Source organism: Fringilla coelebs (genome assembly GCF_963513975.1).
Source record: "Fringilla coelebs genome assembly, chromosome: Z".
In the NCBI taxonomy this organism is placed as follows: Eukaryota; Metazoa; Chordata; class Aves; order Passeriformes; family Fringillidae; genus Fringilla; species Fringilla coelebs.
This window is the reverse complement of record NC_140031.1, coordinates 73,589,612-73,661,700: the sequence shown is the minus strand read 5'-3', so window position 1 is coordinate 73,661,700 and position 72,089 is coordinate 73,589,612.

The window sequence follows — 72,089 nt, the reverse complement described above, 5'->3', positions numbered from 1 at the left end:
CAGAGCATGGTGCCACCCTGGCACAGGATGCCCCAAGAGCTTGTAGGTGCCCCGTGCCTGGAACCATTCCAGGGCAGCTGGCAAAGGGCTCTGAGCAACCTGATCTCTGTAAAGCTGTCCCTGCTCATTGCAGGACACTTGGACCAGAGGACCTTTACAGGGTCCTGCCAGCCCAGCCCAGTCTGGGATTCCTCACTGTTGTCATTTGAACAGCACCAAGAGTGGAGGTGAGGAGGAAAGGGCTCCTCTGATGTCTTGGACTTCAGTGGAGGAGGAGCCCATCCCTCAGACCCTGTTTCACCTGCAGCCCCTTCACATTTTACCTTCAGGAGCTCCTTGGCAGACCAGCGCCGCGCCTCGTCCGTCTGCAGGCAGCAGCTCAGGAAGTCCCGCAGGCAAGGCGAGAATCGGTTGGGCTGACGCAGCCGTGGTCTCTCTCCCCTGGCTGTCAGAAGTTTAGCCTGCAGAAAAAGGAAACACCAGGCTCCACCTGCTGCTTTCCCATCTGTCACTGCTCTCCCAGATCCCATTGGTCAAGCTCCACTCTGCAGTGGCAGTTTCTGCCCTGGCAGAGACCCAGAGATGACTTTCCTTTACCAACCAAAAACCCAAACCCCGATGCAGCCACAGCTTTTCCAACATTCAGCACATCTTGCCTTGGCAGCTGATTTCACTGACTGGCCTAGGTAGTGGGACCTACATCAGCAAAGCACATTCCTTCCCTGAGGATTCACAGCAGCTTGATAGGCTGTTTGGAAGAGGGACTTTGCTATTCTAACTCTACTGTTTCCAAGGATTAGTGATGATTTAGAATTAGATGAAAGGCATCTCTGCAGTGCTTGTTGGTCCCTGAAGCACAACTGCCATAAAACAAAACTCATCAAGCTGCTTTTCCTCTTCTAGAAAACAGTGGTAATTGGAAGGAAAGAAAGGAAATCCACCAGGTATTCCTCAGGAAAGGAAAACAAACATTTGGAATCTCATATTCATGACAGACACTTTTAAGATGCATGCACAAATATACTGAGATGAAAATGCCTGCTTGGGTGCACAGCAGCCACCTGCAGCTCTGTCTCTCACCTGCATGTTTCAGCTTCTTTATGTGGCAAAAGGAAACCTTTTCATGGTTAAATCAGAAGAAGTGCCATGCCTACGGTCACTCTCTGCTCAAGTCAATGCATTATTGGTGTGCCCATTGTGGATAATGTTGGGTAAGAAATGGGGGGTTTAGCAGGATCTCCATGACCCCAGGCTGCAGCCTGGTCTCCATAAAAATGCCCATCACAATACTAACAGCTCTGTGCTGGTGGCACTAAAATAGATGGTGACCAAAGAGAATTTGTTTTTATCCTCTTCAACCCAAAGGAAAATTTCCAAGTCTAAAACAGCAAACACACTCCTGTTGAGTACAAATAATTATGGCAGCTTTCTTTCCTTTTCCCACACCACCAGAGGTCACAAAGGGTGTTTATCCTGTCCCTCTGCATTTCTGCTCAGCCACAGGACATGGTGGGGAGCGGGAGTCCTCACTGTCATTGGAACTGTGCAGGCCAGGGATGGCCCTGCTCCTGTGGTAAAGGGGACACAGCACCGGTGTCAACTGCCCACGTTGGATCCCAGCCCAGGCACCTGGCTGCAAGCTCATCAACTTGTTAAAGTACCAAGAAACAGCCAAGGGTTTGGGGTACAATTCTAACTGCAGTTGGAGAAAAACACATCCTAAACTTATCCAGGCCATGCACACACAGGACTGAACAAGGTACAGAAGAAAAAACCTGAAAGTTTGTAAGATGCACAGGATTTGGAAAAGATGCTACAGTATGGAAGAAAGTTGATGTGCTGTGGTTCAAAAAGGAAAAAGGAAGAAGGACTACTTGGGCATTGCTTTGGTGGTTGTTTCTTTTTCACTTTTTCTTTTTCTATAAAACTGAAACTGGGAAAACTCAACCTCCATTTCGAAGGATATTTATCACACATCCAACTGTTCCATTGAAGAATTCTTGTCCTTCAGAAGCAGAGCTCCAACAGGTTTCAAAAAAGCAAATGAGAAATGTCAGGCATGGCTGGAGGCCAAAATGGCAGGTTTCTGAACTGGTTAGGTTTCTGAACTGCCACTTCCCTTCTGATGCAACCAAATCTACAGCGGATGCTGATGTGCTGCAGGGACATTTGTAGAAGGGGACCTTGGTGGAAGTGGTGACAGCAGATGGCAATGGGATTTTGTCCAATGGAACACAGAACATGGGACAGGTGAGAAAGACAGCGGGATCATGGAGAACTTGCACCTTACCGAAACACGACTTGCACTCCTGTAAGGAACTTCTCGTTCCACCATTTCGATGCCCACTATTCCAAAGGACCATATGTCCACTTTGGGGCCATATGGTTGACCTGTCAGCACTTCAGGTGCCATCCACCCAGAAGTGCCGGCCATGGAGCTCCGTCTGCTGTGCTCAGGGGTGAGCTGAGCAAAGAGGCCAAAGTCAGCTGTGGAGAAAACAACAAACCATGAAAGCCAGCTCCAATTAGGAAACCAAGCCAAAGAATTCCCCCCTCTCAGGCTAAGAATGTGTTGTTGAATCTCCTGGAGAACTGTCCATGCTCAGTTTCCTTGGGGCTTTAGCCAAAGAAGTATGGAATTGGACACTTCCAAAAAATCACAGGTTTTTTAATGCTGCTCGCAGCAGTGGACTTTATTCCCCTGAAGCTTTAGATTGTAGCTCCGTCCCTCTGGAAGGGACACATACAGAGCAATGCCACTTTTGGCTTCTTGTGGTTCCTTGTCCTACCTCTGTGCACATTGCAATCCTGTCACCAGCTCACAGCAGGTGCCCCTGCACTGCAACCAACACCATTTCTGGGGAGCTGGCAGTCACTCAAAGCAGCCCCACAGCCCACATCCCTGGAGTGTTGCACCTGACCAAGAATATACTGACCCAGCTTGACAGAGCCGTCAGTTCTTAGAAGGATGTTGCAGCTCTTCACATCTTGGTGCATCACGTGGTTCGAGTGGAGAAAATACAGTCCTCGCAGGCACTGAGAGGGAAAACAGAAACAGGAGGGCAAAAATGAGAGATGTGATTTTATCACACAAGAAAGGAAACAAAGAATCTAAAAGATTCCCTTTCCTCAGGGGAACGGGAAGTAATGACAGAACACAGTGCCATGGAGAGGAAGAGCTGGCTGCTCCAACACTTGCAGAGCAGGACCTTTCTGAGGAAAGGCATGTCAGCTTTTGAAAGAGCACCAGCACCTGCTCTTGTAGATTGTCCCCTGCAACCAGCCAGGATGACTCCTTCTGCAGTGGATGTACTATCTCCATGCAGAAGACAAAGGAGGGGTTTTGCCAAGAAAGAAAAAGTCCCTCCCTTTGGTGTGAAACAGATCACTTTTGGGTGGGAGGCTGCATGACAAAGGTTTTATTGCTGGCCTCAGCACAGGCTTGGAAGTATCACATCAGTCACCTTCCTGAAGCAAAAAGCATTTTGGCTGCACTACGATCCTTTTCAGCTGAGGACTGTGAGTAATTAGTCTCTCTTTTTTCTTTGCTGCTTGTTTCAAATCCTGACACCAGCACCTTTGCTTTAACAGGCAAGGAATGCAGCAAAGGCAGGCTGCAGGCAATTAGAGAGGCAAAGTGGAGAGCAGCCAATACAAATACATGAGACAGAGCAAGAATACAACAGCAGGAGATAAGAGTACAAGAACTGAGTACAGGGAGTGCAGGGGCACTGGCAGGCCTTTCACTTGAGATGCTTTTACTTGCCTATAGCATGCCAGCAAGACAGAAACAAAGTTTGGCACAGGAAACCACTCCAGGTCTGAGCCCCTGTTTCCCACACAATCCTGCCCAAGCCCTTGGAAGCACAGATGGCATTGCTGACCTCCCGACTGATGGCTGCTGTCTCATCTTCAGACAGGTGGGTCTTGCTGATGACGTCGCCCAGAGTGCCTCCATCCATGAACTCCATAACCAGCCAGAGTTGCTCACCCAGAAGGTAGCTGAAAGAAGGAAACAAGGGTGTGGAGATGAACATGCATGGCTAGGTTGTTTTCTTGACTGATTCTTGTTTCCAGGTCCCTCTGTGAGAAGGCCAGAATAAAAGGAATAGACATTCCCTCTCGGCTGTGCGTTGTTTGCAATCTGTGCAGTCTCAAGGAGAAAGGCCCAGCTGTGGTAAAGGAGATGTCTTAAATGGCCAGCAAGTAAAAAATGCAGTTTAGTAACAGATTAAAAACCTGTCTCACTGTGTGTTTCTAGAAATAAGTGCCTAGTCTTTCTGGCATGCAAACAATGGAAAAGAGGGGACACAATCCAAGGGAAATCCATGTTAGTTTATCTGGATGTAAAAAGACACTTGGAAAAAATCAAACCCCAAAACACAGTGGTGGCTGTGAAATTACAGGCTATTGATTTAGTAAGACATGACTGATCCAGGTTTTTGAATTATTTTCAAACTATGGATGCCAGGGAAGACTCATGCAAACAAAATGCAGTCTCTTCCCATCCATTAGAGATGATCAGAGCAATAATATTTAGCCAGTAATTACAGCTCTATTTTCTGCCACTGACCAAAGTCGGATTTTACCTTGCATGTTTGCTATATGTTAAGAAATATTCAGAAAACCTCACCTGTCTAAATAGTTGATCAGGTTGGGATTCCTATTAATTTTCATGACCATGAGATCATTGGGTTTTAGTTCCTTCTTCCTCCATCCTTGAAGATGTATTTTCTTTATGGCCACCTAAAATGACATTGAAAATCAGAAACTTGAGAAGTTGCTGGCACGAGACCACAACACACATGGAGTGAGTGATTTTGCAATGACACAGCTGAGCTGTGCCAAACTGCCTTGTGATTAGGCACTGCAGTAATTAGGGACTGACATTCCAACAGCCCATTTCTCTGCTCCCTTGGGGGCAGTCACAGGAACACATGGGGCCACTGATGTTTTGCCTGTCTACTTGGTAACAGTGGTGTCTCAACTATCACCCACAAACCTCTGACCACTCTCTCTGCTGCTTTGTTTGGGATTCAGAAGAAGTAATCTATGCCTTAATACTCTGTGGATACATTGTGGGCTATGGGCAGGGCTTAGGGCTTTTAGGGACGCCTTGCAGATCTCTCCCTACATGCAGTTTCCAAGTGCAGCACTGCAGGTGGCTAAGGAGCTGCCAGTAACTTTCAGATGTGTTTGCTGGCAGGACTCTGAAGCTGTAGCCCCAAAGAGCAGTGAGGTGCCCTAAGGCACCACCTTTGTTTCAGCAGTGGAGAGCGAGTGAGCGCCTCCTTCTCTGAAAGGAACCGCTGCCCTCCGTGCCTTCCTTCCGCCAGCTGAGGAGGACAAAGTCCCAAATGTATTTCATGGGCTGGCACCAGGCTGTGCTTCTGGTGCCTTTTCAGCACAGCTCTACCCAAAGCTCCAGCCACAGCTCACACCAGAGAAGAAAGCCATTCAAGAGCAGCAGAGTCTGCAGGGGCTGTTGACATTTACCTCTCCTCCTGTGGCATTGTTGAGTGCTCTAAAAACATCTCCAAAACTCCTAGAAACAAAACAGAAGCAAAGTAAGTACAAAGCTATTTAGATCTTGCATTGAAAGCCAGCCCACACAGGAGAGCTCTGCTGTAAATGCCTAAAACCTGCAGGATGCAGGAGGGCTCTGCCAGAAGGCAGATGATGGATCTTCCTCTCAAGTGCATGGGCACTGGGCCTGTCCCTGAAGCACTGGGGTTTACTGCCTCAGCTGAAAAATAGAGCTTCTTCTTTCATCTCAAGTTTCAGTTTCTAAACGGTTCAGTTTTTATCCTGACCACAGAGTATTTCCTTCAGCAAACTCTTGGAAAGAAATGTTCCTGAGAACTGTTCTCTCACAGCTATCAGGGAGGAGGTTTCTCTTTAAGTCAAGCAAGTTTCTTCCCCTTTTATTAGTGTGGCAGTATGATTTACAGATATACAAAAATGCTAAGGAAATTAACACAGAAGTGCCCCACACTGTACAAACAAGGAAATTTTCCTTGCTGCAGGCAAGACCTCAGCAGCATGGAGGTGTCTCTGACAACACCTTCTGAGCACACACACAAATTCTGAGCACCACTGAGACATGGGACAATCTATCTCCAGGGTTTGAACATGGGGATAGATGTCTATTTGCAGCTTGCCTGACTTCATGTGGAAGAGACATTCCACCAAAAAAACACCTGGCCCATGGTTGGGTACGAGTAAGTGCCACTGGACTCACCCGCTGCCAATATATTCCAGTTCAGTGAATTTCATGATGGGATTTTCCTTCTTCACTATTTTCCCTGAGGGAAACAAAATGCACAATGCTGACTTTAGAGCAGAGATCCCAGCTTCCAGGAGATACAAAAGGCAGCACCAGTGCCTGGAGCTCTGAGCCCTTTGTGGTCGGCTGGGTAACAACAACTACAACCAGGCAGACGGCTCAGAGCACAGGTGGCCAGCACAGAGACTGATTTTCTTCAGCAGCTCCTCTGGGGAGTCCTAAATGTCCCCATGATGCCAAACTCAGGAGAAACATTTGGTATGGCTGTGCTGACACATGCACACACTGCACTGTCCCTCAGACAAGAAATACAGCAGACGTACTCAGCAGCTCCAGGCAGTCACCCCCGGTCTCCTGTGGCTGTGCAGCAGCTGGGTCAGCGCGGGACGTGAACAAACTGCCCTGGTTCCACTTCTCAGGTTGGGGAGCAAAGGCTCCTTTAGACAATGCTGCTGCTGCAGCCGGTTTGGTGACAGAGCCTGTGGAGATCTGGAACAAGAAATGAGTTTATGTCAGAAAGGTGGCTGGCAGAGATTACCCTGAGATCCCTTGTTGAAATGCAAGCCCGTAGGAAGGTGCTGTCAGCCACATGCAGGGCTCTTAAAATGGATTACTTGGATGTCCACTTCTCAAACTGGATGGGTCAAAACCAAAGGCTAGTTCTACTCGGGTTCATGGCCACATTAATCTTTGCTTTTCATGGATTTTCAGAAAGATGACTGCCACAGTCACCATTCCACTTTCTCTCAAGGATTCCTTTCCCCCTCCAAGGGCTGCAGACACACTTGAAGCTCCTTGTTCAAATGTTCTGCCTCCTCCCACTGTGTTCTCTTTTCTTGCACCATCTTCAGGTCATGCTCAACCTGTAGCACATCTGGTGGGGATGGTACCTGTGCCTCACTCCTAATTTGGGGCCCTTCCTTGCCAGACATTTTCTGGAAGACTTCACAGGCTGCCTGGTGAGATGTCAATACTCCCACCTCAAATAAAACAGAACAAAGCAGTCAGAGACTACAGCTTGTCCCTGTCAACCAAGAGGCATCAACTGTGAGGAAAGGGAAAGAACATATTGAGAGGGGATACAGACAGCTTGTTTCAATCCTCCATCTGGGTCACCGTGTTCCCCTGTAAAAACACATCAAGAAACAAGAAGAGCAGGAACAGGCCAGCAGGAATCAATTTGGATGACTGCTGGCCAAAAGGCCAAAGGAAAAGTCCCACTATCCAGGGCAGCAGTGGAGATTCAGCACACCAGGAAATGTCCTTCAGATACACACTACAGTAGGATGGCACTCAGAGGCATCACCCCACTCCCTGCTGCTCTGCACTGGAAAGGCAAGAAGGGCAGTATCCACCAGTTTGGTGACTGCAGTGGCTATCCCTCTTTCACTCACTTGCTTTTGTACAGACTGAGGGAGGTGATTAGCTTTCTCTCTGATGATTTTCATTTCTTCCTCCAGCTTCTCCTCCCTTGCCGTGATCCTAGTGTGAGTTGCCTGAAGCTTTGCATTCAGCTGTTTCTTCATGTTTTCTAAAAAACAAGTGAGAGGATCTTTCATGAGTGGAGTGGCTGCCACTCTCTCACTCACCTGGTTTTGCTGATCGCCCCTCTGCTGATGGAGATTCTCCTCTTGAATTTTTCTCAGGTCTTCCTTGTTCTTCCTCCTCACATCCATGATGGCACTCTCAGCTTCAGGCAGCTCTGCTTGTGCCTCTGCCTTGATGTTCTGTACACAGAAATGCAGAGCAAGTGACTGGGAGCTGCCATCAGGCTCAGCTTTTTCCTCTTGCAGCCTCCAAATCACATTTATTCAGCCACTTCTTTCTGCTTCCCTACTCACATCTGCTTGCAATGTAACCCTCCTGTCCCAGTGCTGTTCTCTGCAGATTCCAAGGCTCTGTGCTTCCAGTGCCTCTGGGACTCCTGGCCTCCTCAGTCCCAAGAGCTCTGGTTTATGCCCCTCTTCCTGCCCTCCCCTCTGTCACCTGGCCAGTCAGGCTTACCTGGCCATTCTGCTGTGGCTCTTCCACCTGCTGCCTGAGCTGCCCTTCCTGCTCTCGGGCTGGGAACAGCTCTCCCTGAGTCTGGCAGGGCATCTCTGATGAAGCAGGCAGCTCCTGATCTTTCTCTGGGAGGAGCTGCAGAGAAAGCAAGAGAAGATGGGTTTCAACTTCCCATGTGACCATTGTGGGCCAAGACTCAAAGACTAATGGGCTCACACATTCCCAAAGCACTGTGCTGCTGCTCTGCTGGCTCATTCTCTGCCCAAGGGGAGGCACAGATTCCAAAAGGACCCTGGTCCTACAATCAGAGGCCATCTGGGCCTCTCAGGCAGCTGACAGGGAATTTCTGTGGCATTTCTCAAGGGTCTGGTGAGGGCCTCCCTCTGCTTCTGCCATGTCCTGTTTGTCTTTCAGTAGCCCTGTTCCACAGCTCCATCCTGGCTCTGCAGGTGGCTTCCTGGTGTGAGCTCACTCTTTGTGAGAGACACTTCTGGAGTTCATGTTCTATTCACCAGCTAAAACATGGAATACATCCACCTCTCTAGGACAGGCAGAAAATGAAAGAATTAACTGCGGGCTTCAGGGAAGAAGAGGCTGGAGTAGGAAAACCGCTCTGAGGAGGAAAAAACACCATATCTGGAGGGGGAACACATCTCTGCCTGCTCAGAATCGGTCAATGGAAAGTGTCTCTAATCCTCTCCTGAAAGGGATGGTTTAGGTGAGCTTTGCACCTCCAACTGCTTTGGAGCAGAGCCGGGAAGATTCAATAATGCACATGTTAAATAGCATAGCTAGCTAGTTAGAGAGATAGACAGGAAGACAGAGGAATCTCACTCTTAAAATTTCTCTTTACTATCCCTTCTGCTTCTATGCACATGAAAACTCAATAGCAGTGCCCCAGTCAGCAGCAATCGTGAACTTCCTCTCCTCCTATTGTTGCTTCAATAAACCACACACCTGGGCAATCAGCATGTAGGACCTTATGGAGTGCAATCAAACCCAGAGCATTGAACAGGGAATTGCACTCTTTGTGCATCTGTGCTCGGGCAAGTTGTCTGTGACTTGACCACGCACATGTTGTATAAGTGTCTGTAATCAGCAATGCACACCAGCCCTCTCCCAGACCCTCTCATTGAAGGACCACCTGGAATACAAGGACATTGATTTCCTTCCCAAATCCCAAACACAAAAAAACCTGATTCCCTGGGCTGCAAAACGACAGAGGCACTGTTAAGGTGAATGAGAAGTGCAACGCATAATAAACTACCTGGGAAATAGAAAAGTTACATATGCACCAAGGCCTGAGGCCCAAACAATGTGTTAACATGAAAAATTATTACATTGTCAAGAAGCGTAAACCGCTAAGGAAAACACAAATACAATTTCTCCTAGTGCTGAAAAACGGCAAGGGAGATGGAGAAAAATCGAAACAAACAGCACATTGCCGCACTCGTACTTAGAACTGCAGAAGACAAAAGAGCATTTCTGAGCCGAGCAGCCAGACGCTCAACCACAGGCACAAGCCCTTAGGTGCCTCCCATTCTCCAGGCTAAAGCTCCCTCAGCACCTCCTCACTGGCATTCTGCATCAACCCCTTACCCAGCTCCCGTGGCCTTCTCTGCACACGCTCCAGCCCCTCAATCCCTTTCTGCGTCACAGGGCCCACAGCTGCACACAGCACTCCAGCTGTGGCCGCAGCGCTGCCCAGCACAGGGCGACGCTCACTGCCCTGCTCCTGCTGCCCCTCTGCTGCTGACACAGGCCACGATGCCCTTGGCCTTCTTGGACACCTGGTCCCAGGCTGGATCTTGCTCAGCTGATCCTCTACGGCACCCCTGGCTCATTTTGACCCACGCAGCTCCCGAGCCACGTATTGGCCCCTTTGATTTCAAATAAACATTCCACCTATTCTAGATGGCCTTCCTCCTCTAAATAACAACAGTCAAAGACTTGCAGCTTCACTCCAAGCTCCAAGGCACATGCCAAAGCTGCAGGGTCATCAAAAAATGCATCCAGAGAAACTTGCCCCTTCTGCTGTTTGCTTCACAAGGAGGCTTCAGAACTACTCGCTTGGTTTCTTTGGCCGCATGCCACAACAATGGCCCCCCACAGCTTCATGGACAACACAACCATCTCCTGGCAGCTGATCAAAAGCCAAAGACACCTGGCCCAAAAAAGACTTTGTAGAACTGAAGAATTACTCAAGAAAACTACAGGCCACTTTCACAAGCCAAACACACCTTTCCAAAAAGGGACAACAAACAAACCAAGCCCTGTGACTGCCAGCACCACCACCTGTGCCCTTGGCCATAGCACTGCAGAAGCCAAGAGACACAGTTTCCCTCAGCCAAGCAGCCAGGTGCCCAACAACAGGCACCAGCCCTTAGGTGCTTATCCATCCCAGCTCAAAGGCCAAGTGCTGCTCTTGCTGCCTGGAGGAAATCCCACCATCCTGGCAGGACTCCAGCACTCAGCATCCTCAGCCACCAACAGGAAGCATGGCCTGCTCCAAAATTGCAGCTCTGCCTTGAACCAAAGACAGCACCACACACAACTGGCACTTACAGGCTCAGGATATCTAGGCTCTGGGCTGACCACTGATGGGGGCTGGCGGTCATCCACCTCAGTTTCACCCTCTTGGCCTTCTTCACCAAGAGCAGCGGGAGCCAGGGGAGAGACGGCTGCTGGTTCTGTCATCTGTGGCAGGAGAAAAGAATGAGGCACACACCATTACCTATCATTTAGAACAAAATTTCTTTTCAGATCTACCACCACATCTTCTAAGGAGAAATCACAACATTTCCTAGCCACACAGGGATTCCAAGTCCCACCAACAAAATTATAATGGGCCACTACAACACAACTCTAGATGGATAGAAACTTGATATTGCTCCCTGGCTGCTATCAGCAAGCAACCTTGTCTCTCTGAAACGGAACTTTTAGTTCTTGCAAGCTCTGAAATGGAAAAGGAGGGAAGAGACAGCAAGGCCTTTGCTACTGCTGCTGCAGACGTGGAAAACTCAACCTGGATCACAATCTCATCCAGTGCTTGAAAAGGGCAGGAAAGATTGTGCAGAAGCAGCTTGGCTTCCTGGAAAAGGACAAAATGAACAGGGAAAACCTCTCCTAGACAACCAACAAGCCAACAAGCCAACGAGCCACAAGATGGAGGTGTCACCTGCTTCAGTGTCTAAAGCACATGGATGCAGTGAGGGGGACGTTTGCTAAGGAAACAGCCCTTGTGCTGAGCACTGTCATGCACGAATTGATGAAAGTCCGCCCAAAGGTCCCTCAAGAGCCTCCCATTGTCCAGGCTAAAGCTCCCTCAGCACCTTCTCACTGGCATTCTGCATCACCCCCTTACCCAGCTCCCGTGGCCTTCTCTGCACACGCTCCAGCCCCTCAATCCCTTTCTGCGTCACAGGGCCCACAGCTGCACACAGCACTCCAGCTGTGGCCGCAGCGTTGCCCAGAACAGGGCGACGCTCACTGCCCTGCTCCTGCTGCCCCTCTGCTGCTGACACAGGCCACGATGCCCTTGGCCTTCTTGGACACCTGGTCCCAGGCTGGATCTTGCTCAGCTGATCCTCTACGGCACCCCTGGCTCATTTTGACCCACGCAGCTCCCGAGCCACGTATTGGCCCCTTTGATTTCAAATACACATTCCACCTATTCTAGATGGCCTTCCTCCTCTAAATAACAACAGTCAAGGACTTGCAGCTTCACTCCAAGCTCCAAGGCACATGCCAAAGCTGCAGGGTCATCAAAAAATGCATCCAGAGAAACTTGGCCCTTCTGCTGTTTGCCTCACAAGGAGGCTTCATGGACAACACAACCATCTCCTGGCAGCTGATCAAAAGCCAAAGACACCTGGCCCAAAAAAGACTTTGTAGAACTGAAGAATTACTCAAGAAAACTACAGGCCACTTTCACAAGCCAAACACACCTTTCCAAAAAGGGACAACAAACAAACCAAGCCCTGTGACCGCCAGCACCACCACCTGTGCCCTTGGCCATAGCACTGCAGAAGCCAAGAGACACAGTTTCCCTCAGCCAAGCAGCCAGGTGCTCAACCGCAGCCACCAGCCCTTAGGTGCTTATCCATCCCAGCTCAAAGGCCAAGTGCTGCTCTTGCTGCCTGGAGGAAATCCCACCATCCTGGCAGGACTCCAGCACTCAGCATCCTCAGCCACTAACAGGAAGCATGGCCTGCTCCAAAATTGCAGCTCTGCCTTGAACCAAAGACAGCACCACACACAACTGGCACTTACGGGCTCAGGATATCCAGGCTCTGGGCTGACCACAGATGGGGGCTGGCGGTCATCCACCTCAGTTTCACCCTCTTGGCCTTCTTCACCAAGAGCAGCGGGAGCCAGGGGAGAGACGGCTGCTGGTTCTGTCATCTGTGGCAGGAGAAAAGAATGAGGCACACACCATTACCTATCATTTAGAACAAAATTTCTTTTCAGATCTACCACCACATCTTCTAAGGAGAAATCACAACATTTCCTAGCCACACAGGGATTCCAAGTCCCACCAACCAAATTATAATGGGCCACTACAACACAACTCTAGATGGATAGAAACTTGATATTGCTCCCTGGCTGCTATCAGCAAGCAACCTTGTCTCTCTGAAACGGAACTTTTAGTTCTTGCAAGCTCTGAAATGGAAAAGGAGGGAAGAGACAGCAAGGCCTTTGCTACTGCTGCTGCAGACGTGGAAAACTCAACCTGGATCACAATCTCATCCAGTGCTTGAAAAGGGCAGGAAAGATTGTGCAGAAGCAGCTTGGCTTCCTGGAAAAGGACAAAATGAACAGGGAAAACCTCTCCTAGACAACCAACAAGCCAACAAGCCAACGAGCCACAAGATGGAGGTGTCACCTGCTTCAGTGTCTAAAGCACATGGATGCAGTGAGGGGGACGTTTGCTAAGGAAACAGCCCTTGTGCTGAGCACTGTCATGCAGGAATTGATGAAAGTCCGCCCAAAGGTCCCTCAAGAGCCTCCCATTGTCCAGGCTAAAGCTCCCTCAGCACCTCCTCACTGGCATTCTGCATCACCCCCTTACCCAGCTCCCGTGGCCTTCTCTGCACACGCTCCAGCCCCTCAATCCCTTTCTGCGTCACAGGGCCCACAGCTGCACACAGCACTCCAGCCGTGGCCGCAGCGTTGCCCAGCACAGGGCGACGCTCACTGCCCTGCTCCTGCTGCCCCTCTGCTGCTGACACAGGCCACGATGCCCTTGGCCTTCTTGGACACCTGGTCCCAGGCTGGATCTTGCTCAGCTGATCCTCTACGGCACCCCTGGCTCATTTTGACCCACGCAGCTCCCGAGCCACGTATTGGCCCCTTTGATTTCAAATACACATTCCACCTATTCTAGATGGCCTTCCTCCTCTAAATAACAACAGTCAAGGACTTGCAGCTTCACTCCAAGCTCCAAGGCACATGCCAAAGCTGCAGGGTCATCAAAAAATGCATCCAGAGAAACTTGCCCCTTCTGCTGTTTGCCTCACAAGGAGGCTTCATGGACAACACAACCATCTCCTGGCAGCTGATCAAAAGCCAAAGACACCTGGCCCAAAAAAGACTTTGTAGAACTGAAGAATTACTCAAGAAAACTACAGGCCACTTTCACAAGCCAAACACACCTTTCCAAAAAGGGACAACAAACAAACCAAGCCCTGTGACTGCCAGCACCACCACCTGTGCCCTTGGCCATAGCACTGCAGAAGCCAAGAGACACAGTTTCCCTCAGCCAAGCAGCCAGGTGCCCAACAACAGGCACCAGCCCTTAGGTGCTTATCCATCCCAGCTCAAAGGCCAAGTGCTGCTCTTGCTGCCTGGAGGAAATCCCACCATCCTGGCAGGACTCCAGCACTCAGCATCCTCAGCCACCAACAGGAAGCATGGCCTGCTCCAAAACTGCAGCTCTGCCTTGAACCAAAGACAGCACCACACACAACTGGCACTTACAGGCTCAGGATATCTAGGCTCTGGGCTGACCACTGATGGGGGCTGGCGGTCATCCACCTCAGTTTCACCCTCTTGGCCTTCTTCACCAAGAGCAGCGGGAGCCAGGGGAGAGACGGCTGCTGGTTCTGTCATCTGTGGCAGGAGAAAAGAATGAGGCACACGCCATTACCTATCATTTAGAACAAAATTTCTTTTCAGATCTACCACCACATCTTCTAAGGAGAAATCACAACATTTCCTAGCCACACAGGGATTCCAAGTCCCACCAACCAAATTATAATGGGCCACTACAACACAACTCTAGATGGATAGAAACTTGATATTGCTCCCTGGCTGCTATCAGCAAGCAACCTTGTCTCTCTGAAACGGAGCTTTTAGTTCTTGCAAGCTCTGAAATGGAAAAGGAGGGAAGAGACAGCAAGGCCTTTGCTACTGCTGCTGCAGACGTGGAAAACTCAACCTGGATCACAATCTCATCCAGTGCTTGAAAAGGGCAGGAAAGATTGTGCAGAAGCAGCTTGGCTTCCTGGAAAAGGACAAAATGAACAGGGAAAACCTCTCCTAGACAACCAACAAGCCAACAAGCCAACGAGCCACAAGATGGAGGTGTCACCTGCTTCAGTGTCTAAAGCACATGGATGCAGTGAGGGGGACGTTTGCTAAGGAAACAGCCCTTGTGCTGAGCACTGTCATGCACGAATTGATGAAAGTCCGCCCAAAGGTCCCTCAAGAGCCTCCCATTGTCCAGGCTAAAGCTCCCTCAGCACCTCCTCACTGGCATTCTGCATCACCCCCTTACCCAGCTCCCGTGGCCTTCTCTGCACACGCTCCAGCCCCTCAATCCCTTTCTGCGTCACAGGGCCCACAGCTGCACACAGCACTCCAGCTGTGGCCGCAGCGCTGCCCAGCACAGGGCGACGCTCACTGCCCTGCTCCTGCTGCCCCTCTGCTGCTGACACAGGCCACGATGCCCTTGGCCTTCTTGGACACCTGGTCCCAGGCTGGATCTTGCTCAGCTGATCCTCTACGGCACCCCTGGCTCATTTTGACCCACGCAGCTCCCGAGCCACGTATTGGCCCCTTTGATTTCAAATAAACATTCCACCTATTCTAGATGGCCTTCCTCCTCTAAATAACAACAGTCAAGGACTTGCAGCTTCACTCCAAGCTCCAAGGCACATGCCAAAGCTGCAGGGTCATCAAAAAATGCATCCAGAGAAACTTGCCCCTTCTGCTGTTTGCTTCACAAGGAGGCTTCAGAACTACTCGCTTGGTTTCTTTGGCCGCATGCCACAACAATGGCCCCCCACAGCTTCATGGACAACACAACCATCTCCTGGCAGCTGATCAAAAGCCAAAGACACCTGGCCCAAAAAAGACTTTGTAGAACTGAAGAATTACTCAAGAAAACTACAGGCCACTTTCACAAGCCAAACACACCTTTCCAAAAAGGGACAACAAACAAACCAAGCCCTGTGACTGCCAGCACCACCACCTGTGCCCTTGGCCATAGCACTGCAGAAGCCAAGAGACACAGTTTCCCTCAGCCAAGCAGCCAGGTGCCCAACAACAGGCACCAGCCCTTAGGTGCTTATCCATCCCAGCTCAAAGGCCAAGTGCTGCTCTTGCTGCCTGGAGGAAATCCCACCATCCTGGCAGGACTCCAGCACTCAGCATCCTCAGCCACCAACAGGAAGCATGGCCTGCTCCAAAATTGCAGCTCTGCCTTGAACCAAAGACAGCACCACACACAACTGGCACTTACAGGCTCAGGATATCTAGGCTCTGGGCTGACCACTGATGGGGGCTGGCGGTCATCCACCTCAGTTTCACCCTCTTGGCCTTCTTCACCAAGAGCAGCGGGAGCCAGGGGAGAGACGGCTGCTGGTTCTGTCATCTGTGGCAGGAGAAAAGAATGAGGCACACACCATTACCTATCATTTAGAACAAAATTTCTTTTCAGATCTACCACCACATCTTCTAAGGAGAAATCACAACATTTCCTAGCCACACAGGGATTCCAAGTCCCACCAACAAAATTATAATGGGCCACTACAACACAACTCTAGATGGATAGAAACTTGATATTGCTCCCTGGCTGCTATCAGCAAGCAACCTTGTCTCTCTGAAACGGAACTTTTAGTTCTTGCAAGCTCTGAAATGGAAAAGGAGGGAAGAGACAGCAAGGCCTTTGCTACTGCTGCTGCAGACGTGGAAAACTCAACCTGGATCACAATCTCATCCAGTGCTTGAAAAGGGCAGGAAAGATTGTGCAGAAGCAGCTTGGCTTCCTGGAAAAGGACAAAATGAACAGGGAAAACCTCTCCTAGACAACCAACAAGCCAACAAGCCAACGAGCCACAAGATGGAGGTGTCACCTGCTTCAGTGTCTAAAGCACATGGATGCAGTGAGGGGGACGTTTGCTAAGGAAACAGCCCTTGTGCTGAGCACTGTCATGCACGAATTGATGAAAGTCCGCCCAAAGGTCCCTCAAGAGCCTCCCATTGTCCAGGCTAAAGCTCCCTCAGCACCTCCTCACTGGCATTCTGCATCACCCCCTTACCCAGCTCCCGTGGCCTTCTCTGCACACGCTCCAGCCCCTCAATCCCTTTCTGCGTCACAGGGCCCACAGCTGCACACAGCACTCCAGCCGTGGCCGCAGCGCTGCCCAGCACAGGGCGACGCTCACTGCCCTGCTCCTGCTGCCCCTCTGCTGCTGACACAGGCCACGATGCCCTTGGCCTTCTTGGACACCTGGTCCCAGGCTGGATCTTGCTCAGCTGATCCTCTACGGCACCCCTGGCTCATTTTGACCCACGCAGCTCCCGAGCCACGTATTGGCCCCTTTGATTTCAAATAAACATTCCACCTATTCTAGATGGCCTTCCTCCTCTAAATAACAACAGTCAAGGACTTGCAGCTTCACTCCAAGCTCCAAGGCACATGCCAAAGCTGCAGGGTCATCAAAAAATGCATCCAGAGAAACTTGCCCCTTCTGCTGTTTGCTTCACAAGGAGGCTTCAGAACTACTCGCTTGGTTTCTTTGGCCGCATGCCACAACAATGGCCCCCCACAGCTTCATGGACAACACAACCATCTCCTGGCAGCTGATCAAAAGCCAAAGACACCTGGCCCAAAAAAGACTTTGTAGAACTGAAGAATTACTCAAGAAAACTACAGGCCACTTTCACAAGCCAAACACACCTTTCCAAAAAGGGACAACAAACAAACCAAGCCCTGTGACCGCCAGCACCACCACCTGTGCCCTTGGCCATAGCACTGCAGAAGCCAAGAGACACAGTTTCCCTCAGCCAAGCAGCCAGGTGCTCAACCGCAGCCACCAGCCCTTAGGTGCTTATCCATCCCAGCTCAAAGGCCAAGTGCTGCTCTTGCTGCCTGGAGGAAATCCCACCATCCTGGCAGGACTCCAGCACTCAGCATCCTCAGCCACCAACAGGAAGCATGGCCTGCTCCAAAATTGCAGCTCTGCCTTGAACCAAAGACAGCACCACACACAACTGGCACTTACAGGCTCAGGATATCTAGGCTCTGGGCTGACCACAGATGGGGGCTGGCGGTCATCCACCTCAGTTTCACCCTCTTGGCCTTCTTCACCAAGAGCAGCGGGAGCCAGGGGAGAGACGGCTGCTGGTTCTGTCATCTGTGGCAGGAGAAAAGAATGAGGCACACACCATTACCTATCATTTAGAACAAAATTTCTTTTCAGATCTACCACCACATCTTCTAAGGAGAAATCACAACATTTCCTAGCCACACAGGGATTCCAAGTCCCACCAACAAAATTATAATGGGCCACTACAACACAACTCTAGATGGATAGAAACTTGATATTGCTCCCTGGCTGCTATCAGCAAGCAACCTTGTCTCTCTGAAACGGAACTTTTAGTTCTTGCAAGCTCTGAAATGGAAAAGGAGGGAAGAGACAGCAAGGCCTTTGCTACTGCTGCTGCAGACGTGGAAAACTCAACCTGGATCACAATCTCATCCAGTGCTTGAAAAGGGCAGGAAAGATTGTGCAGAAGCAGCTTGGCTTCCTGGAAAAGGACAAAATGAACAGGGAAAACCTCTCCTAGACAACCAACAAGCCAACAAGCCAACGAGCCACAAGATGGAGGTGTCACCTGCTTCAGTGTCTAAAGCACATGGATGCAGTGAGGGGGACGTTTGCTAAGGAAACAGCCCTTGTGCTGAGCACTGTCATGCACGAATTGATGAAAGTCCGCCCAAAGGTCCCTCAAGAGCCTCCCATTGTCCAGGCTAAAGCTTCCTCAGCACCTCCTCACTGGCATTCTGCATCACCCCCTTACCCAGCTCCCGTGGCCTTCTCTGCACACGCTCCAGCCCCTCAATCCCTTTCTGCGTCACAGGGCCCACAGCTGCACACAGCACTCCAGCTGTGGCCGCAGCGCTGCCCAGCACAGGGCGACGCTCACTGCCCTGCTCCTGCTGCCCCTCTGCTGCTGACACAGGCCACGATGCCCTTGGCCTTCTTGGACACCTGGTCCCAGGCTGGATCTTGCTCAGCTGATCCTCTACGGCACCCCTGGCTCATTTTGACCCACGCAGCTCCCGAGCCACGTATTGGCCCCTTTGATTTCAAATACACATTCCACCTATTCTAGATGGCCTTCCTCCTCTAAATAACAACAGTCAAGGACTTGCAGCTTCACTCCAAGCTCCAAGGCACATGCCAAAGCTGCAGGGTCATCAAAAAATGCATCCAGAGAAACTTGGCCCTTCTGCTGTTTGCCTCACAAGGAGGCTTCATGGACAACACAACCATCTCCTGGCAGCTGATCAAAAGCCAAAGACACCTGGCCCAAAAAAGACTTTGTAGAACTGAAGAATTACTCAAGAAAACTACAGGCCACTTTCACAAGCCAAACACACCTTTCCAAAAAGGGACAACAAACAAACCAAGCCCTGTGACCGCCAGCACCACCACCTGTGCCCTTGGCCATAGCACTGCAGAAGCCAAGAGACACAGTTTCCCTCAGCCAAGCAGCCAGGTGCTCAACCGCAGCCACCAGCCCTTAGGTGCTTATCCATCCCAGCTCAAAGGCCAAGTGCTGCTCTTGCTGCCTGGAGGAAATCCCACCATCCTGGCAGGACTCCAGCACTCAGCATCCTCAGCCACTAACAGGAAGCATGGCCTGCTCCAAAATTGCAGCTCTGCCTTGAACCAAAGACAGCACCACACACAACTGGCACTTACGGGCTCAGGATATCCAGGCTCTGGGCTGACCACAGATGGGGGCTGGCGGTCATCCACCTCAGTTTCACCCTCTTGGCCTTCTTCACCAAGAGCAGCGGGAGCCAGGGGAGAGACGGCTGCTGGTTCTGTCATCTGTGGCAGGAGAAAAGAATGAGGCACACACCATTACCTATCATTTAGAACAAAATTTCTTTTCAGATCTACCACCACATCTTCTAAGGAGAAATCACAACATTTCCTAGCCACACAGGGATTCCAAGTCCCACCAACAAAATTATAATGGGCCACTACAACACAACTCTAGATGGATAGAAACTTGATATTGCTCCCTGGCTGCTATCAGCAAGCAACCTTGTCTCTCTGAAACGGAACTTTTAGTTCTTGCAAGCTCTGAAATGGAAAAGGAGGGAAGAGACAGCAAGGCCTTTGCTACTGCTGCTGCAGACGTGGAAAACTCAACCTGGATCACAATCTCATCCAGTGCTTGAAAAGGGCAGGAAAGATTGTGCAGAAGCAGCTTGGCTTCCTGGAAAAGGACAAAATGAACAGGGAAAACCTCTCCTAGACAACCAACAAGCCAACAAGCCAACGAGCCACAAGATGGAGGTGTCACCTGCTTCAGTGTCTAAAGCACATGGATGCAGTGAGGGGGACGTTTGCTAAGGAAACAGCCCTTGTGCTGAGCACTGTCATGCAGGAATTGATGAAAGTCCGCCCAAAGGTCCCTCAAGAGCCTCCCATTGTCCAGGCTAAAGCTCCCTCAGCACCTCCTCACTGGCATTCTGCATCACCCCCTTACCCAGCTCCCGTGGCCTTCTCTGCACACGCTCCAGCCCCTCAATCCCTTTCTGCGTCACAGGGCCCACAGCTGCACACAGCACTCCAGCCGTGGCCGCAGCGCTGCCCAGCACAGGGCGACGCTCACTGCCCTGCTCCTGCTGCCCCTCTGCTGCTGACACAGGCCACGATGCCCTTGGCCTTCTTGGACACCTGGTCCCAGGCTGGATCTTGCTCAGCTGATCCTCTACGGCACCCCTGGCTCATTTTGACCCACGCAGCTCCCGAGCCACGTATTGGCCCCTTTGATTTCAAATACACATTCCACCTATTCTAGATGGCCTTCCTCCTCTAAATAACAACAGTCAAGGACTTGCAGCTTCACTCCAAGCTCCAAGGCACATGCCAAAGCTGCAGGGTCATCAAAAAATGCATCCAGAGAAACTTGCCCCTTCTGCTGTTTGCCTCACAAGGAGGCTTCATGGACAACACAACCATCTCCTGGCAGCTGATCAAAAGCCAAAGACACCTGGCCCAAAAAAGACTTTGTAGAACTGAAGAATTACTCAAGAAAACTACAGGCCACTTTCACAAGCCAAACACACCTTTCCAAAAAGGGACAACAAACAAACCAAGCCCTGTGACTGCCAGCACCACCACCTGTGCCCTTGGCCATAGCACTGCAGAAGCCAAGAGACACAGTTTCCCTCAGCCAAGCAGCCAGGTGCCCAACAACAGGCACCAGCCCTTAGGTGCTTATCCATCCCAGCTCAAAGGCCAAGTGCTGCTCTTGCTGCCTGGAGGAAATCCCACCATCCTGGCAGGACTCCAGCACTCAGCATCCTCAGCCACCAACAGGAAGCATGGCCTGCTCCAAAACTGCAGCTCTGCCTTGAACCAAAGACAGCACCACACACAACTGGCACTTACAGGCTCAGGATATCTAGGCTCTGGGCTGACCACTGATGGGGGCTGGCGGTCATCCACCTCAGTTTCACCCTCTTGGCCTTCTTCACCAAGAGCAGCGGGAGCCAGGGGAGAGACGGCTGCTGGTTCTGTCATCTGTGGCAGGAGAAAAGAATGAGGCACACGCCATTACCTATCATTTAGAACAAAATTTCTTTTCAGATCTACCACCACATCTTCTAAGGAGAAATCACAACATTTCCTAGCCACACAGGGATTCCAAGTCCCACCAACCAAATTATAATGGGCCACTACAACACAACTCTAGATGGATAGAAACTTGATATTGCTCCCTGGCTGCTATCAGCAAGCAACCTTGTCTCTCTGAAACGGAGCTTTTAGTTCTTGCAAGCTCTGAAATGGAAAAGGAGGGAAGAGACAGCAAGGCCTTTGCTACTGCTGCTGCAGACGTGGAAAACTCAACCTGGATCACAATCTCATCCAGTGCTTGAAAAGGGCAGGAAAGATTGTGCAGAAGCAGCTTGGCTTCCTGGAAAAGGACAAAATGAACAGGGAAAACCTCTCCTAGACAACCAACAAGCCAACAAGCCAACGAGCCACAAGATGGAGGTGTCACCTGCTTCAGTGTCTAAAGCACATGGATGCAGTGAGGGGGACGTTTGCTAAGGAAACAGCCCTTGTGCTGAGCACTGTCATGCACGAATTGATGAAAGTCCGCCCAAAGGTCCCTCAAGAGCCTCCCATTGTCCAGGCTAAAGCTCCCTCAGCACCTCCTCACTGGCATTCTGCATCACCCCCTTACCCAGCTCCCGTGGCCTTCTCTGCACACGCTCCAGCCCCTCAATCCCTTTCTGCGTCACAGGGCCCACAGCTGCACACAGCACTCCAGCTGTGGCCGCAGCGCTGCCCAGCACAGGGCGACGCTCACTGCCCTGCTCCTGCTGCCCCTCTGCTGCTGACACAGGCCACGATGCCCTTGGCCTTCTTGGACACCTGGTCCCAGGCTGGATCTTGCTCAGCTGATCCTCTACGGCACCCCTGGCTCATTTTGACCCACGCAGCTCCCGAGCCACGTATTGGCCCCTTTGATTTCAAATAAACATTCCACCTATTCTAGATGGCCTTCCTCCTCTAAATAACAACAGTCAAGGACTTGCAGCTTCACTCCAAGCTCCAAGGCACATGCCAAAGCTGCAGGGTCATCAAAAAATGCATCCAGAGAAACTTGCCCCTTCTGCTGTTTGCTTCACAAGGAGGCTTCAGAACTACTCGCTTGGTTTCTTTGGCCGCATGCCACAACAATGGCCCCCCACAGCTTCATGGACAACACAACCATCTCCTGGCAGCTGATCAAAAGCCAAAGACACCTGGCACAAAAAAGACTTTGTAGAACTGAAGAATTACTCAAGAAAACTACAGGCCACTTTCACAAGCCAAACACACCTTTCCAAAAAGGGACAACAAACAAACCAAGCCCTGTGACTGCCAGCACCACCACCTGTGCCCTTGGCCATAGCACTGCAGAAGCCAAGAGACACAGTTTCCCTCAGCCAAGCAGCCAGGTGCCCAACAACAGGCACCAGCCCTTAGGTGCTTATCCATCCCAGCTCAAAGGCCAAGTGCTGCTCTTGCTGCCTGGAGGAAATCCCACCATCCTGGCAGGACTCCAGCACTCAGCATCCTCAGCCACCAACAGGAAGCATGGCCTGCTCCAAAATTGCAGCTCTGCCTTGAACCAAAGACAGCACCACACACAACTGGCACTTACAGGCTCAGGATATCTAGGCTCTGGGCTGACCACTGATGGGGGCTGGCGGTCATCCACCTCAGTTTCACCCTCTTGGCCTTCTTCACCAAGAGCAGCGGGAGCCAGGGGAGAGACGGCTGCTGGTTCTGTCATCTGTGGCAGGAGAAAAGAATGAGGCACACACCATTACCTATCATTTAGAACAAAATTTCTTTTCAGATCTACCACCACATCTTCTAAGGAGAAATCACAACATTTCCTAGCCACACAGGGATTCCAAGTCCCACCAACCAAATTATAATGGGCCACTACAACACAACTCTAGATGGATAGAAACTTGATATTGCTCCCTGGCTGCTATCAGCAAGCAACCTTGTCTCTCTGAAACGGAGCTTTTAGTTCTTGCAAGCTCTGAAATGGAAAAGGAGGGAAGAGACAGCAAGGCCTTTGCTACTGCTGCTGCAGACGTGGAAAACTCAACCTGGATCACAATCTCATCCAGTGCTTGAAAAGGGCAGGAAAGATTGTGCAGAAGCAGCTTGGCTTCCTGGAAAAGGACAAAATGAACAGGGAAAACCTCTCCTAGACAACCAACAAGCCAACAAGCCAACGAGCCACAAGATGGAGGTGTCACCTGCTTCAGTGTCTAAAGCACATGGATGCAGTGAGGGGGACGTTTGCTAAGGAAACAGCCCTTGTGCTGAGCACTGTCATGCACGAATTGATGAAAGTCCGCCCAAAGGTCCCTCAAGAGCCTCCCATTGTCCAGGCTAAAGCTTCCTCAGCACCTCCTCACTGGCATTCTGCATCACCCCCTTACCCAGCTCCCGTGGCCTTCTCTGCACACGCTCCAGCCCCTCAATCCCTTTCTGCGTCACAGGGCCCACAGCTGCACACAGCACTCCAGCTGTGGCCGCAGCGCTGCCCAGCACAGGGCGACGCTCACTGCCCTGCTCCTGCTGCCCCTCTGCTGCTGACACAGGCCACGATGCCCTTGGCCTTCTTGGACACCTGGTCCCAGGCTGGATCTTGCTCAGCTGATCCTCTACGGCACCCCTGGCTCATTTTGACCCACGCAGCTCCCGAGCCACGTATTGGCCCCTTTGATTTCAAATACACATTCCACCTATTCTAGATGGCCTTCCTCCTCTAAATAACAACAGTCAAGGACTTGCAGCTTCACTCCAAGCTCCAAGGCACATGCCAAAGCTGCAGGGTCATCAAAAAATGCATCCAGAGAAACTTGGCCCTTCTGCTGTTTGCCTCACAAGGAGGCTTCATGGACAACACAACCATCTCCTGGCAGCTGATCAAAAGCCAAAGACACCTGGCCCAAAAAAGACTTTGTAGAACTGAAGAATTACTCAAGAAAACTACAGGCCACTTTCACAAGCCAAACACACCTTTCCAAAAAGGGACAACAAACAAACCAAGCCCTGTGACCGCCAGCACCACCACCTGTGCCCTTGGCCATAGCACTGCAGAAGCCAAGAGACACAGTTTCCCTCAGCCAAGCAGCCAGGTGCTCAACCGCAGCCACCAGCCCTTAGGTGCTTATCCATCCCAGCTCAAAGGCCAAGTGCTGCTCTTGCTGCCTGGAGGAAATCCCACCATCCTGGCAGGACTCCAGCACTCAGCATCCTCAGCCACTAACAGGAAGCATGGCCTGCTCCAAAATTGCAGCTCTGCCTTGAACCAAAGACAGCACCACACACAACTGGCACTTACGGGCTCAGGATATCCAGGCTCTGGGCTGACCACAGATGGGGGCTGGCGGTCATCCACCTCAGTTTCACCCTCTTGGCCTTCTTCACCAAGAGCAGCGGGAGCCAGGGGAGAGACGGCTGCTGGTTCTGTCATCTGTGGCAGGAGAAAAGAATGAGGCACACACCATTACCTATCATTTAGAACAAAATTTCTTTTCAGATCTACCACCACATCTTCTAAGGAGAAATCACAACATTTCCTAGCCACACAGGGATTCCAAGTCCCACCAACAAAATTATAATGGGCCACTACAACACAACTCTAGATGGATAGAAACTTGATATTGCTCCCTGGCTGCTATCAGCAAGCAACCTTGTCTCTCTGAAACGGAACTTTTAGTTCTTGCAAGCTCTGAAATGGAAAAGGAGGGAAGAGACAGCAAGGCCTTTGCTACTGCTGCTGCAGACGTGGAAAACTCAACCTGGATCACAATCTCATCCAGTGCTTGAAAAGGGCAGGAAAGATTGTGCAGAAGCAGCTTGGCTTCCTGGAAAAGGACAAAATGAACAGGGAAAACCTCTCCTAGACAACCAACAAGCCAACAAGCCAACGAGCCACAAGATGGAGGTGTCACCTGCTTCAGTGTCTAAAGCACATGGATGCAGTGAGGGGGACGTTTGCTAAGGAAACAGCCCTTGTGCTGAGCACTGTCATGCAGGAATTGATGAAAGTCCGCCCAAAGGTCCCTCAAGAGCCTCCCATTGTCCAGGCTAAAGCTCCCTCAGCACCTCCTCACTGGCATTCTGCATCACCCCCTTACCCAGCTCCCGTGGCCTTCTCTGCACACGCTCCAGCCCCTCAATCCCTTTCTGCGTCACAGGGCCCACAGCTGCACACAGCACTCCAGCCGTGGCCGCAGCGCTGCCCAGCACAGGGCGACGCTCACTGCCCTGCTCCTGCTGCCCCTCTGCTGCTGACACAGGCCACGATGCCCTTGGCCTTCTTGGACACCTGGTCCCAGGCTGGATCTTGCTCAGCTGATCCTCTACGGCACCCCTGGCTCATTTTGACCCACGCAGCTCCCGAGCCACGTATTGGCCCCTTTGATTTCAAATACACATTCCACCTATTCTAGATGGCCTTCCTCCTCTAAATAACAACAGTCAAGGACTTGCAGCTTCACTCCAAGCTCCAAGGCACATGCCAAAGCTGCAGGGTCATCAAAAAATGCATCCAGAGAAACTTGCCCCTTCTGCTGTTTGCCTCACAAGGAGGCTTCATGGACAACACAACCATCTCCTGGCAGCTGATCAAAAGCCAAAGACACCTGGCCCAAAAAAGACTTTGTAGAACTGAAGAATTACTCAAGAAAACTACAGGCCACTTTCACAAGCCAAACACACCTTTCCAAAAAGGGACAACAAACAAACCAAGCCCTGTGACTGCCAGCACCACCACCTGTGCCCTTGGCCATAGCACTGCAGAAGCCAAGAGACACAGTTTCCCTCAGCCAAGCAGCCAGGTGCCCAACAACAGGCACCAGCCCTTAGGTGCTTATCCATCCCAGCTCAAAGGCCAAGTGCTGCTCTTGCTGCCTGGAGGAAATCCCACCATCCTGGCAGGACTCCAGCACTCAGCATCCTCAGCCACCAACAGGAAGCATGGCCTGCTCCAAAACTGCAGCTCTGCCTTGAACCAAAGACAGCACCACACACAACTGGCACTTACAGGCTCAGGATATCTAGGCTCTGGGCTGACCACTGATGGGGGCTGGCGGTCATCCACCTCAGTTTCACCCTCTTGGCCTTCTTCACCAAGAGCAGCGGGAGCCAGGGGAGAGACGGCTGCTGGTTCTGTCATCTGTGGCAGGAGAAAAGAATGAGGCACACGCCATTACCTATCATTTAGAACAAAATTTCTTTTCAGATCTACCACCACATCTTCTAAGGAGAAATCACAACATTTCCTAGCCACACAGGGATTCCAAGTCCCACCAACCAAATTATAATGGGCCACTACAACACAACTCTAGATGGATAGAAACTTGATATTGCTCCCTGGCTGCTATCAGCAAGCAACCTTGTCTCTCTGAAACGGAGCTTTTAGTTCTTGCAAGCTCTGAAATGGAAAAGGAGGGAAGAGACAGCAAGGCCTTTGCTACTGCTGCTGCAGACGTGGAAAACTCAACCTGGATCACAATCTCATCCAGTGCTTGAAAAGGGCAGGAAAGATTGTGCAGAAGCAGCTTGGCTTCCTGGAAAAGGACAAAATGAACAGGGAAAACCTCTCCTAGACAACCAACAAGCCAACAAGCCAACGAGCCACAAGATGGAGGTGTCACCTGCTTCAGTGTCTAAAGCACATGGATGCAGTGAGGGGGACGTTTGCTAAGGAAACAGCCCTTGTGCTGAGCACTGTCATGCACGAATTGATGAAAGTCCGCCCAAAGGTCCCTCAAGAGCCTCCCATTGTCCAGGCTAAAGCTCCCTCAGCACCTCCTCACTGGCATTCTGCATCACCCCCTTACCCAGCTCCCGTGGCCTTCTCTGCACACGCTCCAGCCCCTCAATCCCTTTCTGCGTCACAGGGCCCACAGCTGCACACAGCACTCCAGCTGTGGCCGCAGCGCTGCCCAGCACAGGGCGACGCTCACTGCCCTGCTCCTGCTGCCCCTCTGCTGCTGACACAGGCCACGATGCCCTTGGCCTTCTTGGACACCTGGTCCCAGGCTGGATCTTGCTCAGCTGATCCTCTACGGCACCCCTGGCTCATTTTGACCCACGCAGCTCCCGAGCCACGTATTGGCCCCTTTGATTTCAAATAAACATTCCACCTATTCTAGATGGCCTTCCTCCTCTAAATAACAACAGTCAAGGACTTGCAGCTTCACTCCAAGCTCCAAGGCACATGCCAAAGCTGCAGGGTCATCAAAAAATGCATCCAGAGAAACTTGCCCCTTCTGCTGTTTGCTTCACAAGGAGGCTTCAGAACTACTCGCTTGGTTTCTTTGGCCGCATGCCACAACAATGGCCCCCCACAGCTTCATGGACAACACAACCATCTCCTGGCAGCTGATCAAAAGCCAAAGACACCTGGCCCAAAAAAGACTTTGTAGAACTGAAGAATTACTCAAGAAAACTACAGGCCACTTTCACAAGCCAAACACACCTTTCCAAAAAGGGACAACAAACAAACCAAGCCCTGTGACTGCCAGCACCACCACCTGTGCCCTTGGCCATAGCACTGCAGAAGCCAAGAGACACAGTTTCCCTCAGCCAAGCAGCCAGGTGCCCAACAACAGGCACCAGCCCTTAGGTGCTTATCCATCCCAGCTCAAAGGCCAAGTGCTGCTCTTGCTGCCTGGAGGAAATCCCACCATCCTGGCAGGACTCCAGCACTCAGCATCCTCAGCCACCAACAGGAAGCATGGCCTGCTCCAAAATTGCAGCTCTGCCTTGAACCAAAGACAGCACCACACACAACTGGCACTTACAGGCTCAGGATATCTAGGCTCTGGGCTGACCACTGATGGGGGCTGGCGGTCATCCACCTCAGTTTCACCCTCTTGGCCTTCTTCACCAAGAGCAGCGGGAGCCAGGGGAGAGACGGCTGCTGGTTCTGTCATCTGTGGCAGGAGAAAAGAATGAGGCACACACCATTACCTATCATTTAGAACAAAATTTCTTTTCAGATCTACCACCACATCTTCTAAGGAGAAATCACAACATTTCCTAGCCACACAGGGATTCCAAGTCCCACCAACAAAATTATAATGGGCCACTACAACACAACTCTAGATGGATAGAAACTTGATATTGCTCCCTGGCTGCTATCAGCAAGCAACCTTGTCTCTCTGAAACGGAACTTTTAGTTCTTGCAAGCTCTGAAATGGAAAAGGAGGGAAGAGACAGCAAGGCCTTTGCTACTGCTGCTGCAGACGTGGAAAACTCAACCTGGATCACAATCTCATCCAGTGCTTGAAAAGGGCAGGAAAGATTGTGCAGAAGCAGCTTGGCTTCCTGGAAAAGGACAAAATGAACAGGGAAAACCTCTCCTAGACAACCAACAAGCCAACAAGCCAACGAGCCACAAGATGGAGGTGTCACCTGCTTCAGTGTCTAAAGCACATGGATGCAGTGAGGGGGACGTTTGCTAAGGAAACAGCCCTTGTGCTGAGCACTGTCATGCACGAATTGATGAAAGTCCGCCCAAAGGTCCCTCAAGAGCCTCCCATTGTCCAGGCTAAAGCTCCCTCAGCACCTCCTCACTGGCATTCTGCATCACCCCCTTACCCAGCTCCCGTGGCCTTCTCTGCACACGCTCCAGCCCCTCAATCCCTTTCTGCGTCACAGGGCCCACAGCTGCACACAGCACTCCAGCTGTGGCCGCAGCGCTGCCCAGCACAGGGCGACGCTCACTGCCCTGCTCCTGCTGCCCCTCTGCTGCTGACACAGGCCACGATGCCCTTGGCCTTCTTGGACACCTGGTCCCAGGCTGGATCTTGCTCAGCTGATCCTCTACGGCACCCCTGGCTCATTTTGACCCACGCAGCTCCCGAGCCACGTATTGGCCCCTTTGATTTCAAATAAACATTCCACCTATTCTAGATGGCCTTCCTCCTCTAAATAACAACAGTCAAGGACTTGCAGCTTCACTCCAAGCTCCAAGGCACATGCCAAAGCTGCAGGGTCATCAAAAAATGCATCCAGAGAAACTTGCCCCTTCTGCTGTTTGCTTCACAAGGAGGCTTCAGAACTGCTCGCTTCGTTTCTTTGGCCGAACGCCACAACAATGGCCCCCCACAGCTTCATGGACAACACAACCATCTCCTGGCAGCTGATCAAAAGCCAAAGACACCTGGCCCAAAAAAGACTTTGTAGAACTGAAGAATTACTCAAGAAAACTACAGGCCACTTTCACAAGCCAAACACACCTTTCCAAAAAGGGACAACAAACAAACCAAGCCCTGTGACTGCCAGCACCACCACCTGTGCCCTTGGCCATAGCACTGCAGAAGCCAAGAGACACAGTTTCCCTCAGCCAAGCAGCCAGGTGCCCAACAACAGGCACCAGCCCTTAGGTGCTTATCCATCCCAGCTCAAAGGCCAAGTGCTGCTCTTGCTGCCTGGAGGAAATCCCACCATCCTGGCAGGACTCCAGCACTCAGCATCCTCAGCCACCAACAGGAAGCATGGCCTGCTCCAAAACTGCAGCTCTGCCTTGAACCAAAGACAGCACCACACACAACTGGCACTTACAGGCTCAGGATATCTAGGCTCTGGGCTGACCACTGATGGGGGCTGGCGGTCATCCACCTCAGTTTCACCCTCTTGGCCTTCTTCACCAAGAGCAGCGGGAGCCAGGGGAGAGACGGCTGCTGGTTCTGTCATCTGTGGCAGGAGAAAAGAATGAGGCACACGCCATTACCTATCATTTAGAACAAAATTTCTTTTCAGATCTACCACCACATCTTCTAAGGAGAAATCACAACATTTCCTAGCCACACAGGGATTCCAAGTCCCACCAACCAAATTATAATGGGCCACTACAACACAACTCTAGATGGATAGAAACTTGATATTGCTCCCTGGCTGCTATCAGCAAGCAACCTTGTCTCTCTGAAACGGAGCTTTTAGTTCTTGCAAGCTCTGAAATGGAAAAGGAGGGAAGAGACAGCAAGGCCTTTGCTACTGCTGCTGCAGACGTGGAAAACTCAACCTGGATCACAATCTCATCCAGTGCTTGAAAAGGGCAGGAAAGATTGTGCAGAAGCAGCTTGGCTTCCTGGAAAAGGACAAAATGAACAGGGAAAACCTCTCCTAGACAACCAACAAGCCAACAAGCCAACGAGCCACAAGATGGAGGTGTCACCTGCTTCAGTGTCTAAAGCACATGGATGCAGTGAGGGGGACGTTTGCTAAGGAAACAGCCCTTGTGCTGAGCACTGTCATGCACGAATTGATGAAAGTCCGCCCAAAGGTCCCTCAAGAGCCTCCCATTGTCCAGGCTAAAGCTCCCTCAGCACCTCCTCACTGGCATTCTGCATCACCCCCTTACCCAGCTCCCGTGGCCTTCTCTGCACACGCTCCAGCCCCTCAATCCCTTTCTGCGTCACAGGGCCCACAGCTGCACACAGCACTCCAGCTGTGGCCGCAGCGCTGCCCAGCACAGGGCGACGCTCACTGCCCTGCTCCTGCTGCCCCTCTGCTGCTGACACAGGCCACGATGCCCTTGGCCTTCTTGGACACCTGGTCCCAGGCTGGATCTTGCTCAGCTGATCCTCTACGGCACCCCTGGCTCATTTTGACCCACGCAGCTCCCGAGCCACGTATTGGCCCCTTTGATTTCAAATAAACATTCCACCTATTCTAGATGGCCTTCCTCCTCTAAATAACAACAGTCAAGGACTTGCAGCTTCACTCCAAGCTCCAAGGCACATGCCAAAGCTGCAGGGTCATCAAAAAATGCATCCAGAGAAACTTGCCCCTTCTGCTGTTTGCTTCACAAGGAGGCTTCAGAACTACTCGCTTGGTTTCTTTGGCCGCATGCCACAACAATGGCCCCCCACAGCTTCATGGACAACACAACCATCTCCTGGCAGCTGATCAAAAGCCAAAGACACCTGGCACAAAAAAGACTTTGTAGAACTGAAGAATTACTCAAGAAAACTACAGGCCACTTTCACAAGCCAAACACACCTTTCCAAAAAGGGACAACAAACAAACCAAGCCCTGTGACTGCCAGCACCACCACCTGTGCCCTTGGCCATAGCACTGCAGAAGCCAAGAGACACAGTTTCCCTCAGCCAAGCAGCCAGGTGCCCAACAACAGGCACCAGCCCTTAGGTGCTTATCCATCCCAGCTCAAAGGCCAAGTGCTGCTCTTGCTGCCTGGAGGAAATCCCACCATCCTGGCAGGACTCCAGCACTCAGCATCCTCAGCCACCAACAGGAAGCATGGCCTGCTCCAAAATTGCAGCTCTGCCTTGAACCAAAGACAGCACCACACACAACTGGCACTTACAGGCTCAGGATATCTAGGCTCTGGGCTGACCACTGATGGGGGCTGGCGGTCATCCACCTCAGTTTCACCCTCTTGGCCTTCTTCACCAAGAGCAGCGGGAGCCAGGGGAGAGACGGCTGCTGGTTCTGTCATCTGTGGCAGGAGAAAAGAATGAGGCACACACCATTACCTATCATTTAGAACAAAATTTCTTTTCAGATCTACCACCACATCTTCTAAGGAGAAATCACAACATTTCCTAGCCACACAGGGATTCCAAGTCCCACCAACAAAATTATAATGGGCCACTACAACACAACTCTAGATGGATAGAAACTTGATATTGCTCCCTGGCTGCTATCAGCAAGCAACCTTGTCTCTCTGAAACGGAACTTTTAGTTCTTGCAAGCTCTGAAATGGAAAAGGAGGGAAGAGACAGCAAGGCCTTTGCTACTGCTGCTGCAGACGTGGAAAACTCAACCTGGATCACAATCTCATCCAGTGCTTGAAAAGGGCAGGAAAGATTGTGCAGAAGCAGCTTGGCTTCCTGGAAAAGGACAAAATGAACAGGGAAAACCTCTCCTAGACAACCAACAAGCCAACAAGCCAACGAGCCACAAGATGGAGGTGTCACCTGCTTCAGTGTCTAAAGCACATGGATGCAGTGAGGGGGACGTTTGCTAAGGAAACAGCCCTTGTGCTGAGCACTGTCATGCACGAATTGATGAAAGTCCGCCCAAAGGTCCCTCAAGAGCCTCCCATTGTCCAGGCTAAAGCTCCCTCAGCACCTCCTCACTGGCATTCTGCATCACCCCCTTACCCAGCTCCCGTGGCCTTCTCTGCACACGCTCCAGCCCCTCAATCCCTTTCTGCGTCACAGGGCCCACAGCTGCACACAGCACTCCAGCTGTGGCCGCAGCGCTGCCCAGCACAGGGCGACGCTCACTGCCCTGCTCCTGCTGCCCCTCTGCTGCTGACACAGGCCACGATGCCCTTGGCCTTCTTGGACACCTGGTCCCAGGCTGGATCTTGCTCAGCTGATCCTCTACGGCACCCCTGGCTCATTTTGACCCACGCAGCTCCCGAGCCACGTATTGGCCCCTTTGATTTCAAATAAACATTCCACCTATTCTAGATGGCCTTCCTCCTCTAAATAACAACAGTCAAGGACTTGCAGCTTCACTCCAAGCTCCAAGGCACATGCCAAAGCTGCAGGGTCATCAAAAAATGCATCCAGAGAAACTTGCCCCTTCTGCTGTTTGCTTCACAAGGAGGCTTCAGAACTGCTCGCTTCGTTTCTTTGGCCGAACGCCACAACAATGGCCCCCCACAGCTTCATGGACAACACAACCATCTCCTGGCAGCTGATCAAAAGCCAAAGACACCTGGCACAAAAAAGACTTTGTAGAACTGAAGAATTACTCAAGAAAACTACAGGCCACTTTCACAAGCCAAACACACCTTTCCAAAAAGGGACAACAAACAAACCAAGCCCTGTGACCGCCAGCACCACCACCTGTGCCCTTGGCCATAGCACTGCAGAAGCCAAGAGACACAGTTTCCCTCAGCCAAGCAGCCAGGTGCTCAACCGCAGGCACCAGCCCTTAGGTGCCTATCCATCCCAGCTCAAAGGCCAAGTGCTGCTCTTGCTGCCTGGAGGAAATCCCACCATCCTGGCAGGACTCCAGCACTCAGCATCCTCAGCCACTAACAGGAAGCACGGCCTGCTCCAAAATTGCAGCTCTGCCTTGAACCAAAGACAGCACCACACACAACTGGCACTTACGGGCTCAGGATATCCAGGCTCTGGGCTGACCACTGATGGGGGCTGGCGGTCATCCACCTCAGTTTCACCCTCTTGGCCTTCTTCACCAAGAGCAGCGGGAGCCAGGGGAGAGACGGCTGCTGGTTCTGTCATCTGTGGCAGGGGAAAAGAATGAGGCACACACCATTACCTATCATTTAGAACAAAATTTCTTTTCAGATCTACCACCACATCTTCTAAGGAGAAATCACAACATTTCCTAGCCACACAGGGATTCCAAGTCCCACCAACAAAATTATAATGGGCCACTACAACACAACTCTAGATGGATAGAAACTTGATATTGCTCCCTGGCTGCTATCAGCAAGCAACCTTGTCTCTCTGAAACGGAACTTTTAGTTCTTGCAAGCTCTGAAATGGAAAAGGAGGGAAGAGACAGCAAGGCCTTTGCTACTGCTGCTGCAGACGTGGAAAACTCAACCTGGATCACAATCTCATACAGCGCTTGAAAAGGGCAGGAAAGATTGTGCAGAAGCATCTTGGCTTCCTAGAAAAGGACAAAATGAACAGGGAAAACCTCTCCTAGACAACCAACAAGCCAACAAGCCAACGAGCCACAAGATGGAGGTGTCACCTGCTTCAGTGTCTAAAGCACATGGATGCAGTGAGAGGGACGTTTGCTAAGGAAACAGCCCTTGTGCTGAGCACTGTCATGCAGGAATTGATGAAAGTCCGCCCAAAGGTCCCTCAAGAGCCTCCCATTGTCCAGGCTAAAGCTCCCTCAGCACCTCCTCACTGGCATTCTGCATCACCCCCTTACCCAGCTCCCGTGGCCTTCTCTGCACACGCTCCAGCCCCTCAATCCCTTTCTGCGTCACAGGGCCCACAGCTGCACACAGCACTCCAGCTGTGGCCGCAGCGCTGCCCAGCACAGGGCGACGCTCACTGCCCTGCTCCTGCTGCCCCTCTGCTGCTGACACAGGCCACGATGCCCTTGCCCTTCTTGGACACCTGGTCCCAGGCTGGATCTTGCTCAGCTGATCCTCTACGGCACCCCTGGCTCATTTTGACCCACGCAGCTCCCGAGCCACGTATTGGCCCCTTTGATTTCAAATACACATTCCACCTATTCTAGATGGCCTTCCTCCTCTAAATAACAACAGTCAAGGACTTGCAGCTTCACTCCAAGCTCCAAGGCACATGCCAAAGCTGCAGGATCATCAAAAAATGCATCCAGAGAAACTTGCCCCTTCTGCTGTTTGCTTCACAAGGAGGCTTCAGAACTGCTCGCTTGGATTCTTTGGCCGCACGCCACAACAATGGCCCCCCACAGCTTCATGGACAACACAACCATCTCCTGGCAGCTGATCAAAAGCCAAAGACACCTGGCACAAAAAAGACTTTGTAGAACTGAAGAATTACTCAAGAAAACTACAGGCCACTTTCACAAGCCAAACACACCTTTCCAAAAAGGGACAACAAACAAACCAAGCCCTGTGACCGCCAGCACCACCACCTGTGCCCTTGGCCATAGCACTGCAGAAGCCAAGAGACACAGTTTCCCTCAGCCAAGCAGCCAGGTGCTCAACCGCAGCCACCAGCCCTTAGGTGCTTATCCATCCCAGCTCAAAGGCCAAGTGCTGCTCTTGCTGCCTGGAGGAAATCCCACCATCCTGGCAGGACTCCAGCACTCAGCATCCTCAGCCACTAACAGGAAGCACGGCCTGCTCCAAAATTGCAGCTCTGCCTTGAACCAAAGACAGCACCACACACAACTGGCACTTACGGGCTCAGGATATCCAGGCTCTGGGCTGACCACTGATGGGGGCTGGCGGTCATCCACCTCAGTTTCACCCTCTTGGCCTTCTTCACCAAGAGCAGCGGGAGCCAGGGGAGAGACGGCTGCTGGTTCTGTCATCTGTGGCAGGAGAAAAGAATGAGGCACACGCCATTACCTATCATTTAGAACAAAATTTCTTTTCAGATCTACCACCACATCTTCTAAGGAGAAATCACAACATTTCCTAGCCACACAGGGATTCCAAGTCCCACCAACAAAATTATAATGGGCCACTACAACACAACTCTAGATGGATAGAAACTTGATATTGCTCCCTGGCTGCTATCAGCAAGCAACCTTGTCTCTCTGAAACGGAACTTTTAGTTCTTGCAAGCTCTGAAATGGAAAAGGAGGGAAGAGACAGCAAGGCCTTTGCTACTGCTGCTGCAGACGTGGAAAACTCAACCTGGATCACAATCTCATACAGTGCTTGAAAAGGGCAGGAAAGATTGTGCAGAAGCATCTTGGCTTACTGGAAAAGGACAAAATGAACAGGGAAAACCTCTCCTAGACAACCAACAAGCCAACAAGCCAACGAGCCACAAGATGGAGGTGTCACCTGCTTCAGTGTCTAAAGCACATGGATGCAGTGAGGGGGACGTTTGCTAAGGAAACAGCCCTTGTGCTGAGCACTGTCATGCAGGAATTGATGAAAGTCCGCCCAAAGGTCCCTCAAGAGCCTCCCATTGTCCAGGCTAAAGCTCCCTCAGCACCTCCTCACTGGCATTCTGCATCACCCCCTTACCCAGCTCCCGTGGCCTTCTCTGCACACGCTCCAGCCCCTCAATCCCTTTCTGCGTCACAGGGCCCACAGCTGCACACAGCACTCCAGCTGTGGCCGCAGCGCTGCCCAGCACAGGGCGACGCTCACTGCCCTGCTCCTGCTGCCCCTCTGCTGCTGACACAGGCCACGATGCCCTTGGCCTTCTTGGACACCTGGTCCCAGGCTGGATCTTGCTCAGCTGATCCTCTACGGCACCCCTGGCTCATTTTGACCCACGCAGCTCCTGAGCCACGTATTGGCCCCTTTGATTTCAAATACACATTCCACCTATTCTAGATGGCCTTCCTCCTCTAAATAATAACAGTCAAGGACTTGCAGCTTCACTCCAAGCTCCAAGGCACATGCCAAAGCTGCAGGGTCATCAAAAAATGCATCCAGAGAAACTTGCCCCTTCTGCTGTTTGCTTCACAAGGAGGCTTCAGAACTACTCGCTTGGTTTCTTTGGCCGCATGCCACAACAATGGCCCCCCACAGCTTCATGGACAACACAACCATCTCCTGGCAGCTGATCAAAAGCCAAAGACACCTGGCCCAAAAAAGACTTTGTAGAACTGAAGAATTACTCAAGAAAACTACAGGCCACTTTCACAAGCCAAACACACCTTTCCAAAAAGGGACAACAAACAAACCAAGCCCTGTGACCGCCAGCACCACCACCTGTGCCCTTGGCCATAGCACTGCAGAAGCCAAGAGACACAGTTTCCCTCAGCCAAGCAGCCAGGTGCTCAACCGCAGCCACCAGCCCTTAGGTGCTCATCCATCCCAGCTCAAAGGCCAAGTGCTGCTCTTGCTGCCTGGAGGAAATCCCACCATCCTGGCAGGACTCCAGCACTCAGCATCCTCAGCCACCAACAGGAAGCATGGCCTGCTCCAAAACTGCAGCTCTGCCTTGAACCAAAGACAGCACCACACACAACTGGCACTTACAGGCTCAGGATATCTAGGCTCTGGGCTGACCACAGATGGGGGCTGGCGGTCATCCACCTCAGTTTCACCCTCTTGGCCTTCTTCACCAAGAGCAGCGGGAGCCAGGGGAGAGACGGCTGCTGGTTCTGTCATCTGTGGCAGGAGAAAAGAATGAGGCACACGCCATTACCTATCATTTAGAACAAAATTTCTTTTCAGATCTACCACCACATCTTCTAAGGAGAAATCACAACATTTCCTAGCCACACAGGGATTCCAAGTCCCACCAACCAAATTATAATGGGCCACTACAACACAACTCTAGATGGATAGAAACTAGATATTGCTCCCTGGCTGCTATCAGCAAGCAACCTTGTCTCTCTGAAACGGAGCTTTTAGTTCTTGCAAGCTCTGAAATGGAAAAGGAGGGAAGAGACAGCAAGGCCTTTGCTACTGCTGCTGCAGACGTGGAAAACTCAACCTGGATCACAATCTCATCCAGTGCTTGAAAAGGGCAGGAAAGATTGTGCAGAAGCAGCTTGGCTTCCTGGAAAAGGACAAAATGAACAGGGAAAACCTCTCCTAGACAACCAACAAGCCAACAAGCCAACGAGCCACAAGATGGAGGTGTCACCTGCTTCAGTGTCTAAAGCACATGGATGCAGTGAGGGGGACGTTTGCTAAGGAAACAGCCCTTGTGCTGAGCACTGTCATGCACGAATTGATGAAAGTCCGCCCAAAGGTCCCTCAAGAGCCTCCCATTGTCCAGGCTAAAGCTCCCTCAGCACCTCCTCACTGGCATTCTGCATCACCCCCTTACCCAGCTCCCGTGGCCTTCTCTGCACACGCTCCAGCCCCTCAATCCCTTTCTGCGTCACAGGGCCCACAGCTGCACACAGCACTCCAGCTGTGGCCGCAGCGCTGCCCAGCACAGGGCGACGCTCACTGCCCTGCTCCTGCTGCCCCTCTGCTGCTGACACAGGCCACGATGCCCTTGCCCTTCTTGGACACCTGGTCCCAGGCTGGATCTTGCTCAGCTGATCCTCTACGGCACCCCTGGCTTATTTTGACCCACGCAGCTCCCGAGCCACGTATTGGCCCCTTTGATTTCAAATACACATTCCACCTATTCTAGATGGCCTTCCTCCTCTAAATAACAACAGTCAAAGACTTGCAGCTTCACTCCAAGCTCCAAGGCACATGCCAAAGCTGCAGGGTCATCAAAAAATGCATCCAGAGAAACTTGCCCCTTCTGCTGTTTGCTTCACAAGGAGGCTTCAGAACTACTCGCTTGGTTTCTTTGGCCTCACGCCACAACAATGGCCCCCCACAGCTTCATGGACAACACAACCATCTCCTGGCAGCTGATCAAAAGCCAAAGACACCTGGCACAAAAAAGACTTTGTAGAACTGAAGAATTACTCAAGAAAACTACAGGCCACTTTCACAAGCCAAACACACCTTTCCAAAAAGGGACAACAAACAAACCAAGCCCTGTGACCGCCAGCACCACCACCTGTGCCCTTGGCCATAGCACTGCAGAAGCCAAGAGACACAGTTTCCCTCAGCCAAGCAGCCAGGTGCTCAACTGCAGCCACCAGCCCTTAGGTGCTTATCCATCCCAGCTCAAAGGCCAAGTGCTGCTCCTACTGCCTGGAGGAAATCCCACCATCCTGGCAGGACTCCAGCACTCAGCATCCTCAGCCACTAACAGGAAGCACGGCCTGCTCCAAAATTGCAGCTCTGCCTTGAACCAAAGACAGCACCACACACAACTGGCACTTACGGGCTCAGGATATCCAGGCTCTGGGCTGACCACTGATGGGGGCTGGCGGTCATCCACCTCAGCTTCACCCTCTTGGCCTTCTTCACCAAGAGCAGCGGGAGCCAGGGGAGAGACGGCTGCTGGTTCTGTCATCTGTGGCAGGAGAAAAGAATGAGGCACACGCCATTACCTATCATTTAGAACAAAATTTCTTTTCAGATCTACCACCACATCTTCTAAGGAGAAATCACAACATTTCCTAGCCACACAGGGATTCCAAGTCCCACCAACAAAATTATAATGGGCCACTACAACACAACTCTAGATGGATAGAAACTTGATATTGCTCCCTGGCTGCTATCAGCAAGCAACCTTGTCTCTCTGAAACGGAGCTTTTAGTTCTTGCAAGCTCTGAAATGGAAAAGGAGGGAAGAGACAGCAAGGCCTTTGCTACTGCTGCTGCAGACGTGGAAAACTCAACCTGGATCACAATCTCATCCAGTGCTTGAAAAGGGCAGGAAAGATTGTGCAGAAGCAGCTTGGCTTCCTGGAAAAGGACAAAATGAACAGGGAAAACCTCTCCTAGACAACCAACAAGCCAACAAGCCAACGAGCCACAAGATGGAGGTGTCACCTGCTTCAGTGTCTAAAGCACATGGATGCAGTGAGGGGGACGTTTGCTAAGGAAACAGCCCTTGTGCTGAGCACTGTCATGCAGGAATTGATGAAAGTCCGCCCAAAGGTCCCTCAAGAGCCTCCCATTGTCCAGGCTAAAGCTCCCTCAGCACCTCCTCACTGGCATTCTGCATCACCCCCTTACCCAGCTCCCGTGGCCTTCTCTGCACACGCTCCAGCCCCTCAATCCCTTTCTGCGTCACAGGGCCCACAGCTGCACACAGCACTCCAGCTGTGGCCGCAGCGCTGCCCAGCACAGGGCGACGCTCACTGCCCTGCTCCTGCTGCCCCTCTGCTGCTGACACAGGCCACGATGCCCTTGCCCTTCTTGGACACCTGGTCCCAGGCTGGATCTTGCTCAGCTGATCCTCTACGGCACCCCTGGCTTATTTTGACCCACGCAGCTCCCGAGCCACGTATTGGCCCCTTTGATTTCAAATACACATTCCACCTATTCTAGATGGCCTTCCTCCTCTAAATAACAACAGTCAAAGACTTGCAGCTTCACTCCAAGCTCCAAGGCACATGCCAAAGCTGCAGGGTCATCAAAAAATGCATCCAGAGAAACTTGCCCCTTCTGCTGTTGGCTTCACAAGGAGGCTTCAGAACTACTCGCTTGGTTTCTTTGGCCGCACGCCAAAACAATGGCCCCCCACAGCTTCATGGACACCACAACCATCTCCTGGCAGCTTATCAAAAGCCAAAGACACCTGGCCCAAAAAAGACTTTGTAGAACTGAAGAATTACTCAAGAAAACTACAGGCCACTTTCACAAGCCAAACACACCTTTCCAAAAAGGGACAACAAACAAACCAAGCCCTGTGACCGCCAGCACCACCACCTGTGCCCTTGGCCATAGCACTGCAGAAGCCAAGAGACACAGTTTCCCTCAGCCAAGCAGCCAGGTGCTCAACCGCAGCCACCAGCCCTTAGGTGCTTATCCATCCCAGCTCAAAGGCCAAGTGCTGCTCTTGCTGCCTGGAGGAAATCCCACCATCCTGGCAGGACTCCAGCACTCAGCATCCTCAGCCACTAACAGGAAGCACGGCCTGCTCCAAAATTGCAGCTCTGCCTTGAACCAAAGACAGCACCACACACAACTGGCACTTACGGGCTCAGGATATCCAGGCTCTGGGCTGACCACTGATGGGGGCTGGCGGTCATCCACCTCAGTTTCACCCTCTTGGCCTTCTTCACCAAGAGCAGCGGGAGCCAGGGGAGAGACGGCTGCTGGTTCTGTCATCTGTGGCAGGAGAAAAGAATGAGGCACACGCCATTACCTATCATTTAGAACAAAATTTCTTTTCAGATCTACCACCACATCTTCTAAGGAGAAATCACAACATTTCCTAGCCACACAGGGATTCCAAGTCCCACCAACAAAATTATAATGGGCCACTACAACACAACTCTAGATGGATAGAAACTTGATATTGCTCCCTGGCTGCTATCAGCAAGCAACCTTGTCTCTCTGAAACGGAACTTTTAGTTCTTGCAAGCTCTGAAATGGAAAAGGAGGGAAGAGACAGCAAGGCCTTTGCTACTGCTGCTGCAGACGTGGAAAACTCAACCTGGATCACAATCTCATCCAGTGCTTGAAAAGGGCAGGAAAGATTGTGCAGAAGCAGCTTGGCTTCCTGGAAAAGGACAAAATGAACAGGGAAAACCTCTCCTAGACAACCAACAAGCCAACAAGCCAACGAGCCACAAGATGGAGGTGTCACCTGCTTCAGTGTCTAAAGCACATGGATGCAGTGAGGGGGACGTTTGCTAAGGAAACAGCCCTTGTGCTGAGCACTGTCATGCAGGAATTGATGAAAGTCCGCCCAAAGGTCCCTCAAGAGCCTCCCATTGTCCAGGCTAAAGCTCCCTCAGCACCTCCTCACTGGCATTCTGCATCACCCCCTTACCCAGCTCCCGTGGCCTTCTCTGCACACGCTCCAGCCCCTCAATCCCTTTCTGCGTCACAGGGCCCACAGCTGCACACAGCACTCCAGCTGTGGCCGCAGCGCTGCCCAGCACAGGGCGACGCTCACTGCCCTGCTCCTGCTGCCCCTCTGCTGCTGACACAGGCCACGATGCCCTTGCCCTTCTTGGACACCTGGTCCCAGGCTGGATCTTGCTCAGCTGATCCTCTACGGCACCCCTGGCTTATTTTGACCCACGCAGCTCCCGAGCCACGTATTGGCCCCTTTGATTTCAAATACACATTCCACCTATTCTAGATGGCCTTCCTCCTCTAAATAACAACAGTCAAAGACTTGCAGCTTCACTCCAAGCTCCAAGGCACATGCCAAAGCTGCAGGGTCATCAAAAAATGCATCCAGAGAAACTTGCCCCTTCTGCTGTTTGCTTCACAAGGAGGCTTCAGAACTACTCGCTTGGTTTCTTTGGCCTCACGCCACAACAATGGCCCCCCACAGCTTCATGGACAACACAACCATCTCCTGGCAGCTGATCAAAAGCCAAAGACACCTGGCACAAAAAAGACTTTGTAGAACTGAAGAATTACTCAAGAAAACTACAGGCCACTTTCACAAGCCAAACACACCTTTCCAAAAAGGGACAACAAACAAACCAAGCCCTGTGACCGCCAGCACCACCACCTGTGCCCTTGGCCATAGCACTGCAGAAGCCAAGAGACACAGTTTCCCTCAGCCAAGCAGCCAGGTGCTCAACTGCAGCCACCAGCCCTTAGGTGCTTATCCATCCCAGCTCAAAGGCCAAGTGCTGCTCCTACTGCCTGGAGGAAATCCCACCATCCTGGCAGGACTCCAGCACTCAGCATCCTCAGCCACTAACAGGAAGCACGGCCTGCTCCAAAATTGCAGCTCTGCCTTGAACCAAAGACAGCACCACACACAACTGGCACTTACGGGCTCAGGATATCCAGGCTCTGGGCTGACCACTGATGGGGGCTGGCGGTCATCCACCTCAGCTTCACCCTCTTGGCCTTCTTCACCAAGAGCAGCGGGAGCCAGGGGAGAGACGGCTGCTGGTTCTGTCATCTGTGGCAGGAGAAAAGAATGAGGCACACGCCATTACCTATCATTTAGAACAAAATTTCTTTTCAGATCTACCACCACATCTTCTAAGGAGAAATCACAACATTTCCTAGCCACACAGGGATTCCAAGTCCCACCAACAAAATTATAATGGGCCACTACAACACAACTCTAGATGGATAGAAACTTGATATTGCTCCCTGGCTGCTATCAGCAAGCAACCTTGTCTCTCTGAAACGGAGCTTTTAGTTCTTGCAAGCTCTGAAATGGAAAAGGAGGGAAGAGACAGCAAGGCCTTTGCTACTGCTGCTGCAGACGTGGAAAACTCAACCTGGATCACAATCTCATCCAGTGCTTGAAAAGGGCAGGAAAGATTGTGCAGAAGCAGCTTGGCTTCCTGGAAAAGGACAAAATGAACAGGGAAAACCTCTCCTAGACAACCAACAAGCCAACAAGCCAACGAGCCACAAGATGGAGGTGTCACCTGCTTCAGTGTCTAAAGCACATGGATGCAGTGAGGGGGACGTTTGCTAAGGAAACAGCCCTTGTGCTGAGCACTGTCATGCAGGAATTGATGAAAGTCCGCCCAAAGGTCCCTCAAGAGCCTCCCATTGTCCAGGCTAAAGCTCCCTCAGCACCTCCTCACTGGCATTCTGCATCACCCCCTTACCCAGCTCCCGTGGCCTTCTCTGCACACGCTCCAGCCCCTCAATCCCTTTCTGCGTCACAGGGCCCACAGCTGCACACAGCACTCCAGCTGTGGCCGCAGCGCTGCCCAGCACAGGGCGACGCTCACTGCCCTGCTCCTGCTGCCCCTCTGCTGCTGACACAGGCCACGATGCCCTTGCCCTTCTTGGACACCTGGTCCCAGGCTGGATCTTGCTCAGCTGATCCTCTACGGCACCCCTGGCTTATTTTGACCCACGCAGCTCCCGAGCCACGTATTGGCCCCTTTGATTTCAAATACACATTCCACCTATTCTAGATGGCCTTCCTCCTCTAAATAACAACAGTCAAAGACTTGCAGCTTCACTCCAAGCTCCAAGGCACATGCCAAAGCTGCAGGGTCATCAAAAAATGCATCCAGAGAAACTTGCCCCTTCTGCTGTTGGCTTCACAAGGAGGCTTCAGAACTACTCGCTTGGTTTCTTTGGCCGCACGCCAAAACAATGGCCCCCCACAGCTTCATGGACACCACAACCATCTCCTGGCAGCTTATCAAAAGCCAAAGACACCTGGCCCAAAAAAGACTTTGTAGAACTGAAGAATTACTCAAGAAAACTACAGGCCACTTTCACAAGCCAAACACACCTTTCCAAAAAGGGACAACAAACAAACCAAGCCCTGTGACCGCCAGCACCACCACCTGTGCCCTTGGCCATAGCACTGCAGAAGCCAAGAGACACAGTTTCCCTCAGCCAAGCAGCCAGGTGCTCAACCGCAGCCACCAGCCCTTAGGTGCTTATCCATCCCAGCTCAAAGGCCAAGTGCTGCTCTTGCTGCCTGGAGGAAATCCCACCATCCTGGCAGGACTCCAGCACTCAGCATCCTCAGCCACTAACAGGAAGCACGGCCTGCTCCAAAATTGCAGCTCTGCCTTGAACCAAAGACAGCACCACACACAACTGGCACTTACGGGCTCAGGATATCCAGGCTCTGGGCTGACCACTGATGGGGGCTGGCGGTCATCCACCTCAGTTTCACCCTCTTGGCCTTCTTCACCAAGAGCAGCGGGAGCCAGGGGAGAGACGGCTGCTGGTTCTGTCATCTGTGGCAGGAGAAAAGAATGAGGCACACGCCATTACCTATCATTTAGAACAAAATTTCTTTTCAGATCTACCACCACATCTTCTAAGGAGAAATCACAACATTTCCTAGCCACACAGGGATTCCAAGTCCCACCAACAAAATTATAATGGGCCACTACAACACAACTCTAGATGGATAGAAACTTGATATTGCTCCCTGGCTGCTATCAGCAAGCAACCTTGTCTCTCTGAAACGGAACTTTTAGTTCTTGCAAGCTCTGAAATGGAAAAGGAGGGAAGAGACAGCAAGGCCTTTGCTACTGCTGCTGCAGACGTGGAAAACTCAACCTGGATCACAATCTCATCCAGTGCTTGAAAAGGGCAGGAAAGATTGTGCAGAAGCAGCTTGGCTTCCTGGAAAAGGACAAAATGAACAGGGAAAACCTCTCCTAGACAACCAACAAGCCAACAAGCCAACGAGCCACAAGATGGAGGTGTCACCTGCTTCAGTGTCTAAAGCACATGGATGCAGTGAGGGGGACGTTTGCTAAGGAAACAGCCCTTGTGCTGAGCACTGTCATGCAGGAATTGATGAAAGTCCGCCCAAAGGTCCCTCAAGAGCCTCCCATTGTCCAGGCTAAAGCTCCCTCAGCACCTCCTCACTGGCATTCTGCATCACCCCCTTACCCAGCTCCCGTGGCCTTCTCTGCACACGCTCCAGCCCCTCAATCCCTTTCTGCGTCACAGGGCCCACAGCTGCACACAGCACTCCAGCTGTGGCCGCAGCGCTGCCCAGCACAGGGCGACGCTCACTGCCCTGCTCCTGCTGCCCCTCTGCTGCTGACACAGGCCACGATGCCCTTGCCCTTCTTGGACACCTGGTCCCAGGCTGGATCTTGCTCAGCTGATCCTCTACGGCACCCCTGGCTTATTTTGACCCACGCAGCTCCCGAGCCACGTATTGGCCCCTTTGATTTCAAATACACATTCCACCTATTCTAGATGGCCTTCCTCCTCTAAATAACAACAGTCAAAGACTTGCAGCTTCACTCCAAGCTCCAAGGCACATGCCAAAGCTGCAGGGTCATCAAAAAATGCATCCAGAGAAACTTGCCCCTTCTGCTGTTTGCTTCACAAGGAGGCTTCAGAACTACTCGCTTGGTTTCTTTGGCCTCACGCCACAACAATGGCCCCCCACAGCTTCATGGACACCACAACCATCTCCTGGCAGCTTATCAAAAGCCAAAGACACCTGGCACAAAAAAGACTTTGTAGAACTGAAGAATTACTCAAGAAAACTACAGGCCACTTTCACAAGCCAAACACACCTTTCCAAAAAGGGACAACAAACAAACCAAGCCCTGTGACCGCCAGCACCACCACCTGTGCCCTTGGCCATAGCACTGCAGAAGCCAAGAGACACAGTTTCCCTCAGCCAAGCAGCCAGGTGCTCAACCGCAGCCACCAGCCCTTAGGTGCTTATCCATCCCAGCTCAAAGGCCAAGTGCTGCTCTTGCTGCCTGGAGGAAATCCCACCATCCTGGCAGGACTCCAGCACTCAGCATCCTCAGCCACTAACAGGAAGCACGGCCTGCTCCAAAATTGCAGCTCTGCCTTGAACCAAAGACAGCACCACACACAACTGGCACTTACGGGCTCAGGATATCCAGGCTCTGGGCTGACCACTGATGGGGGCTGGCGGTCATCCACCTCAGTTTCACCCTCTTGGCCTTCTTCACCAAGAGCAGCGGGAGCCAGGGGAGAGACGGCTGCTGGTTCTGTCATCTGTGGCAGGAGAAAAGAATGAGGCACACGCCATTACCTATCATTTAGAACAAAATTTCTTTTCAGATCTACCACCACATCTTCTAAGGAGAAATCACAACATTTCCTAGCCACACAGGGATTCCAAGTCCCACCAACAAAATTATAATGGGCCACTACAACACAACTCTAGATGGATAGAAACTTGATATTGCTCCCTGGCTGCTATCAGCAAGCAACCTTGTCTCTCTGAAACGGAACTTTTAGTTCTTGCAAGCTCTGAAATGGAAAAGGAGGGAAGAGACAGCAAGGCCTTTGCTACTGCTGCTGCAGACGTGGAAAACTCAACCTGGATCACAATCTCATACAGTGCTTGAAAAGGGCAGGAAAGATTGTGCAGAAGCATCTTGGCTTACTGGAAAAGGACAAAATGAACAGGGAAAACCTCTCCTAGACAACCAACAAGCCAACAAGCCAACGAGCCACAAGATGGAGGTGTCACCTGCTTCAGTGTCTAAAGCACATGGATGCAGTGAGGGGGACGTTTGCTAAGGAAACAGCCCTTGTGCTGAGCACTGTCATGCAGGAATTGATGAAAGTCCGCCCAAAGGTCCCTCAAGAGCCTCCCATTGTCCAGGCTAAAGCTCCCTCAGCACCTCCTCACTGGCATTCTGCATCACCCCCTTACCCAGCTCCCGTGGCCTTCTCTGCACACGCTCCAGCCCCTCAATCCCTTTCTGCGTCACAGGGCCCACAGCTGCACACAGCACTCCAGCTGTGGCCGCAGCGCTGCCCAGCACAGGGCGACGCTCACTGCCCTGCTCCTGCTGCCCCTCTGCTGCTGACACAGGCCACGATGCCCTTGGCCTTCTTGGACACCTGGTCCCAGGCTGGATCTTGCTCAGCTGATCCTCTACGGCACCCCTGGCTCATTTTGACCCACGCAGCTCCTGAGCCACGTATTGGCCCCTTTGATTTCAAATACACATTCCACCTATTCTAGATGGCCTTCCTCCTCTAAATAATAACAGTCAAGGACTTGCAGCTTCACTCCAAGCTCCAAGGCACATGCCAAAGCTGCAGGGTCATCAAAAAATGCATCCAGAGAAACTTGCCCCTTCTGCTGTTTGCTTCACAAGGAGGCTTCAGAACTACTCGCTTGGTTTCTTTGGCCGCATGCCACAACAATGGCCCCCCACAGCTTCATGGACAACACAACCATCTCCTGGCAGCTGATCAAAAGCCAAAGACACCTGGCCCAAAAAAGACTTTGTAGAACTGAAGAATTACTCAAGAAAACTACAGGCCACTTTCACAAGCCAAACACACCTTTCCAAAAAGGGACAACAAACAAACCAAGCCCTGTGACCGCCAGCACCACCACCTGTGCCCTTGGCCATAGCACTGCAGAAGCCAAGAGACACAGTTTCCCTCAGCCAAGCAGCCAGGTGCTCAACCGCAGCCACCAGCCCTTAGGTGCTCATCCATCCCAGCTCAAAGGCCAAGTGCTGCTCTTGCTGCCTGGAGGAAATCCCACCATCCTGGCAGGACTCCAGCACTCAGCATCCTCAGCCACCAACAGGAAGCATGGCCTGCTCCAAAACTGCAGCTCTGCCTTGAACCAAAGACAGCACCACACACAACTGGCACTTACAGGCTCAGGATATCTAGGCTCTGGGCTGACCACAGATGGGGGCTGGCGGTCATCCACCTCAGTTTCACCCTCTTGGCCTTCTTCACCAAGAGCAGCGGGAGCCAGGGGAGAGACGGCTGCTGGTTCTGTCATCTGTGGCAGGAGAAAAGAATGAGGCACACGCCATTACCTATCATTTAGAACAAAATTTCTTTTCAGATCTACCACCACATCTTCTAAGGAGAAATCACAACATTTCCTAGCCACACAGGGATTCCAAGTCCCACCAACCAAATTATAATGGGCCACTACAACACAACTCTAGATGGATAGAAACTAGATATTGCTCCCTGGCTGCTATCAGCAAGCAACCTTGTCTCTCTGAAACGGAGCTTTTAGTTCTTGCAAGCTCTGAAATGGAAAAGGAGGGAAGAGACAGCAAGGCCTTTGCTACTGCTGCTGCAGACGTGGAAAACTCAACCTGGATCACAATCTCATCCAGTGCTTGAAAAGGGCAGGAAAGATTGTGCAGAAGCAGCTTGGCTTCCTGGAAAAGGACAAAATGAACAGGGAAAACCTCTCCTAGACAACCAACAAGCCAACAAGCCAACGAGCCACAAGATGGAGGTGTCACCTGCTTCAGTGTCTAAAGCACATGGATGCAGTGAGGGGGACGTTTGCTAAGGAAACAGCCCTTGTGCTGAGCACTGTCATGCACGAATTGATGAAAGTCCGCCCAAAGGTCCCTCAAGAGCCTCCCATTGTCCAGGCTAAAGCTCCCTCAGCACCTCCTCACTGGCATTCTGCATCACCCCCTTACCCAGCTCCCGTGGCCTTCTCTGCACACGCTCCAGCCCCTCAATCCCTTTCTGCGTCACAGGGCCCACAGCTGCACACAGCACTCCAGCTGTGGCCGCAGCGCTGCCCAGCACAGGGCGACGCTCACTGCCCTGCTCCTGCTGCCCCTCTGCTGCTGACACAGGCCACGATGCCCTTGCCCTTCTTGGACACCTGGTCCCAGGCTGGATCTTGCTCAGCTGATCCTCTACGGCACCCCTGGCTTATTTTGACCCACGCAGCTCCCGAGCCACGTATTGGCCCCTTTGATTTCAAATACACATTCCACCTATTCTAGATGGCCTTCCTCCTCTAAATAACAACAGTCAAAGACTTGCAGCTTCACTCCAAGCTCCAAGGCACATGCCAAAGCTGCAGGGTCATCAAAAAATGCATCCAGAGAAACTTGCCCCTTCTGCTGTTTGCTTCACAAGGAGGCTTCAGAACTACTCGCTTGGTTTCTTTGGCCTCACGCCACAACAATGGCCCCCCACAGCTTCATGGACAACACAACCATCTCCTGGCAGCTGATCAAAAGCCAAAGACACCTGGCACAAAAAAGACTTTGTAGAACTGAAGAATTACTCAAGAAAACTACAGGCCACTTTCACAAGCCAAACACACCTTTCCAAAAAGGGACAACAAACAAACCAAGCCCTGTGACCGCCAGCACCACCACCTGTGCCCTTGGCCATAGCACTGCAGAAGCCAAGAGACACAGTTTCCCTCAGCCAAGCAGCCAGGTGCTCAACTGCAGCCACCAGCCCTTAGGTGCTTATCCATCCCAGCTCAAAGGCCAAGTGCTGCTCCTACTGCCTGGAGGAAATCCCACCATCCTGGCAGGACTCCAGCACTCAGCATCCTCAGCCACTAACAGGAAGCACGGCCTGCTCCAAAATTGCAGCTCTGCCTTGAACCAAAGACAGCACCACACACAACTGGCACTTACGGGCTCAGGATATCCAGGCTCTGGGCTGACCACTGATGGGGGCTGGCGGTCATCCACCTCAGCTTCACCCTCTTGGCCTTCTTCACCAAGAGCAGCGGGAGCCAGGGGAGAGACGGCTGCTGGTTCTGTCATCTGTGGCAGGAGAAAAGAATGAGGCACACGCCATTACCTATCATTTAGAACAAAATTTCTTTTCAGATCTACCACCACATCTTCTAAGGAGAAATCACAACATTTCCTAGCCACACAGGGATTCCAAGTCCCACCAACAAAATTATAATGGGCCACTACAACACAACTCTAGATGGATAGAAACTTGATATTGCTCCCTGGCTGCTATCAGCAAGCAACCTTGTCTCTCTGAAACGGAGCTTTTAGTTCTTGCAAGCTCTGAAATGGAAAAGGAGGGAAGAGACAGCAAGGCCTTTGCTACTGCTGCTGCAGACGTGGAAAACTCAACCTGGATCACAATCTCATCCAGTGCTTGAAAAGGGCAGGAAAGATTGTGCAGAAGCAGCTTGGCTTCCTGGAAAAGGACAAAATGAACAGGGAAAACCTCTCCTAGACAACCAACAAGCCAACAAGCCAACGAGCCACAAGATGGAGGTGTCACCTGCTTCAGTGTCTAAAGCACATGGATGCAGTGAGGGGGACGTTTGCTAAGGAAACAGCCCTTGTGCTGAGCACTGTCATGCAGGAATTGATGAAAGTCCGCCCAAAGGTCCCTCAAGAGCCTCCCATTGTCCAGGCTAAAGCTCCCTCAGCACCTCCTCACTGGCATTCTGCATCACCCCCTTACCCAGCTCCCGTGGCCTTCTCTGCACACGCTCCAGCCCCTCAATCCCTTTCTGCGTCACAGGGCCCACAGCTGCACACAGCACTCCAGCTGTGGCCGCAGCGCTGCCCAGCACAGGGCGACGCTCACTGCCCTGCTCCTGCTGCCCCTCTGCTGCTGACACAGGCCACGATGCCCTTGCCCTTCTTGGACACCTGGTCCCAGGCTGGATCTTGCTCAGCTGATCCTCTACGGCACCCCTGGCTTATTTTGACCCACGCAGCTCCCGAGCCACGTATTGGCCCCTTTGATTTCAAATACACATTCCACCTATTCTAGATGGCCTTCCTCCTCTAAATAACAACAGTCAAAGACTTGCAGCTTCACTCCAAGCTCCAAGGCACATGCCAAAGCTGCAGGGTCATCAAAAAATGCATCCAGAGAAACTTGCCCCTTCTGCTGTTGGCTTCACAAGGAGGCTTCAGAACTACTCGCTTGGTTTCTTTGGCCGCACGCCAAAACAATGGCCCCCCACAGCTTCATGGACACCACAACCATCTCCTGGCAGCTTATCAAAAGCCAAAGACACCTGGCCCAAAAAAGACTTTGTAGAACTGAAGAATTACTCAAGAAAACTACAGGCCACTTTCACAAGCCAAACACACCTTTCCAAAAAGGGACAACAAACAAACCAAGCCCTGTGACCGCCAGCACCACCACCTGTGCCCTTGGCCATAGCACTGCAGAAGCCAAGAGACACAGTTTCCCTCAGCCAAGCAGCCAGGTGCTCAACCGCAGCCACCAGCCCTTAGGTGCTTATCCATCCCAGCTCAAAGGCCAAGTGCTGCTCTTGCTGCCTGGAGGAAATCCCACCATCCTGGCAGGACTCCAGCACTCAGCATCCTCAGCCACTAACAGGAAGCACGGCCTGCTCCAAAATTGCAGCTCTGCCTTGAACCAAAGACAGCACCACACACAACTGGCACTTACGGGCTCAGGATATCCAGGCTCTGGGCTGACCACTGATGGGGGCTGGCGGTCATCCACCTCAGTTTCACCCTCTTGGCCTTCTTCACCAAGAGCAGCGGGAGCCAGGGGAGAGACGGCTGCTGGTTCTGTCATCTGTGGCAGGAGAAAAGAATGAGGCACACGCCATTACCTATCATTTAGAACAAAATTTCTTTTCAGATCTACCACCACATCTTCTAAGGAGAAATCACAACATTTCCTAGCCACACAGGGATTCCAAGTCCCACCAACAAAATTATAATGGGCCACTACAACACAACTCTAGATGGATAGAAACTTGATATTGCTCCCTGGCTGCTATCAGCAAGCAACCTTGTCTCTCTGAAACGGAACTTTTAGTTCTTGCAAGCTCTGAAATGGAAAAGGAGGGAAGAGACAGCAAGGCCTTTGCTACTGCTGCTGCAGACGTGGAAAACTCAACCTGGATCACAATCTCATCCAGTGCTTGAAAAGGGCAGGAAAGATTGTGCAGAAGCAGCTTGGCTTCCTGGAAAAGGACAAAATGAACAGGGAAAACCTCTCCTAGACAACCAACAAGCCAACAAGCCAACGAGCCACAAGATGGAGGTGTCACCTGCTTCAGTGTCTAAAGCACATGGATGCAGTGAGGGGGACGTTTGCTAAGGAAACAGCCCTTGTGCTGAGCACTGTCATGCAGGAATTGATGAAAGTCCGCCCAAAGGTCCCTCAAGAGCCTCCCATTGTCCAGGCTAAAGCTCCCTCAGCACCTCCTCACTGGCATTCTGCATCACCCCCTTACCCAGCTCCCGTGGCCTTCTCTGCACACGCTCCAGCCCCTCAATCCCTTTCTGCGTCACAGGGCCCACAGCTGCACACAGCACTCCAGCTGTGGCCGCAGCGCTGCCCAGCACAGGGCGACGCTCACTGCCCTGCTCCTGCTGCCCCTCTGCTGCTGACACAGGCCACGATGCCCTTGCCCTTCTTGGACACCTGGTCCCAGGCTGGATCTTGCTCAGCTGATCCTCTACGGCACCCCTGGCTTATTTTGACCCACGCAGCTCCCGAGCCACGTATTGGCCCCTTTGATTTCAAATACACATTCCACCTATTCTAGATGGCCTTCCTCCTCTAAATAACAACAGTCAAAGACTTGCAGCTTCACTCCAAGCTCCAAGGCACATGCCAAAGCTGCAGGGTCATCAAAAAATGCATCCAGAGAAACTTGCCCCTTCTGCTGTTTGCTTCACAAGGAGGCTTCAGAACTACTCGCTTGGTTTCTTTGGCCTCACGCCACAACAATGGCCCCCCACAGCTTCATGGACAACACAACCATCTCCTGGCAGCTGATCAAAAGCCAAAGACACCTGGCACAAAAAAGACTTTGTAGAACTGAAGAATTACTCAAGAAAACTACAGGCCACTTTCACAAGCCAAACACACCTTTCCAAAAAGGGACAACAAACAAACCAAGCCCTGTGACCGCCAGCACCACCACCTGTGCCCTTGGCCATAGCACTGCAGAAGCCAAGAGACACAGTTTCCCTCAGCCAAGCAGCCAGGTGCTCAACTGCAGCCACCAGCCCTTAGGTGCTTATCCATCCCAGCTCAAAGGCCAAGTGCTGCTCCTACTGCCTGGAGGAAATCCCACCATCCTGGCAGGACTCCAGCACTCAGCATCCTCAGCCACTAACAGGAAGCACGGCCTGCTCCAAAATTGCAGCTCTGCCTTGAACCAAAGACAGCACCACACACAACTGGCACTTACGGGCTCAGGATATCCAGGCTCTGGGCTGACCACTGATGGGGGCTGGCGGTCATCCACCTCAGCTTCACCCTCTTGGCCTTCTTCACCAAGAGCAGCGGGAGCCAGGGGAGAGACGGCTGCTGGTTCTGTCATCTGTGGCAGGAGAAAAGAATGAGGCACACGCCATTACCTATCATTTAGAACAAAATTTCTTTTCAGATCTACCACCACATCTTCTAAGGAGAAATCACAACATTTCCTAGCCACACAGGGATTCCAAGTCCCACCAACAAAATTATAATGGGCCACTACAACACAACTCTAGATGGATAGAAACTTGATATTGCTCCCTGGCTGCTATCAGCAAGCAACCTTGTCTCTCTGAAACGGAGCTTTTAGTTCTTGCAAGCTCTGAAATGGAAAAGGAGGGAAGAGACAGCAAGGCCTTTGCTACTGCTGCTGCAGACGTGGAAAACTCAACCTGGATCACAATCTCATCCAGTGCTTGAAAAGGGCAGGAAAGATTGTGCAGAAGCAGCTTGGCTTCCTGGAAAAGGACAAAATGAACAGGGAAAACCTCTCCTAGACAACCAACAAGCCAACAAGCCAACGAGCCACAAGATGGAGGTGTCACCTGCTTCAGTGTCTAAAGCACATGGATGCAGTGAGGGGGACGTTTGCTAAGGAAACAGCCCTTGTGCTGAGCACTGTCATGCAGGAATTGATGAAAGTCCGCCCAAAGGTCCCTCAAGAGCCTCCCATTGTCCAGGCTAAAGCTCCCTCAGCACCTCCTCACTGGCATTCTGCATCACCCCCTTACCCAGCTCCCGTGGCCTTCTCTGCACACGCTCCAGCCCCTCAATCCCTTTCTGCGTCACAGGGCCCACAGCTGCACACAGCACTCCAGCTGTGGCCGCAGCGCTGCCCAGCACAGGGCGACGCTCACTGCCCTGCTCCTGCTGCCCCTCTGCTGCTGACACAGGCCACGATGCCCTTGCCCTTCTTGGACACCTGGTCCCAGGCTGGATCTTGCTCAGCTGATCCTCTACGGCACCCCTGGCTTATTTTGACCCACGCAGCTCCCGAGCCACGTATTGGCCCCTTTGATTTCAAATACACATTCCACCTATTCTAGATGGCCTTCCTCCTCTAAATAACAACAGTCAAAGACTTGCAGCTTCACTCCAAGCTCCAAGGCACATGCCAAAGCTGCAGGGTCATCAAAAAATGCATCCAGAGAAACTTGCCCCTTCTGCTGTTGGCTTCACAAGGAGGCTTCAGAACTACTCGCTTGGTTTCTTTGGCCGCACGCCAAAACAATGGCCCCCCACAGCTTCATGGACACCACAACCATCTCCTGGCAGCTTATCAAAAGCCAAAGACACCTGGCCCAAAAAAGACTTTGTAGAACTGAAGAATTACTCAAGAAAACTACAGGCCACTTTCACAAGCCAAACACACCTTTCCAAAAAGGGACAACAAACAAACCAAGCCCTGTGACCGCCAGCACCACCACCTGTGCCCTTGGCCATAGCACTGCAGAAGCCAAGAGACACAGTTTCCCTCAGCCAAGCAGCCAGGTGCTCAACCGCAGCCACCAGCCCTTAGGTGCTTATCCATCCCAGCTCAAAGGCCAAGTGCTGCTCTTGCTGCCTGGAGGAAATCCCACCATCCTGGCAGGACTCCAGCACTCAGCATCCTCAGCCACTAACAGGAAGCACGGCCTGCTCCAAAATTGCAGCTCTGCCTTGAACCAAAGACAGCACCACACACAACTGGCACTTACGGGCTCAGGATATCCAGGCTCTGGGCTGACCACTGATGGGGGCTGGCGGTCATCCACCTCAGTTTCACCCTCTTGGCCTTCTTCACCAAGAGCAGCGGGAGCCAGGGGAGAGACGGCTGCTGGTTCTGTCATCTGTGGCAGGAGAAAAGAATGAGGCACACGCCATTACCTATCATTTAGAACAAAATTTCTTTTCAGATCTACCACCACATCTTCTAAGGAGAAATCACAACATTTCCTAGCCACACAGGGATTCCAAGTCCCACCAACAAAATTATAATGGGCCACTACAACACAACTCTAGATGGATAGAAACTTGATATTGCTCCCTGGCTGCTATCAGCAAGCAACCTTGTCTCTCTGAAACGGAACTTTTAGTTCTTGCAAGCTCTGAAATGGAAAAGGAGGGAAGAGACAGCAAGGCCTTTGCTACTGCTGCTGCAGACGTGGAAAACTCAACCTGGATCACAATCTCATCCAGTGCTTGAAAAGGGCAGGAAAGATTGTGCAGAAGCAGCTTGGCTTCCTGGAAAAGGACAAAATGAACAGGGAAAACCTCTCCTAGACAACCAACAAGCCAACAAGCCAACGAGCCACAAGATGGAGGTGTCACCTGCTTCAGTGTCTAAAGCACATGGATGCAGTGAGGGGGACGTTTGCTAAGGAAACAGCCCTTGTGCTGAGCACTGTCATGCAGGAATTGATGAAAGTCCGCCCAAAGGTCCCTCAAGAGCCTCCCATTGTCCAGGCTAAAGCTCCCTCAGCACCTCCTCACTGGCATTCTGCATCACCCCCTTACCCAGCTCCCGTGGCCTTCTCTGCACACGCTCCAGCCCCTCAATCCCTTTCTGCGTCACAGGGCCCACAGCTGCACACAGCACTCCAGCTGTGGCCGCAGCGCTGCCCAGCACAGGGCGACGCTCACTGCCCTGCTCCTGCTGCCCCTCTGCTGCTGACACAGGCCACGATGCCCTTGCCCTTCTTGGACACCTGGTCCCAGGCTGGATCTTGCTCAGCTGATCCTCTACGGCACCCCTGGCTTATTTTGACCCACGCAGCTCCCGAGCCACGTATTGGCCCCTTTGATTTCAAATACACATTCCACCTATTCTAGATGGCCTTCCTCCTCTAAATAACAACAGTCAAAGACTTGCAGCTTCACTCCAAGCTCCAAGGCACATGCCAAAGCTGCAGGGTCATCAAAAAATGCATCCAGAGAAACTTGCCCCTTCTGCTGTTTGCTTCACAAGGAGGCTTCAGAACTACTCGCTTGGTTTCTTTGGCCTCACGCCACAACAATGGCCCCCCACAGCTTCATGGACAACACAACCATCTCCTGGCAGCTGATCAAAAGCCAAAGACACCTGGCACAAAAAAGACTTTGTAGAACTGAAGAATTACTCAAGAAAACTACAGGCCACTTTCACAAGCCAAACACACCTTTCCAAAAAGGGACAACAAACAAACCAAGCCCTGTGACCGCCAGCACCACCACCTGTGCCCTTGGCCATAGCACTGCAGAAGCCAAGAGACACAGTTTCCCTCAGCCAAGCAGCCAGGTGCTCAACTGCAGCCACCAGCCCTTAGGTGCTTATCCATCCCAGCTCAAAGGCCAAGTGCTGCTCCTACTGCCTGGAGGAAATCCCACCATCCTGGCAGGACTCCAGCACTCAGCATCCTCAGCCACTAACAGGAAGCACGGCCTGCTCCAAAATTGCAGCTCTGCCTTGAACCAAAGACAGCACCACACACAACTGGCACTTACGGGCTCAGGATATCCAGGCTCTGGGCTGACCACTGATGGGGGCTGGCGGTCATCCACCTCAGCTTCACCCTCTTGGCCTTCTTCACCAAGAGCAGCGGGAGCCAGGGGAGAGACGGCTGCTGGTTCTGTCATCTGTGGCAGGAGAAAAGAATGAGGCACACGCCATTACCTATCATTTAGAACAAAATTTCTTTTCAGATCTACCACCACATCTTCTAAGGAGAAATCACAACATTTCCTAGCCACACAGGGATTCCAAGTCCCACCAACAAAATTATAATGGGCCACTACAACACAACTCTAGATGGATAGAAACTTGATATTGCTCCCTGGCTGCTATCAGCAAGCAACCTTGTCTCTCTGAAACGGAGCTTTTAGTTCTTGCAAGCTCTGAAATGGAAAAGGAGGGAAGAGACAGCAAGGCCTTTGCTACTGCTGCTGCAGACGTGGAAAACTCAACCTGGATCACAATCTCATCCAGTGCTTGAAAAGGGCAGGAAAGATTGTGCAGAAGCAGCTTGGCTTCCTGGAAAAGGACAAAATGAACAGGGAAAACCTCTCCTAGACAACCAACAAGCCAACAAGCCAACGAGCCACAAGATGGAGGTGTCACCTGCTTCAGTGTCTAAAGCACATGGATGCAGTGAGGGGGACGTTTGCTAAGGAAACAGCCCTTGTGCTGAGCACTGTCATGCAGGAATTGATGAAAGTCCGCCCAAAGGTCCCTCAAGAGCCTCCCATTGTCCAGGCTAAAGCTCCCTCAGCACCTCCTCACTGGCATTCTGCATCACCCCCTTACCCAGCTCCCGTGGCCTTCTCTGCACACGCTCCAGCCCCTCAATCCCTTTCTGCGTCACAGGGCCCACAGCTGCACACAGCACTCCAGCTGTGGCCGCAGCGCTGCCCAGCACAGGGCGACGCTCACTGCCCTGCTCCTGCTGCCCCTCTGCTGCTGACACAGGCCACGATGCCCTTGCCCTTCTTGGACACCTGGTCCCAGGCTGGATCTTGCTCAGCTGATCCTCTACGGCACCCCTGGCTCATTTTGACCCACGCAGCTCCCGAGCCACGTATTGGCCCCTTTGATTTCAAATACACATTCCACCTATTCTAGATGGCCTTCCTCCTCTAAATAACAACAGTCAAAGACTTGCAGCTTCACTCCAAGCTCCAAGGCACATGCCAAAGCTGCAGGGTCATCAAAAAATGCATCCAGAGAAACTTGCCCCTTCTGCTGTTGGCTTCACAAGGAGGCTTCAGAACTACTCGCTTGGTTTCTTTGGCCGCACGCCAAAACAATGGCCCCCCACAGCTTCATGGACACCACAACCATCTCCTGGCAGCTTATCAAAAGCCAAAGACACCTGGCCCAAAAAAGACTTTGTAGAACTGAAGAATTACTCAAGAAAACTACAGGCCACTTTCACAAGCCAAACACACCTTTCCAAAAAGGGACAACAAACAAACCAAGCCCTGTGACCGCCAGCACCACCACCTGTGCCCTTGGCCATAGCACTGCAGAAGCCAAGAGACACAGTTTCCCTCAGCCAAGCAGCCAGGTGCTCAACCGCAGCCACCAGCCCTTAGGTGCTTATCCATCCCAGCTCAAAGGCCAAGTGCTGCTCTTGCTGCCTGGAGGAAATCCCACCATCCTGGCAGGACTCCAGCACTCAGCATCCTCAGCCACTAACAGGAAGCACGGCCTGCTCCAAAATTGCAGCTCTGCCTTGAACCAAAGACAGCACCACACACAACTGGCACTTACGGGCTCAGGATATCCAGGCTCTGGGCTGACCACTGATGGGGGCTGGCGGTCATCCACCTCAGTTTCACCCTCTTGGCCTTCTTCACCAAGAGCAGCGGGAGCCAGGGGAGAGACGGCTGCTGGTTCTGTCATCTGTGGCAGGAGAAAAGAATGAGGCACACGCCATTACCTATCATTTAGAACAAAATTTCTTTTCAGATCTACCACCACATCTTCTAAGGAGAAATCACAACATTTCCTAGCCACACAGGGATTCCAAGTCCCACCAACAAAATTATAATGGGCCACTACAACACAACTCTAGATGGATAGAAACTTGATATTGCTCCCTGGCTGCTATCAGCAAGCAACCTTGTCTCTCTGAAACGGAACTTTTAGTTCTTGCAAGCTCTGAAATGGAAAAGGAGGGAAGAGACAGCAAGGCCTTTGCTACTGCTGCTGCAGACGTGGAAAACTCAACCTGGATCACAATCTCATCCAGTGCTTGAAAAGGGCAGGAAAGATTGTGCAGAAGCAGCTTGGCTTCCTGGAAAAGGACAAAATGAACAGGGAAAACCTCTCCTAGACAACCAACAAGCCAACAAGCCAACGAGCCACAAGATGGAGGTGTCACCTGCTTCAGTGTCTAAAGCACATGGATGCAGTGAGGGGGACGTTTGCTAAGGAAACAGCCCTTGTGCTGAGCACTGTCATGCACGAATTGATGAAAGTCCGCCCAAAGGTCCCTCAAGAGCCTCCCATTGTCCAGGCTAAAGCTCCCTCAGCACCTCCTCACTGGCATTCTGCATCACCCCCTTACCCAGCTCCCGTGGCCTTCTCTGCACACGCTCCAGCCCCTCAATCCCTTTCTGCGTCACAGGGCCCACAGCTGCACACAGCACTCCAGCTGTGGCCGCAGCGCTGCCCAGCACAGGGCGACGCTCACTGCCCTGCTCCTGCTGCCCCTCTGCTGCTGACACAGGCCACGATGCCCTTGCCCTTCTTGGACACCTGGTCCCAGGCTGGATCTTGCTCAGCTGATCCTCTACGGCACCCCTGGCTTATTTTGACCCACGCAGCTCCCGAGCCACGTATTGGCCCCTTTGATTTCAAATACACATTCCACCTATTCTAGATGGCCTTCCTCCTCTAAATAACAACAGTCAAAGACTTGCAGCTTCACTCCAAGCTCCAAGGCACATGCCAAAGCTGCAGGGTCATCAAAAAATGCATCCAGAGAAACTTGCCCCTTCTGCTGTTTGCTTCACAAGGAGGCTTCAGAACTACTCGCTTGGTTTCTTTGGCCTCACGCCACAACAATGGCCCCCCACAGCTTCATGGACACCACAACCATCTCCTGGCAGCTTATCAAAAGCCAAAGACACCTGGCACAAAAAAGACTTTGTAGAACTGAAGAATTACTCAAGAAAACTACAGGCCACTTTCACAAGCCAAACACACCTTTCCAAAAAGGGACAACAAACAAACCAAGCCCTGTGACCGCCAGCACCACCACCTGTGCCCTTGGCCATAGCACTGCAGAAGCCAAGAGACACAGTTTCCCTCAGCCAAGCAGCCAGGTGCTCAACCGCAGCCACCAGCCCTTAGGTGCTTATCCATCCCAGCTCAAAGGCCAAGTGCTGCTCTTGCTGCCTGGAGGAAATCCCACCATCCTGGCAGGACTCCAGCACTCAGCATCCTCAGCCACTAACAGGAAGCACGGCCTGCTCCAAAATTGCAGCTCTGCCTTGAACCAAAGACAGCACCACACACAACTGGCACTTACGGGCTCAGGATATCCAGGCTCTGGGCTGACCACTGATGGGGGCTGGCGGTCATCCACCTCAGTTTCACCCTCTTGGCCTTCTTCACCAAGAGCAGCGGGAGCCAGGGGAGAGACGGCTGCTGGTTCTGTCATCTGTGGCAGGAGAAAAGAATGAGGCACACGCCATTACCTATCATTTAGAACAAAATTTCTTTTCAGATCTACCACCACATCTTCTAAGGAGAAATCACAACATTTCCTAGCCACACAGGGATTCCAAGTCCCACCAACAAAATTATAATGGGCCACTACAACACAACTCTAGATGGATAGAAACTTGATATTGCTCCCTGGCTGCTATCAGCAAGCAACCTTGTCTCTCTGAAACGGAACTTTTAGTTCTTGCAAGCTCTGAAATGGAAAAGGAGGGAAGAGACAGCAAGGCCTTTGCTACTGCTGCTGCAGACGTGGAAAACTCAACCTGGATCACAATCTCATACAGTGCTTGAAAAGGGCAGGAAAGATTGTGCAGAAGCATCTTGGCTTACTGGAAAAGGACAAAATGAACAGGGAAAACCTCTCCTAGACAACCAACAAGCCAACAAGCCAACGAGCCACAAGATGGAGGTGTCACCTGCTTCAGTGTCTAAAGCACATGGATGCAGTGAGGGGGACGTTTGCTAAGGAAACAGCCCTTGTGCTGAGCACTGTCATGCAGGAATTGATGAAAGTCCGCCCAAAGGTCCCTCAAGAGCCTCCCATTGTCCAGGCTAAAGCTCCCTCAGCACCTCCTCACTGGCATTCTGCATCACCCCCTTACCCAGCTCCCGTGGCCTTCTCTGCACACGCTCCAGCCCCTCAATCCCTTTCTGCGTCACAGGGCCCACAGCTGCACACAGCACTCCAGCTGTGGCCGCAGCGCTGCCCAGCACAGGGCGACGCTCACTGCCCTGCTCCTGCTGCCCCTCTGCTGCTGACACAGGCCACGATGCCCTTGGCCTTCTTGGACACCTGGTCCCAGGCTGGATCTTGCTCAGCTGATCCTCTACGGCACCCCTGGCTCATTTTGACCCACGCAGCTCCTGAGCCACGTATTGGCCCCTTTGATTTCAAATACACATTCCACCTATTCTAGATGGCCTTCCTCCTCTAAATAATAACAGTCAAGGACTTGCAGCTTCACTCCAAGCTCCAAGGCACATGCCAAAGCTGCAGGGTCATCAAAAAATGCATCCAGAGAAACTTGCCCCTTCTGCTGTTTGCTTCACAAGGAGGCTTCAGAACTACTCGCTTGGTTTCTTTGGCCGCATGCCACAACAATGGCCCCCCACAGCTTCATGGACAACACAACCATCTCCTGGCAGCTGATCAAAAGCCAAAGACACCTGGCCCAAAAAAGACTTTGTAGAACTGAAGAATTACTCAAGAAAACTACAGGCCACTTTCACAAGCCAAACACACCTTTCCAAAAAGGGACAACAAACAAACCAAGCCCTGTGACCGCCAGCACCACCACCTGTGCCCTTGGCCATAGCACTGCAGAAGCCAAGAGACACAGTTTCCCTCAGCCAAGCAGCCAGGTGCTCAACCGCAGCCACCAGCCCTTAGGTGCTCATCCATCCCAGCTCAAAGGCCAAGTGCTGCTCTTGCTGCCTGGAGGAAATCCCACCATCCTGGCAGGACTCCAGCACTCAGCATCCTCAGCCACCAACAGGAAGCATGGCCTGCTCCAAAACTGCAGCTCTGCCTTGAACCAAAGACAGCACCACACACAACTGGCACTTACAGGCTCAGGATATCTAGGCTCTGGGCTGACCACAGATGGGGGCTGGCGGTCATCCACCTCAGTTTCACCCTCTTGGCCTTCTTCACCAAGAGCAGCGGGAGCCAGGGGAGAGACGGCTGCTGGTTCTGTCATCTGTGGCAGGAGAAAAGAATGAGGCACACGCCATTACCTATCATTTAGAACAAAATTTCTTTTCAGATCTACCACCACATCTTCTAAGGAGAAATCACAACATTTCCTAGCCACACAGGGATTCCAAGTCCCACCAACCAAATTATAATGGGCCACTACAACACAACTCTAGATGGATAGAAACTAGATATTGCTCCCTGGCTGCTATCAGCAAGCAACCTTGTCTCTCTGAAACGGAGCTTTTAGTTCTTGCAAGCTCTGAAATGGAAAAGGAGGGAAGAGACAGCAAGGCCTTTGCTACTGCTGCTGCAGACGTGGAAAACTCAACCTGGATCACAATCTCATCCAGTGCTTGAAAAGGGCAGGAAAGATTGTGCAGAAGCAGCTTGGCTTCCTGGAAAAGGACAAAATGAACAGGGAAAACCTCTCCTAGACAACCAACAAGCCAACAAGCCAACGAGCCACAAGATGGAGGTGTCACCTGCTTCAGTGTCTAAAGCACATGGATGCAGTGAGGGGGACGTTTGCTAAGGAAACAGCCCTTGTGCTGAGCACTGTCATGCACGAATTGATGAAAGTCCGCCCAAAGGTCCCTCAAGAGCCTCCCATTGTCCAGGCTAAAGCTCCCTCAGCACCTCCTCACTGGCATTCTGCATCACCCCCTTACCCAGCTCCCGTGGCCTTCTCTGCACACGCTCCAGCCCCTCAATCCCTTTCTGCGTCACAGGGCCCACAGCTGCACACAGCACTCCAGCTGTGGCCGCAGCGCTGCCCAGCACAGGGCGACGCTCACTGCCCTGCTCCTGCTGCCCCTCTGCTGCTGACACAGGCCACGATGCCCTTGCCCTTCTTGGACACCTGGTCCCAGGCTGGATCTTGCTCAGCTGATCCTCTACGGCACCCCTGGCTTATTTTGACCCACGCAGCTCCCGAGCCACGTATTGGCCCCTTTGATTTCAAATACACATTCCACCTATTCTAGATGGCCTTCCTCCTCTAAATAACAACAGTCAAAGACTTGCAGCTTCACTCCAAGCTCCAAGGCACATGCCAAAGCTGCAGGGTCATCAAAAAATGCATCCAGAGAAACTTGCCCCTTCTGCTGTTTGCTTCACAAGGAGGCTTCAGAACTACTCGCTTGGTTTCTTTGGCCTCACGCCACAACAATGGCCCCCCACAGCTTCATGGACAACACAACCATCTCCTGGCAGCTGATCAAAAGCCAAAGACACCTGGCACAAAAAAGACTTTGTAGAACTGAAGAATTACTCAAGAAAACTACAGGCCACTTTCACAAGCCAAACACACCTTTCCAAAAAGGGACAACAAACAAACCAAGCCCTGTGACCGCCAGCACCACCACCTGTGCCCTTGGCCATAGCACTGCAGAAGCCAAGAGACACAGTTTCCCTCAGCCAAGCAGCCAGGTGCTCAACTGCAGCCACCAGCCCTTAGGTGCTTATCCATCCCAGCTCAAAGGCCAAGTGCTGCTCCTACTGCCTGGAGGAAATCCCACCATCCTGGCAGGACTCCAGCACTCAGCATCCTCAGCCACTAACAGGAAGCACGGCCTGCTCCAAAATTGCAGCTCTGCCTTGAACCAAAGACAGCACCACACACAACTGGCACTTACGGGCTCAGGATATCCAGGCTCTGGGCTGACCACTGATGGGGGCTGGCGGTCATCCACCTCAGCTTCACCCTCTTGGCCTTCTTCACCAAGAGCAGCGGGAGCCAGGGGAGAGACGGCTGCTGGTTCTGTCATCTGTGGCAGGAGAAAAGAATGAGGCACACGCCATTACCTATCATTTAGAACAAAATTTCTTTTCAGATCTACCACCACATCTTCTAAGGAGAAATCACAACATTTCCTAGCCACACAGGGATTCCAAGTCCCACCAACAAAATTATAATGGGCCACTACAACACAACTCTAGATGGATAGAAACTTGATATTGCTCCCTGGCTGCTATCAGCAAGCAACCTTGTCTCTCTGAAACGGAGCTTTTAGTTCTTGCAAGCTCTGAAATGGAAAAGGAGGGAAGAGACAGCAAGGCCTTTGCTACTGCTGCTGCAGACGTGGAAAACTCAACCTGGATCACAATCTCATCCAGTGCTTGAAAAGGGCAGGAAAGATTGTGCAGAAGCAGCTTGGCTTCCTGGAAAAGGACAAAATGAACAGGGAAAACCTCTCCTAGACAACCAACAAGCCAACAAGCCAACGAGCCACAAGATGGAGGTGTCACCTGCTTCAGTGTCTAAAGCACATGGATGCAGTGAGGGGGACGTTTGCTAAGGAAACAGCCCTTGTGCTGAGCACTGTCATGCAGGAATTGATGAAAGTCCGCCCAAAGGTCCCTCAAGAGCCTCCCATTGTCCAGGCTAAAGCTCCCTCAGCACCTCCTCACTGGCATTCTGCATCACCCCCTTACCCAGCTCCCGTGGCCTTCTCTGCACACGCTCCAGCCCCTCAATCCCTTTCTGCGTCACAGGGCCCACAGCTGCACACAGCACTCCAGCTGTGGCCGCAGCGCTGCCCAGCACAGGGCGACGCTCACTGCCCTGCTCCTGCTGCCCCTCTGCTGCTGACACAGGCCACGATGCCCTTGCCCTTCTTGGACACCTGGTCCCAGGCTGGATCTTGCTCAGCTGATCCTCTACGGCACCCCTGGCTTATTTTGACCCACGCAGCTCCCGAGCCACGTATTGGCCCCTTTGATTTCAAATACACATTCCACCTATTCTAGATGGCCTTCCTCCTCTAAATAACAACAGTCAAAGACTTGCAGCTTCACTCCAAGCTCCAAGGCACATGCCAAAGCTGCAGGGTCATCAAAAAATGCATCCAGAGAAACTTGCCCCTTCTGCTGTTGGCTTCACAAGGAGGCTTCAGAACTACTCGCTTGGTTTCTTTGGCCGCACGCCAAAACAATGGCCCCCCACAGCTTCATGGACACCACAACCATCTCCTGGCAGCTTATCAAAAGCCAAAGACACCTGGCCCAAAAAAGACTTTGTAGAACTGAAGAATTACTCAAGAAAACTACAGGCCACTTTCACAAGCCAAACACACCTTTCCAAAAAGGGACAACAAACAAACCAAGCCCTGTGACCGCCAGCACCACCACCTGTGCCCTTGGCCATAGCACTGCAGAAGCCAAGAGACACAGTTTCCCTCAGCCAAGCAGCCAGGTGCTCAACCGCAGCCACCAGCCCTTAGGTGCTTATCCATCCCAGCTCAAAGGCCAAGTGCTGCTCTTGCTGCCTGGAGGAAATCCCACCATCCTGGCAGGACTCCAGCACTCAGCATCCTCAGCCACTAACAGGAAGCACGGCCTGCTCCAAAATTGCAGCTCTGCCTTGAACCAAAGACAGCACCACACACAACTGGCACTTACGGGCTCAGGATATCCAGGCTCTGGGCTGACCACTGATGGGGGCTGGCGGTCATCCACCTCAGTTTCACCCTCTTGGCCTTCTTCACCAAGAGCAGCGGGAGCCAGGGGAGAGACGGCTGCTGGTTCTGTCATCTGTGGCAGGAGAAAAGAATGAGGCACACGCCATTACCTATCATTTAGAACAAAATTTCTTTTCAGATCTACCACCACATCTTCTAAGGAGAAATCACAACATTTCCTAGCCACACAGGGATTCCAAGTCCCACCAACAAAATTATAATGGGCCACTACAACACAACTCTAGATGGATAGAAACTTGATATTGCTCCCTGGCTGCTATCAGCAAGCAACCTTGTCTCTCTGAAACGGAACTTTTAGTTCTTGCAAGCTCTGAAATGGAAAAGGAGGGAAGAGACAGCAAGGCCTTTGCTACTGCTGCTGCAGACGTGGAAAACTCAACCTGGATCACAATCTCATCCAGTGCTTGAAAAGGGCAGGAAAGATTGTGCAGAAGCAGCTTGGCTTCCTGGAAAAGGACAAAATGAACAGGGAAAACCTCTCCTAGACAACCAACAAGCCAACAAGCCAACGAGCCACAAGATGGAGGTGTCACCTGCTTCAGTGTCTAAAGCACATGGATGCAGTGAGGGGGACGTTTGCTAAGGAAACAGCCCTTGTGCTGAGCACTGTCATGCAGGAATTGATGAAAGTCCGCCCAAAGGTCCCTCAAGAGCCTCCCATTGTCCAGGCTAAAGCTCCCTCAGCACCTCCTCACTGGCATTCTGCATCACCCCCTTACCCAGCTCCCGTGGCCTTCTCTGCACACGCTCCAGCCCCTCAATCCCTTTCTGCGTCACAGGGCCCACAGCTGCACACAGCACTCCAGCTGTGGCCGCAGCGCTGCCCAGCACAGGGCGACGCTCACTGCCCTGCTCCTGCTGCCCCTCTGCTGCTGACACAGGCCACGATGCCCTTGCCCTTCTTGGACACCTGGTCCCAGGCTGGATCTTGCTCAGCTGATCCTCTACGGCACCCCTGGCTTATTTTGACCCACGCAGCTCCCGAGCCACGTATTGGCCCCTTTGATTTCAAATACACATTCCACCTATTCTAGATGGCCTTCCTCCTCTAAATAACAACAGTCAAAGACTTGCAGCTTCACTCCAAGCTCCAAGGCACATGCCAAAGCTGCAGGGTCATCAAAAAATGCATCCAGAGAAACTTGCCCCTTCTGCTGTTTGCTTCACAAGGAGGCTTCAGAACTACTCGCTTGGTTTCTTTGGCCTCACGCCACAACAATGGCCCCCCACAGCTTCATGGACAACACAACCATCTCCTGGCAGCTGATCAAAAGCCAAAGACACCTGGCACAAAAAAGACTTTGTAGAACTGAAGAATTACTCAAGAAAACTACAGGCCACTTTCACAAGCCAAACACACCTTTCCAAAAAGGGACAACAAACAAACCAAGCCCTGTGACCGCCAGCACCACCACCTGTGCCCTTGGCCATAGCACTGCAGAAGCCAAGAGACACAGTTTCCCTCAGCCAAGCAGCCAGGTGCTCAACTGCAGCCACCAGCCCTTAGGTGCTTATCCATCCCAGCTCAAAGGCCAAGTGCTGCTCCTACTGCCTGGAGGAAATCCCACCATCCTGGCAGGACTCCAGCACTCAGCATCCTCAGCCACTAACAGGAAGCACGGCCTGCTCCAAAATTGCAGCTCTGCCTTGAACCAAAGACAGCACCACACACAACTGGCACTTACGGGCTCAGGATATCCAGGCTCTGGGCTGACCACTGATGGGGGCTGGCGGTCATCCACCTCAGCTTCACCCTCTTGGCCTTCTTCACCAAGAGCAGCGGGAGCCAGGGGAGAGACGGCTGCTGGTTCTGTCATCTGTGGCAGGAGAAAAGAATGAGGCACACGCCATTACCTATCATTTAGAACAAAATTTCTTTTCAGATCTACCACCACATCTTCTAAGGAGAAATCACAACATTTCCTAGCCACACAGGGATTCCAAGTCCCACCAACAAAATTATAATGGGCCACTACAACACAACTCTAGATGGATAGAAACTTGATATTGCTCCCTGGCTGCTATCAGCAAGCAACCTTGTCTCTCTGAAACGGAGCTTTTAGTTCTTGCAAGCTCTGAAATGGAAAAGGAGGGAAGAGACAGCAAGGCCTTTGCTACTGCTGCTGCAGACGTGGAAAACTCAACCTGGATCACAATCTCATCCAGTGCTTGAAAAGGGCAGGAAAGATTGTGCAGAAGCAGCTTGGCTTCCTGGAAAAGGACAAAATGAACAGGGAAAACCTCTCCTAGACAACCAACAAGCCAACAAGCCAACGAGCCACAAGATGGAGGTGTCACCTGCTTCAGTGTCTAAAGCACATGGATGCAGTGAGGGGGACGTTTGCTAAGGAAACAGCCCTTGTGCTGAGCACTGTCATGCAGGAATTGATGAAAGTCCGCCCAAAGGTCCCTCAAGAGCCTCCCATTGTCCAGGCTAAAGCTCCCTCAGCACCTCCTCACTGGCATTCTGCATCACCCCCTTACCCAGCTCCCGTGGCCTTCTCTGCACACGCTCCAGCCCCTCAATCCCTTTCTGCGTCACAGGGCCCACAGCTGCACACAGCACTCCAGCTGTGGCCGCAGCGCTGCCCAGCACAGGGCGACGCTCACTGCCCTGCTCCTGCTGCCCCTCTGCTGCTGACACAGGCCACGATGCCCTTGCCCTTCTTGGACACCTGGTCCCAGGCTGGATCTTGCTCAGCTGATCCTCTACGGCACCCCTGGCTTATTTTGACCCACGCAGCTCCCGAGCCACGTATTGGCCCCTTTGATTTCAAATACACATTCCACCTATTCTAGATGGCCTTCCTCCTCTAAATAACAACAGTCAAAGACTTGCAGCTTCACTCCAAGCTCCAAGGCACATGCCAAAGCTGCAGGGTCATCAAAAAATGCATCCAGAGAAACTTGCCCCTTCTGCTGTTGGCTTCACAAGGAGGCTTCAGAACTACTCGCTTGGTTTCTTTGGCCGCACGCCAAAACAATGGCCCCCCACAGCTTCATGGACACCACAACCATCTCCTGGCAGCTTATCAAAAGCCAAAGACACCTGGCCCAAAAAAGACTTTGTAGAACTGAAGAATTACTCAAGAAAACTACAGGCCACTTTCACAAGCCAAACACACCTTTCCAAAAAGGGACAACAAACAAACCAAGCCCTGTGACCGCCAGCACCACCACCTGTGCCCTTGGCCATAGCACTGCAGAAGCCAAGAGACACAGTTTCCCTCAGCCAAGCAGCCAGGTGCTCAACCGCAGCCACCAGCCCTTAGGTGCTTATCCATCCCAGCTCAAAGGCCAAGTGCTGCTCTTGCTGCCTGGAGGAAATCCCACCATCCTGGCAGGACTCCAGCACTCAGCATCCTCAGCCACTAACAGGAAGCACGGCCTGCTCCAAAATTGCAGCTCTGCCTTGAACCAAAGACAGCACCACACACAACTGGCACTTACGGGCTCAGGATATCCAGGCTCTGGGCTGACCACTGATGGGGGCTGGCGGTCATCCACCTCAGTTTCACCCTCTTGGCCTTCTTCACCAAGAGCAGCGGGAGCCAGGGGAGAGACGGCTGCTGGTTCTGTCATCTGTGGCAGGAGAAAAGAATGAGGCACACGCCATTACCTATCATTTAGAACAAAATTTCTTTTCAGATCTACCACCACATCTTCTAAGGAGAAATCACAACATTTCCTAGCCACACAGGGATTCCAAGTCCCACCAACCAAATTATAATGGGCCACTACAACACAACTCTAGATGGATAGAAACTTGATATTGCTCCCTGGCTGCTATCAGCAAGCAACCTTGTCTCTCTGAAACGGAACTTTTAGTTCTTGCAAGCTCTGAAATGGAAAAGGAGGGAAGAGACAGCAAGGCCTTTGCTACTGCTGCTGCAGACGTGGAAAACTCAACCTGGATCACAATCTCATCCAGTGCTTGAAAAGGGCAGGAAAGATTGTGCAGAAGCAGCTTGGCTTCCTGGAAAAGGACAAAATGAACAGGGAAAACCTCTCCTAGACAACCAACAAGCCAACAAGCCAACGAGCCACAAGATGGAGGTGTCACCTGCTTCAGTGTCTAAAGCACATGGATGCAGTGAGGGGGACGTTTGCTAAGGAAACAGCCCTTGTGCTGAGCACTGTCATGCACGAATTGATGAAAGTCCGCCCAAAGGTCCCTCAAGAGCCTCCCATTGTCCAGGCTAAAGCTCCCTCAGCACCTCCTCACTGGCATTCTGCATCACCCCCTTACCCAGCTCCCGTGGCCTTCTCTGCACACGCTCCAGCCCCTCAATCCCTTTCTGCGTCACAGGGCCCACAGCTGCACACAGCACTCCAGCTGTGGCCGCAGCGCTGCCCAGCACAGGGCGACGCTCACTGCCCTGCTCCTGCTGCCCCTCTGCTGCTGACACAGGCCACGATGCCCTTGCCCTTCTTGGACACCTGGTCCCAGGCTGGATCTTGCTCAGCTGATCCTCTACGGCACCCCTGGCTTATTTTGACCCACGCAGCTCCCGAGCCACGTATTGGCCCCTTTGATTTCAAATACACATTCCACCTATTCTAGATGGCCTTCCTCCTCTAAATAACAACAGTCAAAGACTTGCAGCTTCACTCCAAGCTCCAAGGCACATGCCAAAGCTGCAGGGTCATCAAAAAATGCATCCAGAGAAACTTGCCCCTTCTGCTGTTTGCTTCACAAGGAGGCTTCAGAACTACTCGCTTGGTTTCTTTGGCCTCACGCCACAACAATGGCCCCCCACAGCTTCATGGACAACACAACCATCTCCTGGCAGCTGATCAAAAGCCAAAGACACCTGGCACAAAAAAGACTTTGTAGAACTGAAGAATTACTCAAGAAAACTACAGGCCACTTTCACAAGCCAAACACACCTTTCCAAAAAGGGACAACAAACAAACCAAGCCCTGTGACCGCCAGCACCACCACCTGTGCCCTTGGCCATAGCACTGCAGAAGCCAAGAGACACAGTTTCCCTCAGCCAAGCAGCCAGGTGCTCAACTGCAGCCACCAGCCCTTAGGTGCTTATCCATCCCAGCTCAAAGGCCAAGTGCTGCTCCTACTGCCTGGAGGAAATCCCACCATCCTGGCAGGACTCCAGCACTCAGCATCCTCAGCCACTAACAGGAAGCACGGCCTGCTCCAAAATTGCAGCTCTGCCTTGAACCAAAGACAGCACCACACACAACTGGCACTTACGGGCTCAGGATATCCAGGCTCTGGGCTGACCACTGATGGGGGCTGGCGGTCATCCACCTCAGCTTCACCCTCTTGGCCTTCTTCACCAAGAGCAGCGGGAGCCAGGGGAGAGACGGCTGCTGGTTCTGTCATCTGTGGCAGGAGAAAAGAATGAGGCACACGCCATTACCTATCATTTAGAACAAAATTTCTTTTCAGATCTACCACCACATCTTCTAAGGAGAAATCACAACATTTCCTAGCCACACAGGGATTCCAAGTCCCACCAACAAAATTATAATGGGCCACTACAACACAACTCTAGATGGATAGAAACTTGATATTGCTCCCTGGCTGCTATCAGCAAGCAACCTTGTCTCTCTGAAACGGAGCTTTTAGTTCTTGCAAGCTCTGAAATGGAAAAGGAGGGAAGAGACAGCAAGGCCTTTGCTACTGCTGCTGCAGACGTGGAAAACTCAACCTGGATCACAATCTCATCCAGTGCTTGAAAAGGGCAGGAAAGATTGTGCAGAAGCAGCTTGGCTTCCTGGAAAAGGACAAAATGAACAGGGAAAACCTCTCCTAGACAACCAACAAGCCAACAAGCCAACGAGCCACAAGATGGAGGTGTCACCTGCTTCAGTGTCTAAAGCACATGGATGCAGTGAGGGGGACGTTTGCTAAGGAAACAGCCCTTGTGCTGAGCACTGTCATGCAGGAATTGATGAAAGTCCGCCCAAAGGTCCCTCAAGAGCCTCCCATTGTCCAGGCTAAAGCTCCCTCAGCACCTCCTCACTGGCATTCTGCATCACCCCCTTACCCAGCTCCCGTGGCCTTCTCTGCACACGCTCCAGCCCCTCAATCCCTTTCTGCGTCACAGGGCCCACAGCTGCACACAGCACTCCAGCTGTGGCCGCAGCGCTGCCCAGCACAGGGCGACGCTCACTGCCCTGCTCCTGCTGCCCCTCTGCTGCTGACACAGGCCACGATGCCCTTGCCCTTCTTGGACACCTGGTCCCAGGCTGGATCTTGCTCAGCTGATCCTCTACGGCACCCCTGGCTTATTTTGACCCACGCAGCTCCCGAGCCACGTATTGGCCCCTTTGATTTCAAATACACATTCCACCTATTCTAGATGGCCTTCCTCCTCTAAATAACAACAGTCAAAGACTTGCAGCTTCACTCCAAGCTCCAAGGCACATGCCAAAGCTGCAGGGTCATCAAAAAATGCATCCAGAGAAACTTGCCCCTTCTGCTGTTGGCTTCACAAGGAGGCTTCAGAACTACTCGCTTGGTTTCTTTGGCCGCACGCCAAAACAATGGCCCCCCACAGCTTCATGGACACCACAACCATCTCCTGGCAGCTTATCAAAAGCCAAAGACACCTGGCCCAAAAAAGACTTTGTAGAACTGAAGAATTACTCAAGAAAACTACAGGCCACTTTCACAAGCCAAACACACCTTTCCAAAAAGGGACAACAAACAAACCAAGCCCTGTGACCGCCAGCACCACCACCTGTGCCCTTGGCCATAGCACTGCAGAAGCCAAGAGACACAGTTTCCCTCAGCCAAGCAGCCAGGTGCTCAACCGCA